This window comes from Squalius cephalus (genome assembly GCF_949319135.1).
Source record: "Squalius cephalus genome assembly, chromosome: 14".
Taxonomy (NCBI): Eukaryota; Metazoa; Chordata; class Actinopteri; order Cypriniformes; family Leuciscidae; genus Squalius; species Squalius cephalus.
In genome coordinates, this window is record NC_137135.1 from 9,269,226 (window position 1) to 9,341,314 (window position 72,089).

Sequence of the window (72,089 nt, forward strand, 5' to 3'; positions counted from 1 at the left end):
AAACCTCTGAATTTGCTGATCATCAAAAGGATTCTCTAACTTTATATAGTTTGAAAAATTTTGAGGACACTTTGACCACAGATAAGTTCAAAAGGTCAGATATGGACATCTATATGGCTTATGAAGCATCAGAAGGAGTCTATGAGTATGTGTAGAAAGCCCAAGATCGAGGACTCTTTGGCCAGAAATATGTTCAGGAGGTCAAAACCTCTGAATTTGCTGATCATCAAAAGGATTCTATAACTTTATATAGTTTGAAAAATTTTGAGGACACTTTGACCACAAATAAGTTCAAAAGGTCAGATATGGACATCTATATGGCTTATGAAGCATCAGAAGAAGTCTATGAGTATGTGTAGAAAGCCCAAGATCGAGGACTCTTTGGCCAGAAATATGTTCAGGAGGTCAAAACCTCTGAATTTGCTGATCATCAAAAGGATTCTATAACTTTATATAGTTTGAAAAATTTTGAGGACACTTTGACCACAGATAAGTTCAAAAGGTCAGATATGGACATCTATATGGCTTATGAAGCATCAGAAGGAGTCTATGAGTATGTATAGAAAGCCCAAGATCGAGGACTCTTTGGCCAGAAATATGTTCAGGAGGTCAAAACCTCTGAATTTGCTGATCATCAAAAGGATTCTCTAACTTTATATAGTTTGAAAAATTTTGAGGACACTTTGACCACAGATAAGTTCAAAAGGTCAGATATGGACATCTATATGGCTTATGAAGCATCAGAAGGAGTCTATGAGTATGTGTAGAAAGCCCAAGATCGAGGACTCTTTGGCCAGAAATATGTTCAGGAGGTCAAAACCTCTGAATTTGCTGATCATCAAAAGGATTCTATAACTTTATATAGTTTGAAAAATTTTGAGGACACTTTGACCACAAATAAGTTCAAAAGGTCAGATATGGACATCTATATGGCTTATGAAGCATCAGAAAGAGTCTATGAGTATGTATAGAAAGCCCAAGATCGAGGACTCTTTGGCCAGAAATATGTTCAGGACGTCAAAAGGGGACCTCTGAATAGCTGATTTATCATCGAAAGAATCTATAACTTTATATAGTTTGAAAAATTTTGAGGACACTTTAACCAGAAATAAGTTCAAAAGGTCAGATATGGACATCTATATGGCTTATGAAGCATCAGAAGAAGTCTATGAGTATGTGTAGAAAGCCCAAGATCGAGGACTCTTTGGCCAGAAATATGTTCAGGAGGTCAAAAAGGGACCTCTGAATAGCTGATTTATCATCAAAAGGAGTCTATAACTTTATATAGTTTGAAAATTTTTGAAGACCCTTTAACCAGAAATAAGTTTAAAAGGTCAGATATGGACATCTATATGGCTTATGAAGCATAAGAAGGAGTCTATGAGTATGTATAGAAAGCCCAAGATCGAGGACTCTTTGGCCAGAAATATGTTCAGGAGGTCAAAAGGGGACCTCTGAATAGCTGATTTATCATAAAAAGCATTCTATAACTTTATATAGTTTGAAAAAATTGGAGGAAACTTTGACCACAAATAAGTTCAAAAGGTCAGATATGGACATCTATATGGCTTATGAAGCATCAGAAGGAGTCTATGAGTATGTATAGAAAGCCCAAGATCGAGGACTCTTTGGCCAGAAATATGTTCAGGAGGTCAAAAAGGGACCTCTAAATAGCTGATTTATCATCAAAAGGAGTCTATAACTTTATATAGTTTGAAAAATTTTGAGGACACTTTAACCAGAAATAAGTTCAAAAGGTCAGATATGGACATCTATATGGCTTATGAAGCATCAGAAGGAGTCTATGAGTATGTATAGAAAGCCCAAGATCGAGGACTGTTTGGCCAGAAATATGTTCAGGAGGTCAAAACCTCTGAATTTGCTGATCATCAAAAGGATTCTATAACTTTATATAGTTTGAAAAATTTTGAGGACACTTTGACCACAAATAAGTTCAAAAGGTCAGATATGGACATCTATATGGCTTATGAAGCATCAGAAGGAGTCTATGAGTATGTATAGAAAGCCCAAGATCGAGGACTCTTTGGCCAGAAATATGTTCAGGAGGTCAAAAAGGGACCTCTAAATAGCTTATTTATCATCAAAAGGAGTCTATAACTTTATATAGTTTGAAAAATTTTGAGGACCTTTAACCAAAAATAAGTTCAAAAGGTCAGATATGGACATCTATATGGCTTATGAAGCATCAGAAGGAGTCTATGAGTATGTATAGAAAGCCCAAGATCGAGGACTCTTTGGCCAGAAATATGTTCAGGAGGTCAAAAAGGGACCTCTAAATAGCTGATTTATCATCAAAAGGAGTCTATAACTTTATATAGTTTGAAAAATTTTGAGGACACTTTAACCAGAAATAAGTTCAAAAGGTCAGATATGGACATCTATATGGCTTATGAAGCATCAGAAGGAGTCTATGAGTATGTATAGAAAGCCCAAGATCGAGGACTGTTTGGCCAGAAATATGTTCAGGAGGTCAAAACCTCTGAATTTGCTGATCATCAAAAGGATTCTATAACTTTATATAGTTTGAAAAATTTTGAGGACACTTTGACCACAAATAAGTTCAAAAGGTCAGATATGGACATCTATATGGCTTATGAAGCATCAGAAGGAGTCTATGAGTATGTATAGAAAGCCCAAGATCGAGGACTCTTTGGCCAGAAATATGTTCAGGAGGTCAAAAAGGGACCTCTAAATAGCTTATTTATCATCAAAAGGAGTCTATAACTTTATATAGTTTGAAAAATTTTGAGGACACTTTGACCACAAATAAGTTCAAAAGGTCAGATATGGACATCTATATGGCTTATGAAGCATCAGAAGGAGTCTATGAGTATGTATAGAAAGCCCAAGATCGAGGACTCTTTGGCCAGAAATATGTTCAGGAGGTCAAAAGGGGACCTCTGAATAGCTGATTTATCATCGAAAGAATCTATAACTTTAAATAGTTTGAACAATTTTGAGGACACTTTGACCACAAATAAGTTCAAAAGGTCAGATATGGACATATATATGGCTTATGAAGCATCAGAAGGAGTCTATGAGTATGTGTAGAAAGCCCAAGATCAAGGACTCTTTGGCCAGAAATATGTTCAGGAGGTCAAAACCTCTGAATTTGCTGATCATCAAAAGGATTCTATAACTTTATATAGTGTGAAAATTTTTGAGGACACTTTGACCACTAATAAGTTCAAAAGGTCTGATATGACATCTATATGGCTTATGAAGCATCAGAAGGAGTCTATGAGTATGTATAGAAAGCCCAAGATCGAGGACTCTTTGGCCAGAAATATGTTCGTGAGGTCAAAAAGGGACCTCTGAATAGCTGATTTATCATCAAAAGGAGTCTATAACTTTATATAGTTTGAAAATTTTTGAAGACCCTTTAACCTGAAATAAGTTCAAAAGGTCAGATATGGACATCTATATGGCTTATGAAGCATCAGAAGGAGTCTATGAGTATGTATAGAAAGCCCAAGATCGAGGACTCTTTGGCCAGAAATATGTTCAGGAGGTCAAAAGGTGACCTCTGAATAGCTGATTTATCATCGAAAGAATCTATAACTTTATATAGTTTGAAAAATTTTGAGGACACTTTGACCACAAATAAGTTCAAAAGGTCAGATATGGATATCTATATGGCTTATGAAGCATCAGAAGGAGTCTATGAGTATGTGTAGAAAGCCCAAGATCGAGGACTCTTTGGCCAGAAATATGTTCAGGAGGTCAAAACCTCTGAATTTGCTGATCATCAAAAGGATTCTATAACTTTATATAGTTTGAAAAATTTTGAGGACACTTTGACCACAAATAAGTTCAAAAGGTCAGATATGGACATCTATATGGCTTATGAAGCATCAGAAGGAGTCTATGAGTATGTATAGAAAGCCCAAGATCGAGGACTCTTTGGCCAGAAATATGTTCAGGAGGTCAAAACCTCTGAATTTGCTGATCATCAAAAGGATTCTATAACTTTATATAGTTTGAAAAATTTTGAGGACACTTTGACCACAGATAAGTTCAAAAGGTCAGATATGGACATCTATATGGCTTATGAAGCATCAGAAGGAGTCTATGAGTATGTGTAGAAAGCCCAAGATCGAGGACTCTTTGGCCAGAAATATGTTCAGGAGGTCAAAACCTCTGAATTTGCTGATCATCAAAAGTATTCTATAACTTTATATAGTTTGAAAAATTTTGAGGACACTTTGACCACAAATAAGTTCAAAAGGTCAGATATGGACATCTATATGGCTTATGAAGCATCAGAAGGAGTCTATGAGTATGTATAGAAAGCCCAAGATCGAGGACTCTTTGGCCAGAAATATGTTCAGGAGGTCAAAACCTCTGAATTTGCTGATCATAAAAAGGATTCTATAACTTTTTATAGTTTGAAAAATTTTGAGGACCCTTTAACCAGAAATAAGTTCAAAAGGTCAGATATGGACATCTATATGGCTTATGAAGCATCAGAAGGAGTCTATGAGTATGTATAGAAAGCCCAAGATCGAGGACTGTTTGGCCAGAAATATGTTGAGGAGGTCAAATCCTCTGAATTTGCTGATCATCAAAAGGATTCTATAACTTTATATAGTTTGAAAAATTTTGAGGACACTTTGACCACAAATAAGTTCAAAAGGTCAGATATGGACATCTATATGGCTTATGAAGCATCAGAAGGAGTCTATGAGTATGTATAGAAAGCCCAAGATCGAGGACTCTTTGGCCAGAAATATGTTCAGGAGGTCAAAAAGGGACCTCTAAATAGCTTATTTATCATCAAAAGGAGTCTATAACTTTATATAGTTTGAAAAATTTTGAGGACACTTTGACCACAAATAAGTTCAAAAGGTCAGATATGGACATCTATATGGCTTATGAAGCATCAGAAGGAGTCTATGAGTATGTATAGAAAGCCCAAGATCGAGGACTCTTTGGCCAGAAATATGTTCAGGAAGTCAAAAGGGGACCTCTGAATAGCTGATTTATCATCAAAAGGAGTCTATAACTTTATATAATTTGAAAAATTTTGAGGACACTTTAACCAGAAATAAGTTCAAAAGGTCAGATATGGACATCTATATGGCTTATGAAGCATCAGAAGGAGTCTATGAGTATGTGTAGAAAGCCCAAGATCGAGGACTCTTTGGCCAGAAATATGTTCAGGAGGTCAAAACCTCTGAATTTGCTGATCATCAAAAGGATTCTATAACTTTAAATAGTTTGAAAAATTTTGAGGACACTTTGACCACAAATAAGTTCAAAAGGTCAGATATGGACATCTATATGGCTTATGAAGCATCAGAAGGAGTCTATGAGTATGTATAGAAAGCCCAAGATCGAGGACTCTTTGGCCAAAAATATGTTCAGGAGGTCAAAAAGGGACCTCTAAATAGCTGATTTATCATCAAAAGGAGTCTATAACTTTATATAGTTTGAAAAATTTTGAGGACACTTTAACCAGAAATAAGTTCAAAAGGTCAGATATGGACATCTATATGGCTTATGAAGCATCAGAAGGAGTCTATGAGTATGTATAGAAAGCCCAAGATCGAGGACTGTTTGACCAGAAATATGTTCAGGAGGTCAAAACCTCTGAATTTGCTGATCATCAAAAGGATTCTATAACTTTATATAGTTTGAAAAATTTTGAGGACACTTTGACCACAAATAAGTTCAAAAGGTCAGATATGGACATCTATATGGCTTATGAAGCATCAGAAGGAGTCTATGAGTATGTATAGAAAGCCCAAGATCGAGGACTCTTTGGCCAGAAATATGTTCAGTAGGTCAAAAGGGGACCTCTGAATAGCTGATTTATCATCAAAAGGAGTCTATAACTTTATATAGTTTGAAAAATTTTGAGGACACTTTAACCAGAAATAAGTTCAAAAGGTCAGATATGGACATCTATATGGCTTATGAAGCATCAGAAGGAGTCTATGAGTATGTATAGAAAGCCCAAGATCGAGGACTCTTTGGCCAGAAATATGTTCAGGAGGTCAAAAGGGGACCTCTGAATAGCTGATTTATCATCGAAAGAATCTATAACTTTATATAGTTTGAAAAATTTTGACGACACTTTAACCAGAAATAAGTTCAAAAGGTCAGATATGGACATCTATATGGCTTATGAAGCATCAGAAGAAGTCTATGAGTATGTGTAGAAAGCCCAAGATCGAGGACTCTTTGGCCAGAAATATGTTCAGGAGGTCAAAAAGGGACCTCTGAATAGCTGATTTATCATAAAAAGCATTCTATAACTTTATATAGTTTGAAAAAATTGGAGGAAACTTTGACCACAAATAAGTTCAAAAGGTCAGATATGGACATCTATATGGCTTATGAAGCATCAGAATGAGTCTATGAGTATGTATAGAAAGCCCAAGATCGAGGACTCTTTGGACAGAAATATGTTCAGGAGGTCAAAAAGGGACCTCTAAATAGCTGATTTATCATCAAAAGGAGTCTATAACTTTATATAGTTTGAAAAATTTTGAGGACCCTTTAACCAGAAAGAAGTTCAAAAGGTCAGATATGGACATCTATATGGCTTATGAAGCATCAGAAGGAGTCTATGAGTATGTATAGAAAGCCCAAGATCGAGGACTGTTTGGCCAGAAATATGTTCAGGAGGTCAAAACCTCTGAATTTGCTGATCATCAAAAGAATTCTATAACTTTATATAGTTTGAAAAATTTTGAGGACACTTTGACCACAAATAAGTTCAAAAGGTCAGATATGGACATCTATATGGCTTATGAAGCATCAGAAGGAGTCTATGAGTATGTATAGAAAGCCCAAGATCGAGGACTCTTTGGCCAGAAATATGTTCAGGAGGTCAAAAAGGGACCTCTAAATAGCTTATTTATCATCAAAAGGAGTCTATAACTTTATATAGTTTGAAAAATTTTGAGGACACTTTGACCACAAATAAGTTCAAAAGGTCAGATATGGACATCTATATGGCTTATGAAGCATCAGAAGGAGTCTATGAGTATGTATAGAAAGCCCAAGATCGAGGACTCTTTGGCCAGAAATATGTTCAGGAGGTCAAAAAGGGACCTCTAAATAGCTTATTTATCATCAAAAGGAGTCTATAACTTTATATAGTTTGAAAAATTTTGAGGACACTTTAACCAGAAATAAGTTCAAAAGGTCAGATATGGACATCTATATGGCTTATGAAGCATCAGAAGGAGTCTATGAGTATGTGTAGAAAGCCCAAGATCGAGGACTCTTTGGCCAGAAATATGTTCAGGAGGTCAAAACCTCTGAATTTGCTGATCATCAAAAGGATTCTATAACTTTAAATAGTTTGAAAAATTTTGAGGACACTTTGACCACAAATAAGTTCAAAAGGTCAGATATGGACATCTATATGGCTTATGAAGCATCAGAAGAAGTCTATGAGTATGTGTAGAAAGCCCAAGATCGAGGACTCTTTGGCCAGAAATATGTTCAGGAGGTCAAAAAGGGACCTCTGAATAGCTGATTTATCATCAAAAGGAGTCTATAACTTTATATAGTTTGAAAATTTTTGAAGACCCTTTAACCAGAAATAAGTTCAAAAGGTCAGATATGGACATCTATATGGCTTATGAAGCATCAGAAGGAGTCTATGAGTATGTGTAGAAAGCCCAAGATCAAGGACTCTTTGGCCAGAAATATGTTCAGGAGGTCAAAACCTCTGAATTTGCTGATCATAAAAAGGATTCTATAACTTTTTATAGTTTGAAAAATTTTGAGGACCCTTTAACCAGAAATAAGTTCAAAAGGTCAGATATGGACATCTATATGGCTTATGAAGCATCAGAAGGAGTCTATGAGTATGTATAGAAAGCCCAAGATCGAGGACTGTTTGGCCAGAAATATGTTGAGGAGGTCAAAACCTCTGAATTTGCTGATCATCAAAAGGATTCTATAACTTTATATAGTTTGAAAAATTTTGAGGACACTTTGACCACAAATAAGTTCAAAAGGTCAGATATGGACATCTATATGGCTTATGAAGCATCAGAAGGAGTCTATGAGTATGTATAGAAAGCCCAAGATCGAGGACTCTTTGGCCAGAAATATGTTCAGGAGGTCAAAAAGGGACCTCTAAATAGCTTATTTATCATCAAAAGGAGTCTATAACTTTATATAGTTTGAAAAATTTTGAGGACACTTTGACCACAAATAAGTTCAAAAGGTCAGATATGGACATCTATATGGCTTATGAAGCATCAGAAGGAGTCTATGAGTATGTATAGAAAGCCCAAGATCGAGGACTCTTTGGCCAGAAATATGTTCAGGAAGTCAAAAGGGGACCTCTGAATAGCTGATTTATCATCAAAAGGAGTCTATAACTTTATATAATTTGAAAAATTTTGAGGACACTTTAACCAGAAATAAGTTCAAAAGGTCAGATATGGACATCTATATGGCTTATGAAGCATCAGAAGGAGTCTATGAGTATGTGTAGAAAGCCCAAGATCGAGGACTCTTTGGCCAGAAATATGTTCAGGAGGTCAAAAAGGGACCTCTAAATAGCTTATTTATCATCAAAAGGAGTCTATAACTTTATATAGTTTGAAAAATTTTGAGGACACTTTGACCACAAATAAGTTCAAAAGGTCAGATATGGACATCTATATGGCTTATGAAGCATCAGAAGGAGTCTATGAGTATGTAGAGAAAGCCCAAGATCGAGGACTCTTTGGCCAGAAATATGTTCAGGAAGTCAAAAGGGGACCTCTGAATAGCTGATTTATCATCAAAAGGAGTCTATAACTTTATATAATTTGAAAAATTTTGAGGACACTTTAACCAGAAATAAGTTCAAAAGGTCAGATATGGACATCTATATGGCTTATGAAGCATCAGAAGGAGTCTATGAGTATGTGTAGAAAGCCCAAGATCGAGGACTCTTTGGCCAGAAATATGTTCAGGAGGTCAAAACCTCTGAATTTGCTGATCATCAAAAGGATTCTATAACTTTAAATAGTTTGAAAAATGTTGAGGACACTTTGACCACAAATAAGTTCAAAAGGTCAGATATGGACATCTATATGGCTTATGAAGCATCAGAAGGAGTCTATGAGTATGTATAGAAAGCCCAAGATCGAGGACTCTTTGGCCAAAAATATGTTCAGGAGGTCAAAAAGGGACCTCTAAATAGCTTATTTATCATCAAAAGGAGTCTATAACTTTATATAGTTTGAAAAATTTTGAGGACACTTTAACCAGAAATAAGTTCAAAAGGTCAGATATGGACATCTATATGGCTTATGAAGCATCAGAAGGAGTCTATGAGTATGTATAGAAAGCCCAAGATCGAGGACTGTTTGACCAGAAATATGTTCAGGAGGTCAAAACCTCTGAATTTGCTGATCATCAAAAGGATTCTATAACTTTATATAGTTTGAAAAATTTTGAGGACACTTTGACCACAAATAAGTTCAAAAGGTCAGATATGGACATCTATATGGCTTATGAAGCATCAGAAGGAGTCTATGAGTATGTATAGAAAGCCCAAGATCGAGGACTCTTTGGCCAGAAATATGTTCAGTAGGTCAAAAGGGGACCTCTGAATAGCTGATTTATCATCAAAAGGAGTCTATAACTTTATATAGTTTGAAAAATTTTGAGGACACTTTAACCAGAAATAAGTTCAAAAGGTCAGATATGGACATCTATATGGCTTATGAAGCATCAGAAGGAGTCTATGAGTATGTATAGAAAGCCCAAGATCGAGGACTCTTTGGCCAGAAATATGTTCAGGAGGTCAAAAGGGGACCTCTGAATAGCTGATTTATCATCGAAAGAATCTATAACTTTATATAGTTTGAAAAATTTTGAGGACACTTTAACCAGAAATAAGTTCAAAAGGTCAGATATGGACATCTATATGGCTTATGAAGCATCAGAAGAAGTCTATGAGTATGTGTAGAAAGCCCAAGATCGAGGACTCTTTGGCCAGAAATATGTTCAGGAGGTCAAAAAGGGACCTCTGAATAGCTGATTTATCATAAAAAGCATTCTATAACTTTATATAGTTTGAAAAAATTGGAGGAAACTTTGACCACAAATAAGTTCAAAAGGTCAGATATGGACATCTATATGGCTTATGAAGCATCAGAAGGAGTCTATGAGTATGTATAGAAAGCCCAAGATCGAGGACTCTTTGGCCAGAAATATGTTCAGTAGGTCAAAAGGGGACCTCTGAATAGCTGATTTATCATCAAAAGGAGTCTATAACTTTATATAGTTTGAAAAATTTTGAGGACACTTTAACCAGAAATAAGTTCAAAAGGTCAGATATGGACATCTATATGGCTTATGAAGCATCAGAAGGAGTCTATGAGTATGTATAGAAAGCCCAAGATCGAGGACTCTTTGGCCAGAAATATGTTCAGGAGGTCAAAAGGGACCTCTGAATAGCTGATTTATCATCGAAAGAATCTATAACTTTATATAGTTTGAAAAATTTTGAGGACACTTTAACCAGAAATAAGTTCAAAAGGTCAGATATGGACATCTATATGGCTTATGAAGCATCAGAAGAAGTCTATGAGTATGTGTAGAAAGCCCAAGATCGAGGACTCTTTGGCCAGAAATATGTTCAGGAGGTCAAAAAGGGACCTCTGAATAGCTGATTTATCATAAAAAGCATTCTATAACTTTATATAGTTTGAAAAAATTGGAGGAAACTTTGACCACAAATAAGTTCAAAAGGTCAGATATGGACATCTATATGGCTTATGAAGCATCAGAATGAGTCTATGAGTATGTATAGAAAGCCCAAGATCGAGGACTCTTTGGCCAGAAATATGTTCAGGAGGTCAAAAAGGGACCTCTAAATAGCTGATTTATCATCAAAAGGAGTCTATAACTTTATATAGTTTGAAAAATTTTGAGGACCCTTTAACCAGAAAGAAGTTCAAAAGGTCAGATATGGACATCTATATGGCTTATGAAGCATCAGAAGGAGTCTATGAGTATGTATAGAAAGCCCAAGATCGAGGACTGTTTGGCCAGAAATATGTTCAGGAGGTCAAAACCTCTGAATTTGCTGATCATCAAAAGAATTCTATAACTTTATATAGTTTGAAAAATTTTGAGGACACTTTGACCACAAATAAGTTCAAAAGGTCAGATATGGACATCTATATGGCTTATGAAGCATCAGAAGGAGTCTATGAGTATGTATAGAAAGCCCAAGATCGAGGACTCTTTGGCCAGAAATATGTTCAGGAGGTCAAAAAGGGACCTCTAAATAGCTTATTTATCATCAAAAGGAGTCTATAACTTTATATAGTTTGAAAAATTTTGAGGACACTTTGACCACAAATAAGTTCAAAAGGTCAGATATGGACATCTATATGGCTTATGAAGCATCAGAAGGAGTCTATGAGTATGTAGAGAAAGCCCAAGATCGAGGACTCTTTGGCCAGAAATATGTTCAGGAAGTCAAAAGGGGACCTCTGAATAGCTGATTTATCATCAAAAGGAGTCTATAACTTTATATAATTTGAAAAATTTTGAGGACACTTTAACCAGAAATAAGTTCAAAAGGTCAGATATGGACATCTATATGGCTTATGAAGCATCAGAAGGAGTCTATGAGTATGTGTAGAAAGCCCAAGATCGAGGACTCTTTGACCAGAAATATGTTCAGGAGGTCAAAACCTCTGAATTTGCTGATCATCAAAAGGATTCTATAACTTTATATAGTTTGAAAAATTTTGAGGACACTTTGACCACAAATAAGTTCAAAAGGTCAGATATGGACATCTATATGGCTTATGAAGCATCAGAAGGAGTCTATGAGTATGTATAGAAAGCCCAAGATCGAGGACTCTTTGGCCAGAAATATGTTCAGTAGGTCAAAAGGGGACCTCTGAATAGCTGATTTATCATCAAAAGGAGTCTATAACTTTATATAGTTTGAAAAATTTTGAGGACACTTTAACCAGAAATAAGTTCAAAAGGTCAGATATGGACATCTATATGGCTTATGAAGCATCAGAAGGAGTCTATGAGTATGTATAGAAAGCCCAAGATCGAGGACTCTTTGGCCAGAAATATGTTCAGGAGGTCAAAAGGGGACCTCTGAATAGCTGATTTATCATCGAAAGAATCTATAACTTTATATAGTTTGAAAAATTTTGAGGACACTTTAACCAGAAATAAGTTCAAAAGGTCAGATATGGACATCTATATGGCTTATGAAGCATCAGAAGAAGTCTATGAGTATGTGTAGAAAGCCCAAGATCGAGGACTCTTTGGCCAGAAATATGTTCAGGAGGTCAAAAAGGGACCTCTGAATAGCTGATTTATCATAAAAAGCATTCTATAACTTTATATAGTTTGAAAAAATTGGAGGAAACTTTGACCACAAATAAGTTCAAAAGGTCAGATATGGACATCTATATGGCTTATGAAGCATCAGAAGGAGTCTATGAGTATGTATAGAAAGCCCAAGATCGAGGACTCTTTGGCCAGAAATATGTTCAGTAGGTCAAAAGGGGACCTCTGAATAGCTGATTTATCATCAAAAGGAGTCTATAACTTTATATAGTTTGAAAAATTTTGAGGACACTTTAACCAGAAATAAGTTCAAAAGGTCAGATATGGACATCTATATGGCTTATGAAGCATCAGAAGGAGTCTATGAGTATGTATAGAAAGCCCAAGATCGAGGACTCTTTGGCCAGAAATATGTTCAGGAGGTCAAAAGGGGACCTCTGAATAGCTGATTTATCATCGAAAGAATCTATAACTTTATATAGTTTGAAAAATTTTGAGGACACTTTAACCAGAAATAAGTTCAAAAGGTCAGATATGGACATCTATATGGCTTATGAAGCATCAGAAGAAGTCTATGAGTATGTGTAGAAAGCCCAAGATCGAGGACTCTTTGGCCAGAAATATGTTCAGGAGGTCAAAAAGGGACCTCTGAATAGCTGATTTATCATAAAAAGCATTCTATAACTTTATATAGTTTGAAAAAATTGGAGGAAACTTTGACCACAAATAAGTTCAAAAGGTCAGATATGGACATCTATATGGCTTATGAAGCATCAGAATGAGTCTATGAGTATGTATAGAAAGCCCAAGATCGAGGACTCTTTGGCCAGAAATATGTTCAGGAGGTCAAAAAGGGACCTCTAAATAGCTGATTTATCATCAAAAGGAGTCTATAACTTTATATAGTTTGAAAAATTTTGAGGACCCTTTAACCAGAAAGAAGTTCAAAAGGTCAGATATGGACATCTATATGGCTTATGAAGCATCAGAAGGAGTCTATGAGTATGTATAGAAAGCCCAAGATCGAGGACTGTTTGGCCAGAAATATGTTCAGGAGGTCAAAACCTCTGAATTTGCTGATCATCAAAAGAATTCTATAACTTTATATAGTTTGAAAAATTTTGAGGACACTTTGACCACAAATAAGTTCAAAAGGTCAGATATGGACATCTATATGGCTTATGAAGCATCAGAAGGAGTCTATGAGTATGTATAGAAAGCCCAAGATCGAGGACTCTTTGGCCAGAAATATGTTCAGGAGGTCAAAAAGGGACCTCTAAATAGCTTATTTATCATCAAAAGGAGTCTATAACTTTATATAGTTTGAAAAATTTTGAGGACACTTTGACCACAAATAAGTTCAAAAGGTCAGATATGGACATCTATATGGCTTATGAAGCATCAGAAGGAGTCTATGAGTATGTAGAGAAAGCCCAAGATCGAGGACTCTTTGGCCAGAAATATGTTCAGGAAGTCAAAAGGGGACCTCTGAATAGCTGATTTATCATCAAAAGGAGTCTATAACTTTATATAATTTGAAAAATTTTGAGGACACTTTAACCAGAAATAAGTTCAAAAGGTCAGATATGGACATCTATATGGCTTATGAAGCATCAGAAGGAGTCTATGAGTATGTGTAGAAAGCCCAAGATCGAGGACTCTTTGGCCAGAAATATGTTCAGGAGGTCAAAACCTCTGAATTTGCTGATCATCAAAAGGATTCTATAACTTTAAATAGTTTGAAAAATTTTGAGGACACTTTGACCACAAATAAGTTCAAAAGGTCAGATATGGACATCTATATGGCTTATGAAGCATCAGAAGGAGTCTATGAGTATGTATAGAAAGCCCAAGATCGAGGACTCTTTGGCCAGAAATATGTTCAGTAGGTCAAAAGGGGACCTCTGAATAGCTGATTTATCATCAAAAGGAGTCTATAACTTTATATAGTTTGAAAAATTTTGAGGACACTTTAACCAGAAATAAGTTCAAAAGGTCAGATATGGACATCTATATGGCTTATGAAGCATCAGAAGGAGTCTATGAGTATGTATAGAAAGCCCAAGATCGAGGACTCTTTGGCCAGAAATATGTTCAGGAGGTCAAAAGGGGACCTCTGAATAGCTGATTTATCATCGAAAGAATCTATAACTTTATATAGTTTGAAAAATTTTGAGGACACTTTAACCAGAAATAAGTTCAAAAGGTCAGATATGGACATCTATATGGCTTATGAAGCATCAGAAGAAGTCTATGAGTATGTGTAGAAAGCCCAAGATCGAGGACTCTTTGGCCAGAAATATGTTCAGGAGGTCAAAAAGGGACCTCTGAATAGCTGATTTATCATAAAAAGCATTCTATAACTTTATATAGTTTGAAAAAATTGGAGGAAACTTTGACCACAAATAAGTTCAAAAGGTCAGATATGGACATCTATATGGCTTATGAAGCATCAGAAGGAGTCTATGAGTATGTATAGAAAGCCCAAGATCGAGGACTCTTTGGCCAGAAATATGTTCAGTAGGTCAAAAGGGGACCTCTGAATAGCTGATTTATCATCAAAAGGAGTCTATAACTTTATATAGTTTGAAAAATTTTGAGGACACTTTAACCAGAAATAAGTTCAAAAGGTCAGATATGGACATCTATATGGCTTATGAAGCATCAGAAGGAGTCTATGAGTATGTATAGAAAGCCCAAGATCGAGGACTCTTTGGCCAGAAATATGTTCAGGAGGTCAAAAGGGGACCTCTGAATAGCTGATTTATCATCGAAAGAATCTATAACTTTATATAGTTTGAAAAATTTTGAGGACACTTTAACCAGAAATAAGTTCAAAAGGTCAGATATGGACATCTATATGGCTTATGAAGCATCAGAAGAAGTCTATGAGTATGTGTAGAAAGCCCAAGATCGAGGACTCTTTGGCCAGAAATATGTTCAGGAGGTCAAAAAGGGACCTCTGAATAGCTGATTTATCATAAAAAGCATTCTATAACTTTATATAGTTTGAAAAAATTGGAGGAAACTTTGACCACAAATAAGTTCAAAAGGTCAGATATGGACATCTATATGGCTTATGAAGCATCAGAATGAGTCTATGAGTATGTATAGAAAGCCCAAGATCGAGGACTCTTTGGCCAGAAATATGTTCAGGAGGTCAAAAAGGGACCTCTAAATAGCTGATTTATCATCAAAAGGAGTCTATAACTTTATATAGTTTGAAAAATTTTGAGGACCCTTTAACCAGAAAGAAGTTCAAAAGGTCAGATATGGACATCTATATGGCTTATGAAGCATCAGAAGGAGTCTATGAGTATGTATAGAAAGCCCAAGATCGAGGACTGTTTGGCCAGAAATATGTTCAGGAGGTCAAAACCTCTGAATTTGCTGATCATCAAAAGAATTCTATAACTTTATATAGTTTGAAAAATTTTGAGGACACTTTGACCACAAATAAGTTCAAAAGGTCAGATATGGACATCTATATGGCTTATGAAGCATCAGAAGGAGTCTATGAGTATGTATAGAAAGCCCAAGATCGAGGACTCTTTGGCCAGAAATATGTTCAGGAGGTCAAAAAGGGACCTCTAAATAGCTTATTTATCATCAAAAGGAGTCTATAACTTTATATAGTTTGAAAAATTTTGAGGACACTTTGACCACAAATAAGTTCAAAAGGTCAGATATGGACATCTATATGGCTTATGAAGCATCAGAAGGAGTCTATGAGTATGTAGAGAAAGCCCAAGATCGAGGACTCTTTGGCCAGAAATATGTTCAGGAAGTCAAAAGGGGACCTCTGAATAGCTGATTTATCATCAAAAGGAGTCTATAACTTTATATAATTTGAAAAATTTTGAGGACACTTTAACCAGAAATAAGTTCAAAAGGTCAGATATGGACATCTATATGGCTTATGAAGCATCAGAAGGAGTCTATGAGTATGTGTAGAAAGCCCAAGATCGAGGACTCTTTGGCCAGAAATATGTTCAGGAGGTCAAAACCTCTGAATTTGCTGATCATCAAAAGGATTCTATAACTTTAAATAGTTTGAAAAATTTTGAGGACACTTTGACCACAAATAAGTTCAAAAGGTCAGATATGGACATCTATATGGCTTATGAAGCATCAGAAGGAGTCTATGAGTATGTGTAGAAAGCCCAAGATCGAGGACTCTTTGGCCAAAAATATGTTCAGGAGGTCAAAAAGGGACCTCTAAATAGCTGATTTGTCATCAAAAGGAGTCTATAACTTTATATAGTTTGAAAAATTTTGAGGACCCTTTAACCAGAAATAAGTTCAAAAGGTCAGATATGGACATCTATATGGCTTATGAAGCATCAGAAGGAGTCTATGAGTATGTATAGAAAGCCCAAGATCGAGGACTGTTTGGCCAGAAATATGTTCAGAAGGTCAAAACCTCTGAATTTGCTGATCATCAAAAGGATTCTATAACTTTATATAGTTTGAAAAATTTTGAGGACACTTTGACCACAAATAAGTTCAAAAGGTCAGATATGGACATCTATATGGCTTATGAAGCATCAGAAGGAGTCTATGAGTATGTATAGAAAGCCCAAGATCGAGGACTCTTTGGCCAGAAATATGTTCAGGAGGTCAAAACCTCTGAATTTGCTGATCATCAAAAGGATTCTATAACTTCATATAGTTTGAAAAATTTTGAGGACACTTTGACCGCAAATAAGTTCAAAAGGTCAGATATGGACATCTATATGGCTTATGAAGCATCAGAAGGAGTCTATGAGTATGTGTAGAAAGCTCAAGATCGAGGGCTCTTTGGCCAGAAATATGTTCAGGAGGTCAAAACCTCTGAATTTGCTGATCATCAAAAGGATTCTATAACTTTATATAGTTTGAAAAATTTTGAGGACACTTTGACCACAAGTTCAAAAGGTCAGATATGGACATCTATATGGCTTATGAAGCATCAGAAGGAGTCTATGAGTATGTATAGAAAGCCCAAGATCGAGGACTCTTTGGCCAGAAATATGTTCATGAAGTCAAAAAAGGACCTCTGAATAGCTGATTAGTCATCAAAAGGAGTCTATAACTTTATATAGTTTGAAAATTTTTGAAGACCCTTTAACCAGAAATAAGTGCAAAAGGTCAGATATGGACATCTATATGGCTTATGAAGCATCAGAAGGAGTCTATGAGTATGTATAGAAAGCCCAAGATCGAGGACTCTTTGGCCAGAAATATGTTCAGGAGGTCAAAAGGGGACCTCTGAATAGCTGATATATCATAAAAAGCATTCTATAACTTTATATAGTTTGAAAAAATTGCAGGACACTGACCACAAATAAGTTCAAAAGGTCAGATATCTATATGGCTTATGAAGCATCAGAAGGAGTCTATGAGTATGTATAGAAAGCCCAAGATCGAGGACTATTTGGCCAGAAATATGTTCAGGAAGTCAAAAGGGGACCTCTGAATAGCTGATTTATCATAAAAAGCATTCTATAACTTTATATAGTTTGAAAAAATTGCAGGACACTTTGACCACAAATAAGTTCAAAAGGTCAGATATGGACATCTATATGGCTTATGAAGCATCAGAAGGAGTCTGTGTAGAAAGCCCAAGATCGAGGAATCTTTGGCCAGAAATATGTTACTTTGGTCAAATATGGACTTCTGTATGGCTGGATCAGGAGTCGAAGAGTATGTATAGAAAGTTAAAATCAGCTGACTGAATGTATAAGTAGATTAATTAATGTGCAGTAAAGGAAAATCATTGCACTGGCTTTTGCTTTACAATGGACACAATGAACTCATTCCGTTGGACAACGATAGAATGCACTAAAGAATAAACATATAGATAATGCATAATGCATAATGTTGTTGCATTGCACAAACGATCTAACGTTGTGCATTGAAGAGTAACATAGACCATGCACTTTTTGCACTGCATTGCATTGCACACTAGATCTAACTCCTTCCCATGTTCAGTAAAGAGATAACATGTTGCATTGCATTGCATTGCAAAAACGATCTAACGCTGTGCACTGCAGAATAATATATAAGCTATGCACTTTTTGCATTGCATTGCACACCAGAACTAACTCCTTCAAATGGTTATCAAAGAGATAAAATTTTGCATTGCATTGCACAATCTAACGTTGTGCATTGAAGAGTAATATATAGGTCATGCACTTTTTGCATTGCATTGCATTGCACACCAGAACTAACTCCTTCCCATGTTCATTAAAGAGATAACATTTATGTTGTTGCATTGCATTGCACAAACGACCTAACGTTGTCCACTGAACAGTAACATATAGGCTATGCACTTCTTGGATTGCATTGCATTGCACACCAGAACTAACTCCTTCCCATGTTCATTAAAGAGATAACATCTGTTGTTGCATTGCATTGCACAAACGATCTAATGTTGTGCAATGAAGAGTAACATAGGCCATGCACTTTTTGCATTGCATTGCATTGCACATCAGATCAAACTCCTTCCCATGTTCAGTAAAGAGATAATATGTTTAATAATATACATTAATATAATACATATACATAGCATTGCACAAACGATCTAACGTTGTGCATTGAAGAATAACATACAGGCTAAATGCATGCATTGTATTGCATTGCACACCCGAACTAACTCCTTCACATGTTCATTAAAGAGATAACATATGTTATGCAACATTGCATTGCTTTGCACAAACGATCTAACGATGTGCACTGAAGAATAACATTTATGCACTTTTTGCATTGCATTGCACACCAGAACTAACTCCTTCCCATGTTCATTAAAGAGATAATATTTTGAATAGCATTGCACAAAACGATCGTTTGTCTCAACGATCAATGTTGTGCATTGAAGAATAATGGTTAAATGCATGCATTGTATTGCATTGCACACCAGAACTAACTCCTTCCCATGTTCATTAAATCGCAATGTTGCAGAGCATATGTTATCTTTTTAATGAACATGGGAAGGAGTTAGTTCGGCTGTACATGCAACACATGTTCTGGTGTGCAATGCAATACAATGCATGCATTTAGCCTATGTTACTCTTCAATGCAAACGTTAGATCGTTTGTGCAATACAATGCAAAATATTATCTCTTTAATAAACATTTGAAGGAGTTAGTTCTGGTGTGCAATTCAATGCAATGCAATGCAAAAAGTGCATAAATGTTATTCTTCAGTGCACAACGTTTGTGCAATACAATGCAATGCAAAGCAAAAAGTGCATAGTAGCCTATGTTACTCTTCAATGCACAACGTTAGATCGTTTGTGCAAAACAATGAAATGTTGCATAACATATGTTATCTCTTTAATGAACATGGGACGGAGTTAGTTCGGGTGTGCAATGCAATACAATGCATGCATTTAGCCTATATGTTATTCTTCAGTGCACAGCGTTAGATCGTTTGTGCAATACAATGCAATGCAACTTGTTATCCCTTTAATGAACATGGGAAGGAGTTAGTTCTGGTGTGCAATTCAATGCAATGCAAAAAGTGCATAAATGTTACTCTTCAATGCACAACGTTAGATCGTTTGTGCAAAACAATGAAATGTTGCATAACATATGTTATCTCTTTAATAAACATTTGAAGGAGTTAGTTCTGGTGTGCAATACAATGCATAAAGGGCATAAATGTTATTATTCAATGCACAACGTAAGATCGATTGTGCAATGCAATGCAAAATGTTATCTCTTTAATAAACATTTGAAGTAGTTAGTTCTAATGTGCAATGCAATGCAAAAAGTGCATGTCCTATGTTACTCTTCAATGCACACAACGTTAGATCGTTTCTGCAATGCAATGCAACATGTTATCTCTTTACTGAACATGGGAAGGAGTTAGATGTAGTGTGCAATGCAATGCAATGCAAAAAGTGCATGGTCTATATTACTCTTCAAAGCACAACGTTAGATCGTTTGTGCAATGCAATGCAATGCAACATGTTATCTCTTTACTGAACATGGGAAGGAGTTAGATGTAGCGTGCAATGCAATGCAAAAAGTGCATGGTCTATGTTACTCTTCAATGCACAACGTTAGATCGTTTGTGCAATGCAATGCAACAACATTGCAACTTATCTCTTTAAAGAAAATGGGAATGAGTTAGTTCGGGTGTGCAATGTAATGCAAGAATTGCATAGCCTATATTATTCTTCAATGCACACAACGTTAGATCGTTTGTGCAATGCAATGCAAATTGTTATCTCTTTAATAAACATGTGAAGGAGTTAGTTCTGGTGTGCAATGCAATGCAAAAAGGGCATGACCTAAATATTATTCTTCAGTGCACAAAGTTAGATCGTTTCTGCAATGCAACATGTTATCTCTTTAATGAACATGGGAAGAAGTTAGTTCTGGTGTTCAATGCAATGCAATGCAAAAAGTGCATGACCTATATGTTACTCTTCAATGCACAACGTTAGATTGTGCAATGCAATGCAAAATTGTATCTCTTTGATAAACATTTGAAGGAGTTAGTTCTGGTGTGTAATGCAATGCAAAAAGTGCGTAGCTTGTATATTATTCTGCAGTGCCCAGCGTTAGATCGTTTTTGCAATGCAATGCAACATGTTATCTCTTTACTGAACATGGGAAGGAGTTAGATCTAGTGTGCAATGCAATGCAAAAAGTGCATGGTCTATGTTACTCTTCAATGCACAACGTTAGATCGTTTGTGCAATGCAATACAACAACATTGCAACTTATCTCTAAAGAAAATGAGAATGAGTTAGTTCGGGTGTGCAATGTAATGCAAGAATTGCATAGCCTATATTATTATTCAATGCACACAACGTTAGGTCGTTTGTGCAATGCAATGCAAAATGTTATCTCTTTAATAAACATTTGAAGGAGTTAGTTCTGGTGTGCAATGCAATGCAAAAAGGGCATGAATGTTATTCTTCAGTGCACAAAGTTAGATCGTTTGTGCAATGCAATGCAGAATGTTATCTTTTTAATGAACATGTGAAGGAGTTAGTTCTGGTGTGCAATGCAGGGATAGAAGTGCATAGTCTATATGTTTTTCTTCAATGATGCACAACGATAGATCGTTTGTGCAATACAATGCAATGCAACTTGTTATCCCTTTATTGAACATGGGAAGGAGTTAGTTCTGGTGTGCAATGCAATGCAAAGCAAAAAGTGCATAGTTATATACATAGTAGCCTATGTTACTCTTCAATGCACAACGTTAGATCGTTTGTGCAAAACAATGAAATGTTGCATAACATATGTTATCTCTTTAATAAACATTTTAAGGAGATAGTTCTGGTGTGCAATGCAATGCAAAAAGGGCATAAATGATAACTTCAATGCACAACGTAAGATCGATTGTGCAATGCAATGCAAAATGTTATCTCTTTAATAAACATTTGAAGTAGTTGGTTCTAATGTGCAATGCAATGCAAAAAGTGCATGTCCTATGTTACTCTTCAATGCACACAACGTTAGATCGTTTCTGCAATGCAATGCAACATGTTATCTCTTTACTGAACATGGGAAGGAGTTAGATGTAGTGTGCAATGCAATGCAATGCAAAAAGTGCATGGTCTATGTTACTCTTCAAAGCACAACGTTAGATAGTTTGTGCAATGCAATGCAACTTATCTCTTTAAAGAAAATGGGAATGGGTGTGCAATGCAATACAATGCATGCATTTAGCCTATATGTTATTCTTCAGTGCACAGCGTTAGATCGTTTGTTGCAATGCAATGCAAAATGTTATCTCTTTAATAAACATTTGAAGGAGTTAGTTCTGGTGTGCAATGCAATGCAAAAAGGGCATGAATGTTATTCTTCAATGCACAACGTAAGATCGATTGTGCAATGCAATGCAAAATGTTATCTCTTTAATAAACATTTGAAGTAGTTAGTTGTAATGTGCAATGCAATGCAAAAAGTGCATGTCCTATGTTACTCTTCAATGCACACAACGTTAGATCGTTTCTGCAATGCAATGCAACATGTTATCTCTTTACTGAACATGGGAAGGAGTTAGATGTAGCGTGCAATGCAATGCAATGCAAAAAGTGCATGGTCTATGTTACTCTTCAATGCACAACGTTAGATCGTTTGTGCAATGCAATGCAACAACATTGCAACTTATCTCTTTAAAGAAAATGGGAATGAGTTAGTTCGGGTGTGCAATGTAATGCAAGAATTGCATAGCCTATATTATTCTTCAATGCACACAACGTTAGATCGTTTGTGCAATGCAATGCAAATTGTTATCTCTTTAATAAACATGTGAAGGAGTTAGTTCTGGTGTGCAATGCAATGCAAAAAGGGCATGACCTATATGTTACTCTTCAATGCACAACGTTAGATTGTGTAATGCAATGCAAAATTTTATCTCTTTGATAAACATTTGAAGGAGTTAGTTCTGGTGTGCAATGCAATGCAAAAAGTGCATACCCTAAATATTATTCTTCAGTGCACAAAGTTAGATCGTTTCTGCAATGCAATGCAATGCAAAATGTTATCTCTTTATTGAACATGGGAAGGAGTTAGTTCTGGTGTTCAATGCAATGCAATGCAAAAAGTGCATAGCTTATATATTATTCTGCAGTGCACAGCGTTAGATCGTTTTTGCAATGCAATGCAACATGTTATCTCTTTACTGAACATGGGAAGGAGTTAGATCTAGTGTGCAATGCAATGCAATGCAAAAAGTGCATGGTCTATGTTACTCTTCAATGCACACAACGTTAGATCGTTTGTGCAGTGCAACAACATTTCAACTTATCTCGTTAAAGAAAATGCGAATGAGTTAGTTCGGGTGTTCAATGTAATGCAAGAAATGCATAGCCTATATTATTCTTCAATGCACACAACGTTAGATCGTTTGTGCAATGCAATGCAAAACGTTATCTCTTTAATAAATATTTGAAGGAGTTAGTTCTGGTGTGCAATGCAGGGATAGAAGTGCATAGTCTATATGTTTTTCTTCAATGATGCACAGCGATAGATCGTTTGTGCAATGCAATGCAACAACACATGTTATCTCTTTAATGAACATGGGAATGAATTAGATCTAGTGTGCAATGCAATGCGAAAAGTGCATTATCTATATGTTTAATCTTCATTGCATTCTATCGTTGCCCAAAGGAATAAGTTAATTGTGTCCATTGTAATGCAACAGCTAGTGTAATGATTTTCCTTCAATGCACATTAACCTACTTATACATTCAGTCACTGATGTTAACTTTCTATACATACTCTTCGACTCCTGATGTTACGTCAGCCATACAGAAGTCCATATTTGACCAAAGTAACATTGACTCCTGATGCTTCATAAGCATACAGATATGGATATCTATATGGCTTATGGCTTACCTTGAGAGACCTTGAACCATATATTTCTTCTACTATACAGACTTCTCATGATGTTATATCAGCCAGACTGTAGTCTATGTCTGACCTTTTGAACTTATTTGTGATCAAAGAGTCCTCAAAATTTTTCAAACTATATAAAGTTATAAACTCATTTTGATGATAAATCAGCTATACAGAGGTCCCCTTTTACCTCCTGAACATATTTCTGGCCAAAAAGTCCTAAACGATTTATACAATACATTCAGACTGATATCTTCCTTATGTTAAATCATCCTGACAAAAGTCCATATTTGACATACTGAATTTTTTTTTTGGCCAAGGAGTACTCGAAACTTGACCTTTCCATATATACACGTTGACTCTTTCTGATGTTACGGCAACCATACAGAAGTCCATTTTTGACCCAAGGAAAATTTTTCTGGCCAAAGAGTCCTCGATCTTGGGCTTTCTATGCATATTCATAGACTGTTTCTAATGCTTCATAAGCGATATAGATGTCCATATCTGACCTTTTGAATTTATTTGTGGTCAAAGTGTCCTCAAAATTTTTCAAACTATATAAAGTTATAGAATCCTTTTGATGATAAATCAGCTATTCAGAGGTCCCCTTTTGACCTCCTGAATATATTTCTGGCCAAAGAGTCCTCGATCTTGGGCTTTCTAATAGACTCCTTCTGATGCTTCATAAGGCATATAGATGTCCATATCTGACCTTTTGAACTTATTTGTGGTCAAAGTGTCCTCAAAATTTTTCAAACTATATAAAGTTATAGAATGCTTTATATGATAAATCAGCTATTCAGAGGTCCCTTTTTGACCTCCTGAACATATTTCTGGCCAAAGAGTCCTCGATCTTGGGCTTTCTATACATACTCATAGACTCCTTCTGATGCTTCATAAGCCATATAGATGTCCATATCTGACCTTTTGAACTTATTTGTGGTCATACTCATAGACTCCTTCTGATGCTTCATAAGCCATATAGATGTCCATTTCTAACCTTTTGAACTTATTTGTGGTCAAAGTGTCCTCAAAATTGTTCAAACTATATAAAGTTATAGAATCCTTTTGATGATCAGCAAATTCAGAGGTTTTGACCTCCTGAACATATTTCTGGCCAAAGAGTCCTCAATCTTGGGCTTTCTATACATACTCATAGACTCCTTCTGATGCTTCATAAGCCATATAGATGTCCATATCTGACCTTTTGAACTTATTTGTGGTCAAAGTGTCCTCAAAATTTTTCAAACTATATAAAGTTATAGAATCCTTTTGATGATCAGCAAATTCAGAGGTTTTGACCTCCTGAACATATTTCTGGCCAAAGAGTCCTCGATATTGGGCTTTCTATACATACTCATAGACTCTTTCTGATGCTTCATAAGCCATATAGATGTCCATATCTGACCTTTTGAACTTATTTTTGGTTAAAGGTCCTCAAAATTTTTCAAACTATATAAAGTTATAGACTCCTTTTGATGATAAATCAGCTATTCAGAGGTCCCTTTTTGACCTCCTGAACATATTTCTGGCCAAAGAGTCCTCGATCTTGGGCTTTCTATACATACTCATAGACTCCTTCTGATGCTTCATAAGCCATATAGATGTCCATATCTGACCTTTTGAACTTATTTGTGGTCAAAGTGTCCTCAAAATTTTTCAAACTATATAAAGTTATAGAATGCTTTTTTATGATAAATCAGCTATTCAGAGGTCCCTTTTTGACCTCCTGAACATATTTCTGGCCAAAGAGTCCTCGATCTTGGGCTTTCTATACATATAGACTCCTTCTGATGCTTCATAAGCCATATAGATGTCCATATCTGACCTTTTGAACTTATTTGTGGTCAAAGTGTCCTATAAAATGTTCAAACTATATAAAGTTATAGAATCATTTTGATGATCAGCAAATGCAGAGGTTTTGACCTCCTGAACATATTTCTGGCCAAAGAGTCCTCGATCTTGGGCTTTCTACACAAACTCATAGACTCCTTCTGATGCTTCATAAGCCATATAGATGTCCATATCTGACCTTTTGAACTTATTTGTGGTCAAAGTGTCCTCAAAATTTTTCAAACTATATAAAGTTCTATAATGCTTTTTATGATAAATCAGCTATACAGAGGTCCCCTTTTGACCTCCTCAACATATTTCTGGCCAAAGAGTCCTAAACGATTTATACAATACATTCAGACTGATATCTTCCTTATGTTAAATCATCCTGACAAAAGTCCATATTTGACATACTGAATTTTTTTTTGGCCAAGGAGTACTCGAAACTTGAGCTTTCCATATATACACGTTGACTCTTTCTGATGTTACGGCAACCATACAGAAGTCCATTTTTGACCCAAGGAAAAGTTTTCTGGCCAAAGAGTCCTCGATCTTGGGCTTTCTATGCATATTCATAGACTGTTTCTAATGCTTCATAAGCGATATAGATGTCCATATCTGACCTTTTGAATTTATTTGTGGTCAAAGTGTCCTCAAAATTTTTCAAACTATATAAAGTTATAGAATCCTTTTGATGATAAATCAGCTATTCAGAGGTCCCCTTTTGACCTCCTGAATATATTTCTGGCCAAAGAGTCCTCGATCTTGGGCTTTCTAATAGACTCCTTCTGATGCTTCATAAGGCATATAGATGTCCATATCTGACCTTTTGAACTTATTTGTGGTCAAAGTGTCCTCAAAATTTTTCAAACTATATAAAGTTATAGACTCCTTGTGATGATAAATCAGCTATTCAGAGGTCCCCTTTTGACCTCCTGAACATATTTCTGGCCAAAGAGTCCTCGATCTTGGGCTTTCTACACATACTCATAGACTCCTTCTGATGCTTCTTAAGCCATATAGATGTCCATATCTGACCTTTTGAACTTATTTGTGGTCAAAGTGTCCTCAAAATTTTTCAAACTATATAAAGTTATAGAATCCTTTTGATGATCAGCTATTCAGAGGTTTTGACCTCCTGAACATATTTCTGGCCAAAGAGTCCTCGATATTGGGCTGTCTATACATACTCATTGACTCCTTCTGATGCTTCATAAGCCATATAGATGTCCATATCTGACCTTTTGAACTTCTTTCTGGTTAAAGGGTCCTCAAAATTTTTCAAACTATATAAAGTTACAGACTCCTTTTGATGATAAATCAGCTATTCAGAGGTCCCTTTTTGACCTCCTGAACATATTTCTGGCCAAAGAGTCCTCGATCTTGGGCTTTCTATACATACTCATAGACGACTCCTGATGCTTCATAAGCCATATAGATGTCCATATCTGACCTTTTGAACTTATTTGTGGTCATACTCATAGACTCCTTCTGATGCTTCATAAGCCATATAGATGTCCATTTCTAACCTTTTGAACTTATTTGTGGTCAAAGTGTCCTCAAAATTGTTCAAACTATATAAAGTTATAGAATCCTTTTGATGATCAGCAAATTCAGAGGTTTTGACCTCCTGAACATATTTCTGGCCAAAGAGTCCTCAATCTTGGGCTTTCTATACATACTCATAGACTCCTTCTGATGCTTCATAAGCCATATAGATGTCCATATCTGACCTTTTGAACTTATTTGTGGTCAAAGTGTCCTCAAAATTTTTCAAACTATATAAAGTTATAGAATCCTTTTGATGATCAGCAAATTCAGAGGTTTTGACCTCCTGAACATATTTCTGGCCAAAGAGTCCTCGATATTGGGCTTTCTATACATACTCATAGACTCTTTCTGATGCTTCATAAGCCATATAGATGTCCATATCTGACCTTTTGAACTTATTTTTGGTTAAAGGTCCTCAAAATTTTTCAAACTATATAAAGTTATAGACTCCTTTTGATGATAAATCAGCTATTCAGAGGTCCCTTTTTGACCTCCTGAACATATTTCTGGCCAAAGAGTCCTCGATCTTGGGCTTTCTATACATACTCATAGACTCCTTCTGATGCTTCATAAGCCATATAGATGTCCATATCTGACCTTTTGAACTTATTTGTGGTCAAAGTGTCCTCAAAATTTTTCAAACTATATAAAGTTATAGAATGCTTTTTTATGATAAATCAGCTATTCAGAGGTCCCCTTTTGACCTCCTGAACATATTTCTGGCCAAAGAGTCCTCGATCTTGGGCTTTCTATACATACTCATAGACTCCTTCTGATGCTTCATAAGCCATATAGATGTCCATATATGACCTTTTGAACTTATTTGTGGTCAAAGTGTCCTCAAAATTTTTTCAAACTATATAAAGTTATAGAATCCTTTTGATGATCAGCAAATTCAGAGGTTTTGACCTCCTGAACATATTTCTGGCCAAAGAGTCCTCGATATTGGGCTTTCTATACATACTCATAGACTCCTTCTGATGCTTCATAAGCCATATAGATGTCCATATCTGACCTTTTGAACTTATTTCTGGTTAAAGGGTCCTCAAAATTTTTCAAACTATATAAAGTTATAGACTCCATTTTTTATGATAAATCAGCTATTCAGAGGTCCCTTTTTGACCTCCTGAACATATTTCTGGCCAAAGAGTCCTCGATCTTGGGCTTTCTATACATATAGACTCCTTCTGATGCTTCATAAGCCATATAGATGTCCATATCTGACCTTTTGAACTTATTTGTGGTCAAAGTGTCCTATAAAATGTTCAAACTATATAAAGTTATAGAATCATTTTGATGATCAGCAAATGCAGAGGTTTTGACCTCCTGAACATATTTCTGGCCAAAGAGTCCTCGATCTTGGGCTTTCTACACAAACTCATAGACTCCTTCTGATGCTTCATAAGCCATATAGATGTCCATATCTGACCTTTTGAACTTATTTGTGGTCAAAGTGTCCTCAAAATTTTTCAAACTATATAAAGTTCTATAATGCTTTTTATGATAAATCAGCTATACAGAGGTCCCCTTTTGACCTCCTGAACATATTTCTGGCCAAAGAGTCCTAAACGATTTATACAATACATTCAGACTGATATCTTCCTTATGTTAAATCATCCTGACAAAAGTCCATATTTGACATACTGAATTTTTTTTTGGCCAAGGAGTACTCGAAACTTGAGCTTTCCATATATACACGTTGACTCTTTCTGATGTTACGGCAACCATACAGAAGTCCATTTTTGACCCAAGGAAAAGTTTTCTGGCCAAAGAGTCCTCGATCTTGGGCTTTCTATGCATATTCATAGACTGTTTCTAATGCTTCATAAGCGATATAGATGTCCATGTGAGGGACCAAGAGGCAAGAACAAGGAACACAAGCTTTGCAAAAGAAAATGGGTCTTTATTTGAACCCAAGAAAAAAATAACTTTACAAACTCATAAACTTCTTACAACAAAAATAAACAAACAGAAAATGAGATCAAACAATTAGACAAAAAAACAAACAAACAAACTAAAACTACTGACCTGCTCAAATGAACAAAGCAACAGTTTATAAAGGAAAGGATGGGCCCATTACAAATTAAGAGGGGAAACGATTCAACTTTACATTCAACATATAACCATAAGTAAATCAAAATCAAATCAAACAAAGGTATACAATAAATAAAGATAAGGAAAGCAAAATGTAATCAAATATCATAAATGTACAACTAAATAAATCAATTGATAAAAGACATTAACATTTCTTCCTCCCCCGGGCAATTCCAGCAAATGGTATGTTCGGGCGGAACCAATAACGCTTAAATTCTCTGTTCCTGCCCGGACTCTAATCTTTGTTACGCCAGGATGCGGCTGCAGCGGACCATGTCTGAAGTTCATCACGGTAAACTTAAACTCAAAACAGAAACAAATATAAGTAACATATACAACGTAACTAATTTGTGTGCACTTCAAATCAGTAACAATGTATATAAAATGTGCTATAAATGTAAACATATGAAAACCTAACAATAAAGAAATAATTAATATTGTTTGTTTTGTGTGATTTATTATGATCCATTATTACACGGAAACAAATGAATATGAATGACAAAATAAGTTTAAATAAAGAGCATTCTTATATGTATATCCTTTGTGTAAATGTATGAATGTTGGCGTGTGCGTGTGTGTGCATGTGTGTGCATCCACATTACCGCTCTTGTGCGGCCACCACTCAGGCCGTCACATTTCCCCTCCCTTCAGGAATCTCGCCAGTAGAGCGGGATAGATAGTCAGCAGTAACGTTGACTTTACCAGGAACATGTTGTATCTTGAATCTGAAGGGCTGCATGGCGAGATACCACCTTGTAATCCTTCCATTAGAATCCTTCATTTTCTCCAACCACTGCAATGCTCTATGATCAGTCTCCATGGTAAACTCACGGCCTAATAGATAGTATCGCAAGGAATCCAACGCCCACTTTATGGCTAAACACTCCTTTTCCACCGTTGAATAACGTACTTCTCTTGGAAACAGTTTACGACTGATGTAAGCCACTGGCTGTCGGCTCTCTGGTGGTCCTTGCAATAGGACGGCTCCTACTCCCCTCTCGGAGGCATCAGTCTGTACAATGAAAGGACGACTAAAATCAGGATTGTGTAGCACAGCACTAGTTGTCAAAGCTCCCTGGATGTCCCGGAAGGCTTTCGATCTCTCCTCAGTCCACTGCAATTGGTTCGGGCAACGTGCCCCCACCATGTCCGTTAATGGAGCAGCCCTGCTAGAAAAGTTAGGGACAAAGCGATGGTAAAATCCAGCCATACCCAGAAATGATCGCAGGTCCTTACGTGTCTGGGGCACCACACACTTCTCCAAGGCTTGAACTTTCTTCACCTGCGGTCGCACAACACCCTGGCCAATAACATAGCCCAAGTATTCAGTCTCTTGTTTAGCTATAGCACACTTGGTGGGGTTGACAGTTAGGCCGGCATTCTGAAGACGCTGCAAGACTTCTCGGAGATGCTGCACATGTTCCTCCCAGGTGTTACTGTAAACGACAATATCGTCAAGATATGCAGCAGCAAAAGTTAAACCACGTAATACTTGATCTATTAACCTCTGAAACGTCGCCACGGCCCCATGAAGGCCGAAAGGTAACACCTTAAAATGGAAAAGGCCCCTTGGTGTTCTGAATGCAGTCAAGGGCCGCGAGGAGGGAGTCAGTGGAATTTGCCAATAGCCTTTAGAAAGATCCATTGTTGTAAGATATTTGGATTGGCCCAACCGATCAATTAGGTCACTTATGCGAGGAGTAGGGTAGGAATCAAACTGGGATACTGAATTCAGATATCGGAAATCAATACAGAACCTTATACTCCCGTCCTTCTTTGGCACAAGGACTATGGGGTGACACCACTCACTGTTCGAAGGTTCAATAATGCCCAAACGGAGCATAAGGTCTACCTCCTCCTGCAAGGTCACCTGGAATCTTTCAGGTATCCTATAGCTCTGGCGTTTCACGACAGCATCAGGTTTCAGTACTACACCATGTTCAATCAAGTTGGTAAACCCAGGATATTCAGAAAATACCTTCGAAGTGAAGAGAACTTGTACCTGTGACCGCTGGGAAGCTGTTAGATGATCTAACCCAATGTCCCCAGGAACTGGCTGTGGCAGATACTGCTCATCGGATTCTTCCTCTTTTATACAGCGAATCATCAGTGACTGTGACTTTTCAGGACGAGGAACACACTCTTTCAACAGGTTAACGTGCAAAACCCGACTAGATCGATCTTGACCCGGCATACTGATTTCATAAGTCGTAGGACCCAGGCGTTTCTTGATCTCATAAGGACCCTGCCATTTTGCTAGCAGTTTACTCTCTCGACTAGGCAACATGACAAGTACCTTTTTACCGACCTCCAGATCTCTTTCTCGAGCCAGGGGGTCATACCAGGTTTTCTGCTTTCCGCTGGCTTCCGCCAAGTGATTCTGAGCCAAAACGGTCATCTTCTGCAACCGTTCCCTCATCTGCAGAACATAGGAGACAACACTAGTGGGCTCTTTCTTTTCAGGACTCCCTTCCCACATCTCCTGGAGCAGAGCCAATGGGCCCCTGACATCACGGCCATACAACAGCTCGAAAGGAGAAAAGCCCGTGGAAGCTTGAGGGACTTCCCGATAAGCGAATAGAAGGTAGGGCAACCATTGATCCCAGTCTTGACCAGTCTCACTGACAAACTTCCTTAACATCTGCTTCAAAGTCTGGTTAAATCGCTCAGTCAACCCATCCGTTTGGGGATGATAGGGAGTAGTGCGCAGACTCTTAATTCCTAAGAGCTGGTAGACCTGCTTCAACAAGGTAGACATGAAATTAGTGCCCTGGTCGGTTAGAATTTCTGCTGGAAATCCGACCCTGGAAAATAACTGGACCAAGGAAGTAGCCACCGGTTTCGCCTTCACAGATCTTAACGGAAATACCTCTGGGTATCTGGTGGAGTAATCCGTTATTACCAGCATGAAACGGTTCCCTGAGCGACTCCTCTCCACTGGACCAACGACATCCATTCCAAGCCTCTCAAACGGAGTACCAATGATAGGAAGTGGTTGTAGTGGTGCTCTTGACGGACGTCTGAGGGAAACCTTCTGACAAACAGGACAGCTTTTACAAAATTGGGCCACATCTACTTTCAAACCGGGCCAGAAAAAACACTTTTTGATTCTTGCAGTAGTCTTGTTTTTCCCCAGGTGGCCAGCCCAAGGAATCGAGTGACTTAGATGTAACACCATCTCTCGAACACACTGTAGAACCACAAGTTGTTTCTGGACCCCGATCTCTCGATAGAGTATTCCCTTCGTTATCACATATCTGGCTGTACTGTCATCTAGAGGCTTCTCTCTTACCTCTGCAGCTCTAGCAAAGCACTCTGTGAGAGTAGCATCTTCCTGCTGCATCTGAACGATGTTGGTGGGCACCTGGAAGTTCACAGGTAAGTCACAGTCCATATTTTCAGACACTGCATGAGCAGCATATTTTACCTTTTCTTGTCTTTTTTCTCTTCTAGTCTTTCTCCTCTTCGACACCCCGGTCTCAATCTCTGTATTGAAGAAAGGTAAAGTACTTAGTTGGTGCTCAATCCCCTCTGACTGGTTGGCCCTTGCTCTGGTCACCACCATGTTACACTGTCGAGTCGGATGCAACAACTCCAGCAGCACTGGTATATCTCGACCCAGAATCACAGGGAAAGACAATTTATCAGCCACCCCCACCTTCACCAGGTAAGTCTGTTCTTCTATCTTGACATAAACATTGGCGGTAGGTAACAGTCTCTCGTCTCCATGTACACAGCAAATAGGTAATTTGTTGACTGTGCTGATCAAAGAGGGTGATATGAACTTTCTTCTTACCAGAGTCTGATCACTGCCGGTGTCAATCAAAGCAGTCAATTTCTCACCATTTATCTCCACATTTGTAGTTCTCAAAGAGCTTGGGGATTTGGTTACATCCCTCCTTGGTACAAAACATAGCTGTGTAAGCTGAGCTGAGATCTTTGGACAATTTGGTTTAGTGTGCCCTTCTTGACCACACAGGTAACATATGGGAGGTCGTTTAGGAGAAAAATTTAATTTGGCTGAAGTAGGTTTCCCCATGTAGGGCTTACCAGACCCCTCCACCTTCCTTTGCTGAAAGTGAGGCATGTCAAGAGAACGGCGGTCATTAACAGGTTTCCAAGCCCACGGCTTACTCTTTCCTCTGGCTGCAACAAACACATCCGCCAAAGACGCTGCTTCTGCTGCGGTTCTGGGATCTCTCTCTCGAATCCACACCTGGAGTTCAGGGGACAGCATTCTAAGATATTGCTCCAGAATGATGATCTCACTCACCTCCTCCACCTGTTTCCTCTTAGGCTGGACCCACTTTCCAAAGAGTTCTTTGAGCCGGTTATAAAGCTCTATGGGACTTTCCGATGGATCTACTGATAAGGAACGGAACTTTTGTCGATAAGTTTCAGCATTGACATCATATTTCTTTAGAATAGCATACTTCACTTTATCATAGTCAGTAGACTCATTCACATCCATATTGACATAAGCTGCTCTTGCTTTACCTGTCAGCAAAGGGATTAAATGCCAAACCCAATCAGTTTTAGTCCACCTACAAGCAACAGCAATCCTTTCAAAAGTCACAAGGAAGTGTTCTACATCATCAGTGTCACTCAGCTTCTCCAATCGAGGTATCTGAGATAACGGTGGGCCTACATTGTTCCCAACCTGATTAAAACTCTGCTGATGAGCTGAAGCCATGGAGTTTCCATCAGAATCTAAAGGATCTGCATTAGGCCTTTCCCGGGACTCCCGGTCAACATCAGATAAGTGAAGATTCGGAGAGGTACGTGCTTGGACTTCTATTTGCAAAAGCCCGAACTGGTGCTGGAGAGCCTTAAACCGTCGCTCCTGATCAGCCTGCTCCTGCTGTCTTACAGTCTCCCGGCCTTCCGTCCTGGCCATATGGGCTCGAAGCAGATTTGCCAACTCAGTCACCGAAACTTCTCTATCTCCCATTGCCTCGCCTCCTTCAGCTCCTTCAACCATGTCCTGGTCCTCCTCACCCCTTTCTTCCTCTTGCTGCAAGGAAGGAGCCTTAGGCCCACCTTTCTTTAAGGTACGACTCATATTAACAGGGAAAAAAACACAGCCTCGAGGGGCAGAAAAAACAAAACACAGCTTTGTGTCCTTGACTGACTGAAATATCCCACCGCTGCCACCATATGTGAGGGACCAAGAGGCAAGAACAAGGAACACAAGCTTTGCAAAAGAAAATGGGTCTTTATTTGAACCCAAGAAAAAAATAACTTTACAAACTCATAAACTTCTTACAACAAAAATAAACAAACAGAAAATGAGATCAAACAATTAGACAAAAAAACAAACAAACAAACTAAAACTACTGACCTGCTCAAATGAACAAAGCAACAGTTTATAAAGGAAAGGATGGGCCCATTACAAATTAAGAGGGGAAACGATTCAACTTTACATTCAACATATAACCATAAGTAAATCAAAATCAAATCAAACAAAGGTATACAATAAATAAAGATAAGGAAAGCAAAATGTAATCAAATATCATAAATGTACAACTAAATAAATCAATTGATAAAAGACATTAACATTTCTTCCTCCCCCGGGCAATTCCAGCAAATGGTATGTTCGGGCGGAACCAATAACGCTTAAATTCTCTGTTCCTGCCCGGACTCTAATCTTTGTTACGCCAGGATGCGGCTGCAGCGGACCATGTCTGAAGTTCATCACGGTAAACTTAAACTCAAAACAGAAACAAATATAAGTAACATATACAACGTAACTAATTTGTGTGCACTTCAAATCAGTAACAATGTATATAAAATGTGCTATAAATGTAAACATATGAAAACCTAACAATAAAGAAATAATTAATATTGTTTGTTTTGTGTGATTTATTATGATCCATTATTACACGGAAACAAATGAATATGAATGACAAAATAAGTTTAAATAAAGAGCATTCTTATATGTATATCCTTTGTGTAAATGTATGAATGTTGGCGTGTGCGTGTGTGTGCATGTGTGTGCATCCACATTACCGCTCTTGTGCGGCCACCACTCAGGCCGTCACAGTCCATATCTGACCTTTTGAATTTATTTGTGGTCAAAGTGTCCTCAAAATTTTTCAAACTATATAAAGTTATAGAATCCTTTTGATGATAAATCAGCTATTCAGAGGTCCCCTTTTGACCTCCTGAATATATTTCTGGCCAAAGAGTCCTCGATCTTGGGCTTTCTAATAGACTCCTTCTGATGCTTCATAAGGCATATAGATGTCCATATCTGACCTTTTGAACTTATTTGTGGTCAAAGTGTCCTCAAAATTTTTCAAACTATATAAAGTTATAGACTCCTTGTGATGATAAATCAGCTATTCAGAGGTCCCCTTTTGACCTCCTGAACATATTTCTGGCCAAAGAGTCCTCGATCTTGGGCTTTCTACACATACTCATAGACTCCTTCTGATGCTTCTTAAGCCATATAGATGTCCATATCTGACCTTTTGAACTTATTTGTGGTCAAAGTGTCCTCAAAATTTTTCAAACTATATAAAGTTATAGAATCCTTTTGATGATCAGCAAATTCAGAGGTTTTGACCTCCTGAACATATTTCTGGCCAAAGAGTCCTCGATCTTGGGCTTTCTATACATACTCATAGACTCCTTCTGATGCTTCATAAGCCATATAGATGTCCATATCTGACCTTTTGAACTTATTTGTGGTCAATGTGTCCTCAAAATTTTTCAAACTATATAAAGTTATAGAATCCTTTTTATGATCAGCAAATTCAGAGGTTTTGACCTCCTGAACATATTTCTGGCCAAAGAGTCCTCGATCTTGGGCTTTCTATACATACTCATAGACTCCTTCTGATGCTTCATAAGCCATATAGATGTCCATATCTGACCTTTTGAACTTATTTGTGGTCAAAGTGTCCTCAAAATTTTTCAAACTATATAAAGTTATAGAATCCTTTTGATGATAAATCAGCTATTTAGAGGTTTTGACCTCCTGAACATATTTCTGGCCAAAGAGTCCTCGATCTTGGGCTTTCTATACATACTCATAGACTCCTTCTGATGCTTCATAAGCCATATAGATGTCCATATCTGACCTTTTGAACTTATGTGTGGTCAAAGTGTCCTCCAATTTTTTCAAACTATATAAAGTTATAGAATGCTTTTTATGATAAATCAGCTATTCAGAGGTCCCCTTTTGACCTCCTGAACATATTTCTGGCCAGAGTCCTCGATCTTTGGCTTTCTATACATAATCATAGACTCCTTCTGATGCTTCATAAGCCATATAGATGTCCATATCTGACCTTTTGAACTTATTTCTGCTTAAAGGGTCCTCAAAATTTTTCAAACCATATAAAGTTATAGACTCCTTTTGATGATAAATCAGCTATTCAGAGGTCCCTTTTTGACCTCCTGAGCATATTTCTGGCCAAAGAGTCCTCGATCTTGAGCTTTCTACATACTCATAGACTCCTTCTGATGCTTCATAAGCCATATAGATGTCCATATCTGACCTTTTGAACTTATTTGTGGTCAAAGTGTCCTATAAAATTTTCAAACTATATAAAGTTATAGAATCCTTTTGATGATCAGCAAATTCAGAGGTTTTGACCTCCTGAACATATTTCTGGCCAAAGAGTCCTCGATCTTGGGCTTTCTACACAGACTCATAGACTCCTTCTGATGCTTCATAAGCCATATAGATGTCCATATCTGACCTTTTGAACTTATTTGTGGTCAAAGTGTCCTCAAAATTTTTCAAACTATATAAAGTTATAGATTCTTTCGATGATAAATCAGCTATTCAGAGGTCCCCTTTTGACCTCCTGAACATATTTCTGGCCAAAGAGTCCTCGATCTTGGGCTTTCTATACATACTCATAGACTCCTTCTGATGCTTCATAAGCCATATATATGTCCATATCTGACCTTTTGAACTTATTTCTGGTTAAAGGGTCTTCAAAAATTTTCAAACTATATAAAGTTATAGACTCCTTTTGATGATAAATCAGCTATTCAGAGGTCCCTTTTTGACCTCCTGAACATATTTCTGGCCAAAGAGTCCTCGATCTTGGGCTTTCTATACATACTCATAGACTCCTTCTGATGCTTCATAAGCCATATAGATGTCCATATCTGACCTTTTGAACTTATGTGTGGTCAAAGTGTCCTCAAAATTTTTCAAACTATATAAAGTTATAAAATCCTTTTGATGATCAGCAAATTCAGAGGTTTTGACCTCCTGAACATATTTCTGGCCAAAGAGTCCTTGATCTTGGGCTTTCTACACATACTCATAGACTCCTTCTGATGCTTCATAAGCCATATAGATGTCCATATCTGACCTTTTGACCTTCTTTCTGGTTAAAGGGTCCTCAAAATTTTTCAAACTATATAAAGTTATAGACTCCTTTTGATGATAAATCAGCTATTCAAAGGTCCCTTTTTGACCTCCTGAATATATTTCTGGCCAAAGAGTCCTCGATCTTGGGCTTTCTATACATACTCATAGACTCCTTCTGACGCTTCATAAGCCATATAGATGTCCATATCTGACCTTTTGAACTTATTTGTGGTCATACTCATAGACTCCTTCTGATGCTTCATAAGCCATATAGATGTCCATATCTGACCTTTTGAACTTATTTGTGGTCAAAGTGTCCTATAAAATTTTCAAACTATATAAAGTTATAGAATCCTTTTGATGATCATCAAATTCAGAGGTTTTGACCTCCTGAACATATTTCTGGCCAAAGAGTCCTCGATCTGGGGCTTTCTATACATACTCATAGACTCCTTCTGATGCTTCATAAGCCATATAGATGTCCATATCTGACCTTTTGAACTTATTTGTGGTCAAAGTGTCCTCAAAATTTTTCAAACTATATAAAGTTATAGAATCCTTTTGATGATCAGCAAATTCAAAGGTTTTGACCTCCTGAGCATATTTCTGGCCAAAGAGTCCTTGATCTTGGGCTTTCTATGCATACTCATAGACTCCTTCTGATGCTTCATAAGCCATATAGATGTCCATATCTGACCTTTTGAACTTATTTCTGGTTAAAGGGTCCTCAAAATTTTTCAAACTATTTAAAGACATAGACTCCTTTTGATGATAAATCATCTATTCAGAGGTCCCTTTTTGACCTCCTGAACATATTTCTGGCCAAAGAGTCCTCGATCTTGGGCTTTCTATACATACTCATAGACTCCTTCTGATGCTTCATAAGCCATATAGATGTCCATATCTGACCTTTTGAACTTATTTGTGGTCAAAGTGTCCTATAAAATTTTCAAACTATATAAAGTTATAGAATCCTTTTGATGATCAGCAAATTCAGAGGTTTTGACCTCCTGAACATATTTCTGGCCAAAGAGTCCTCGATCTTGGGCTTTCTACACAGACTCATAGACTCCTTCTGATGCTTCATAAGCCATATAGATGTCCTTATCTGACCTTTTGAACTTATTTGTGGTCAAAGTGTCCTCAAAATTTTTCAAACTATATAAAGTTATAGATTCTTTCGATGATAAATCAGCTATTCAGAGGTCCCCTTTTGACCTCCTGAACATATTTCTGGCCAAAGAGTCCTCGATCTTGGGCTTTCTATACATACTCATAGACTCCTTCTGATGCTTCATAAGCCATATATATGTCCATATATGACCTTTTGAACTTATTTGTGGTCAAAGTGTCCTCAAAATTTTTCAAACTATATAAAGTTATAGAATGCTTTTTATGATAAATCAGCAATTCAAAGGTCCCCTTTTGACCTCCTGAACATATTTCTGGCCAAAGAGTCCTCGATCTTGGGCTTTCTATACATACTCATTGACTCCTTCTGATGCTTCATAAGCCATATAGATGTCCATATCTGACCTTTTGAACTTCTTTCTGCTTAAAGGGTCCTCAAAATTTTTCAAACCATATAAAGTTATAGACTCCTTTTGATGATAAATCAGCTATTCAGAGGTCCCTTTTTGACCTCCTGAACATATTTCTGGCCAAAGAGTCCTCGATCTTGAGCTTTCTACATACACATAGACTCCTTCTGATGCTTCATAAGCCATATAGATGTCCATATCTGACCTTTTGAACTTATTTGTGGTCAAAGTGTCCTCAAAATTTTTCAAATTATATAAAGTTATAGAATCCTTTTGATGATCAGCAAATTCAGAGGTTTTGACCTCCTGAACATATTTCTGGCCAAAGAGTCCTCGATCTTGGGCTTTCAAGAGTTTATGATAAATCAGTTATTCAGAGGTCCTCTTTTGACTTCCTGAACATATTTCTGGCCAAAGAGTCCTCGATCTTGGGCTTTCTATACATACTCATAGACTCCTTCTGATGCTTCATAAGCCATATAGATGTCCATATCTGACCTTTTGAACTTATTTGTGGTCAAAGTGTCCTCAAAATTTTTCAAACTATATAAAGTTATAGATTCTTTCGATGATAAATCAGCTATTCAGAGGTCCCCTTTTGACCTCCTGAACATATTTCTGGCCAAAGAGTCCTCGATCTTGGGCTTTCTATACATACTCATAGACTCCTTCTGATGCTTCATAAGCCATATAGATGTCCATATCTGACCTTTTGAACTTATTTGTGGTCAAAGTGTCCTCAAAATTTTTCAAACTATATAAAGTTATAGAATGCTTTTTATGATAAATCAGCTATTCAGAGGTCCCCTTTTGACTTCCTGAACATATTTCTGGCCAAAGAGTCCTCGATCTTGGGCTTTCTATACATACTCATAGACTCCTTCTGATGCATCATAAGCCATATAGATGTCCATATCTGACCTTTTGAACTTATTTGTGGTCAAAGTGTCCTCAAAATTTTTCAAACTATATAGAGTTATAGAATCCTTTTGATGATAAATCAGCTATTCAGAGGTTTTGACCTCCTGAACATATTTCTGGCCAAACCGTCCTCGATCTTGGGCTTTCTATACATACTCATAGACTCCTTCTGATGCATCATAAGCCATATAGATAGTCATATCTGACCTTTTGAACTTATTTGTGGTCAAAGGGTCCTCACAAGTTTTCAAAGTATATAAAGTTATAGATTCTCTCTGATGATAAATCAGCTATTCAGAGGTCCCCTTTTGACCTACTGAACATATTTTTGGCCAAAGAGTCCTAAAAGATTTATACTGATATCTTCAGACTGATATCTTCGGATTCTATATCCTCCTGACAAAAGTCCATATTTGACATACTGAATTTTTTTCTGGCCAAGGAGTATTCGAAATTTGGGCTTTCTATACATGCTCCTTCTGATGCTTCATAAGCCATATATATGTCCATATCTGACCTTTTGAACTTATTTGTGGTCAAAGTGTCCTCAAAATTTTTCAAACTATATAAAGTTATAGAATTCTTTTGATGATAAATCAGCTATTCAGAGGTCCCCTTTTGACCTCCTGAACATATTTCTGGCCAAAGAGTCCTCAATTTTGGGCTTTCTATACATACTCATAGACTCCTTCTGATGCTTCATAAGCCATATCCATATCTGACCTTTTGAACTTATTTGTGGTCAAAGTGTCCTCAAAATTTTTCAAACTATATAAAGTTATAGAATTCTTTTGATGATAAATCAGCTATTCAGAGGTCCCTTTTGACCTCCTGAACATATTTCTGGCCAAAGAGTCTTCTACCTTGGGCTTTCTATACATACTCATAGACTCCTTCTGATGCTTCATAAGCCATTTAGATGTCCATATCTGACCTTTTGAACTTATTTGTCGTCAAAGTGTCCTCAAAATTTTTCAAACTATATAAAGTTATAGAATCCTTTTGATATATTTGACCCTTTGACCACAAATAAGTTCAAAAGGTCAGATATGGACATCTATATGGCTTATGAAGCATCAGAAGGAGTCTATGAGTATGTATAGAAAGCCTAAGATCGAGGACTCTTTGGCCAGAAATATGTTCAGTAGGTCAAAAGGGGACGTCTGAATAGCTGATTTATCATCAAAATAATTCTATAACTTTATATAGTTTGAAAATTTTTGAGAACCCTTTGACCAGAAATAAGTTCAAAAGGTCAGATATGGACATCTGTATGGCTTTTGAAGCTTCGGAGGGAGTCTATGAGTATATATAGAAAGCTCAAGATCGAGGACTCTTTGGCCAGAAATATGTTCAGGAGGTCAAAACCTCTGAATTTGCTGATCATCAAAAGGATTCTATAACTTTATGTAGTTTGAAAATTTTTGAGGACACTTTGACCACAAATAAGTTCAAAGGGTCAGATATGGGCATCTATATGGCTTATGAAGCATCAGAAGGAGTCTATGAGTATGTATAGAAAGCCCAAGATCGAGGACTCTTTGGCCAGAAATATGTTCAGGAGGTCAAAAAGGGACCTCTGAATAGCTGATTTATCATCAAAAGAATTCTATAACTTTATATAGTTTGAAAAATGTTGAGGACACTTTGACCACAAATAAGTTCAAAAGGTCAGATATGGACATAGATATGGCTTATGAAGCATCAGAAGGAGTCTATGAGTATGTATAGAAAGCCCAAGATCGAGGACTCTTTAGCCAGAAATATGTTCAGGAGGTCAGAACCTCTAAATAGCTGATTTATCATCAAAAGGATTCTATAACTTTATATAGTTTGAAAAATTTTGAGGACACTTTGACCACAAATAAGTTCAAAAGGTCAGATATGGTCATATATATGGCTTATGAAGCATCAGAAGGATTATGTATAGAAAGCCCAAGTTTCGAATACTCCTTAGCCAGAAAAAAATTCAGTATGTCAAATATGGACTTTTGTCAGGAGGATATAACATCCGAAGATATCAGTCTGAATGTACAGTATTAATCTTTTAGGACTGTTTGGCCAGACATATGTTCAGTAGGTCAAAAGGGGACCTCTGAATAGCTGATTTATCATCAGAAAGAGTCTTTAACTTTATATAGTTTGAAAAATTTTGAGGACCCTTGACCAGAAATAAGTTCAAATGATCAGATAAGGACATCTATATGGGTTTTAAAGCATCAGAGTGAGTCTATGAGTATGTATAGAAAACCAAAGATCGAGGACTCTTTGGCCAGAAATATGTTCAGAAGGTCAAAACCTCTGAATAGCTGATTTATCATCAAAAGGATTCTATAACTTTATATAGTTTGAAAAACTTTGAGGACACTTTGACCACAAATAAGTTCAAAAGGTCAGATATGGACATATATATGGCTTATATGAAGCATCAGAAGGAGTATTGATAGAAAGCCCAAGATTCGAATACTCCTTAGCCAGAAAAAAATTCAGTATGTCAAAATTGGACTTTTGTCAGGAGGATGTAACATCCGAAGATTTCAGTCTGAATGTATTGTATTAATCTTTTAGGACTGTTTGGCCAGAAATATGTTCAGTAGGTCAAAAGGGGACATCTGAATAGCTGATTTATCATCAGAAAGAGTCTATAAAGTTATATAGTTTGAAAAATTTTGAGGACCCTTTGACCAGAAATAAGTTCAAAAGGTCAGATATGGACATCTATATGGCTTATGAAGCATCAGAAGGAGTCTATGAGTATGTATAGAAAGCCCCAGATCGAGGACTCTTTGGCCAGAAATATGTTCAGGAGGTCAAAAGGTGACCTCTGAATAGCTGATTTATCATCGAAAGAATCTATAACTTTATATAGTTTGAAAAATTTGAGGACACTTTGACCACAAATGTTCAAAAGGTCAGATATGGACATCTATATGGCTTATGAAGCATCAGAAGGAGTCTATGGGTATGTGTAGAAAGCCCAAAATCGAGGACTCTTTGGCCAGAAATATGTCCAGGAGGTCAAAAACTCTGAATTTGCTGATCATCAAAAGGATTCTATAACTTTAAATAGTTTGAAAAATTTTGAGGACACTTTGACCACAAATAAGTTCAAAAGGTCAGATATGGACATCTATATGGCTTATGAAGCATCAGAAGGAGTCTATGAGTATGTATAGAAAGCCCAAGATCGAGGACTATTTGGCCAGAAATATGTTCAGGAGGTAAAAAGGGGACCTCTGAATAGCTGATTTATCATCGAAAGAATCTATAACTTAATATAGTTTGAAAAATTTTGAGGACACTTTGACCACAAATAAGTTCAAAAGGTCAGATATGGACATTTATATGGCTTATGAAGCATCAGAAGGAGTCTATGAGTATGTATAGAAAGCCCAAGATCGAGGACTCTTTGGCCAGAAATATGTTCAGGAGGTCAAAACCTCTGAATTTGCTGATCATCAAAAGGATTCTATAACTTTATATAGTTTGAAAAATTTTGAGGACACTTTGACCACAGATAAGTTCAAAAGGTCAGATATGGACATCTATATGGCTTATGAAGCATCAGAAGGAGTCTATGAGTATGTATAGAAAGCCCAAGATCGAGGACTCTTTGGCCAGAAATATGTTCAGGAGGTCAAAAGGGGACCTCTGAATAGCTGATTTATCATCGAAAGAATCTATAACTTTATATAGTTTGAAAAATTTTGAGGACACTTTGACCACAAATAAGTTCAAAAGGTCAGATATGGACATTTATATGGCTTATGAAGCATCAGAAGGAGTCTATGAGTATGTGTAGAAAGCCCAAGATCGAGGACTCTTTGGCCAGAAATATGTTCAGGAGGTCAAAACCTCTGAATTTGCTGATCATCAAAAGGATTCTATAACTTTATATAGTTTGAAAATTTTTGAGCACACTTTGACCACTAATAAGTTCAAAAGGTCTGATATGACATCTATATGGCTTATGAAGCATCAGAAGGAGTCTATGAGTATGTATAGAAAGCCCAAGATCGAGGACTCTTTGGCCAGAAATATGTTCGTGAGGTCAAAAAGGGACCTCTGAATAGCTGATTTATCATCAAAAGGAGTCTATAACTTTATATAGTTTGAAAATTTTTGAAGACCCTTTAACCTGAAATAAGTTCAAAAGGTCAGATATGGACATCTATATGGCTTATGAAGCATCAGAAGGAGTCTATGAGTATGTATAGAAAGCCCAAGATCGAGGACTCTTTGGCCAGAAATATGTTCAGGAGGTCAAAAGGTGACCTCTGAATAGCTGATTTATCATCGAAAGAATCTATAACTTTATATAGTTTGAAAAATTTTGAGGACACTTTGACCACAAATAAGTTCAAAAGGTCAGATATGGACATCTATATGGCTTATGAAGCATCAGAAGGAGTCTATGAGTATGTGTAGAAAGCCCAAGATCGAGGACTCTTTGGCCAGAAATATGTTCAGGAGGTCAAAACCTCTGAATTTGCTGATCATCAAAAGGATTCTATAACTTTATATAGTTTGAAAATTTTTGAGGACACTTTGACCACAGATAAGTTCAAAAGGTCAGATATGGACATCTATATGGCTTATGAAGCATCAGAAGGAGTCTATGAGTATGTATAGAAAGCCCAAGATCGAGGACTCTTTGGCCAGAAATATGTTCAGGAGGTCAAAACCTCTGAATTTGCTGATCATCAAAAGGATTCTATAACTTTATATAGTTTGAAAAATTTTGAGGACACTTTTACCACAGATAAGTTCAAAAGGTCAGATATGGACATCTATATGGCTTATGAAGCATCAGAAGGAGTCTATGAGTATGTGTAGAAAGCCCAAGATCGAGGACTCTTTGGCCAGAAATATGTTCAGGAGGTCAAAACCTCTGAATTTGCTGATCATCAAAAGGATTCTATAACTTTATATAGTTTGAAAAATTTTGAGGACACTTTGACCACAAATAAGTTCAAAAGGTCAGATATGGACATCTATATGGCTTATGAAGCATCAGAAGGAGTCTATGAGTATGTATAGAAAGCCCAAGATCGAGGACTCTTTGGCCAGAAATATGTTCAGGACGTCAAAAGGGGACCTCTGAATAGCTGATTTATCATCGAAAGAATCTATAACTTTATATAGTTTGAAAAATTTTGAGGACACTTTAACCAGAAATAAGTTCAAAAGGTCAGATATGGACATCTATATGGCTTATGAAGCATCAGAAGAAGTCTATGAGTATGTGTAGAAAGCCCAAGATCGAGGACTCTTTGGCCAGAAATATGTTCAGGAGGTCAAAAAGGGACCTCTGAATAGCTGATTTATCATCAAAAGGAGTCTATAACTTTATATAGTTTGAAAATTTTTGAAGACCCTTTAACCAGAAATAAGTTCAAAAGGTCAGATATGGACATCTATATGGCTTATGAAGCATAAGAAGGAGTCTATGAGTATGTATAGAAAGCCCAAGATCGAGGACTCTTTGGCCAGAAATATGTTCAGGAGGTCAAAAGGGGACCTCTGAATAGCTGATTTATTATAAAAAGCATTCTATAACTTTATATAGTTTGAAAAAATTGGAGGAAACTTTGACCACAAATAAGTTCAAAAGGTCAGATATGGACATCTATATGGCTTATGAAGCATCAGAAGGAGTCTATGAGTATGTATAGAAAGCCCAAGATCGAGGACTCTTTGGCCAGAAATATGTTCAGGAGGTCAAAAAGGGACCTCTAAATAGCTGATTTATCATCAAAAGGAGTCTATAACTTTATATAGTTTGAAAAATTTTGAGGACACTTTAACCAGAAATAAGTTCAAAAGGTCAGATATGGACATCTATATGGCTTATGAAGCATCAGAAGGAGTCTATGAGTATGTATAGAAAGCCCAAGATCGAGGACTGTTTGGCCAGAAATATGTTCAGGAGGTCAAAACCTCTGAATTTGCTGATCATCAAAAGGATTCTATAACTTTATATAGTTTGAAAATTTTATAGGACACTTTGACCACAAATAAGTTCAAAAGGTCAGATATGGACATCTATATGGCTTATGAAGCATCAGAAGGAGTCTATGAGTATGTATAGAAAGCCCAAGATCGAGGACTCTTTGGCCAGAAATATGTTCAGGAGGTCAAAAGGGGACCTCTGAATAGCTGATTTATCATCGAAAGAATCTATAACTTTATATAGTTTGAAAAATTTTGAGGACACTTTGACCACAAATAAGTTCAAAAGGTCAGATATGGACATCTATATGGCTTATGAAGCATCAGAAGGAGTCTATGAGTATGTATAGAAAGCCCAAGATCGAGGACTCTTTGGCCAGAAATATGTTCAGGAAGTCAAAAGGGGACCTCTGAATAGCTGATTTATCATCAAAAGGAGTCTATAACTTTATATAATTTGAAAAATTTTGAGGACACTTTAACCAGAAATAAGTTCAAAAGGTCAGATATGGACATCTATATGGCTTATGAAGCATCAGAAGGAGTCTATGAGTATGTATAGAAAGCCCAAGATCGAGGACTCTTTGGCCAGAAATATGTTCAGGAGGTCAAAAGGGGACCTCTGAATAGCTGATTTATCATCGAAAGAATCTATAACTTTAAATAGTTTGAAAAATTTTGAGGACACTTTGACCACGAATAAGTTCAAAAGGTCAGATATGGACATCTATATGGCTTATGAAGCATCAGAAGGAGTCTATGAGTATGTGTAGAAAGCCCAAGATCGAGGACTCTTTGGCCAGAAATATGTTCAGGAGGTCAAAACCTCTGAATTTGCTGATCATCAAAAGGGTTCTATAACTTTATATAGTTTGAAAAATTTTGAGGACACTTTGACCACAAATAAGTTCAAAAGGTCAGATATGGACATCTATATGGCTTATGAAGCATCAGAAGGAGTCTATGAGTATGTGTAGAAAGCCCAAAATCGAGGACTCTTTGGCCAGAAATATGTCCAGGAGGTCAAAACCTCTTAATTCGCTGATCATCAAAAGGATTCTATAACTTTAAATAGTTTGAAAAATTTTGAGGACACTTTGACCACAAATAAGTTCAAAAGGTCAGATATGGACATCTATATGGCTTATGAAGCATCAGAAGGAGTCTATGAGTATGTATAGAAAGCCCAAGATCGAGGACTCTTTGGCCAGAAATATGTTCAGGAGGTCAAAAGGGGACCTCTGAATAGCTGATTTATCATCGAAAGAATCTATAACTTTATATAGTTTGAAAAATTTTGAGGACACTTTGACCACAAATAAGTTCAAAAGGTCAGATATGGACATCTATATGGCTTATGAAGCATCAGAAGGAGTCTATGAGTATGTATAGAAAGCCCAAGATCGAGGACTCTTTGGCCAGAAATATGTTCAGGAAGTCAAAAGGGGACCTCTGAATAGCTGATTTATCATCAAAAGGAGTCTATAACTTTATATAATTTGAAAAATTTTGAGGACACTTTAACCAGAAATAAGTTCAAAAGGTCAGATATGGACATCTATATGGCTTATGAAGCATCAGAAGGAGTCTATGAGTATGTATAGAAAGCCCAAGATCGAGGACTCTTTGGCCAGAAATATGTTCAGGAGGTCAAAAGGGGACCTCTGAATAGCTGATTTATCATCGAAAGAATCTATAACTTTAAATAGTTTGAAAAATTTTGAGGACACTTTGACCACGAATAAGTTCAAAAGGTCAGATATGGACATCTATATGGCTTATGAAGCATCAGAAGGAGTCTATGAGTATGTGTAGAAAGCCCAAGATCGAGGACTCTTTGGCCAGAAATATGTTCAGGAGGTCAAAACCTCTGAATTTGCTGATCATCAAAAGGGTTCTATAACTTTATATAGTTTGAAAAATTTTGAGGACACTTTGACCACAAATAAGTTCAAAAGGTCAGATATGGACATCTATATGGCTTATGAAGCATCAGAAGGAGTCTATGAGTATGTGTAGAAAGCCCAAAATCGAGGACTCTTTGGCCAGAAATATGTCCAGGAGGTCAAAACCTCTTAATTCGCTGATCATCAAAAGGATTCAATAACTTTAAATAGTTTGAAAAATTTTGAGGACACTTTGACCACAAATAAGTTCAAAAGGTCAGATATGGACATCTATATGGCTTATGAAGCATCAGAAGGAGTCTATGAGTATGTATAGAAAGCCCAAGATCGAGGACTCTTTGGCCAAAAATATGTTCAGGAGGTCAAAAAGGGACCTCTAAATAGCTGATTTATCATCAAAAGGAGTCTATAACTTTATATAGTTTGAAAAATTTTGAGGACACTTTAACCAGAAATAAGTTCAAAAGGTCAGATATGGACATCTATATGGCTTATGAAGCATCAGAAGGAGTCTATAAGTATGTATAGAAAGCCCAAGATCGAGGACTGTTAGACCAGAAATATGTTCAGGAGGTCAAAACATCTGAATTTGCTGATCATCAAAAGGATTCTATAACTTTATATAGTTTGAAAAATTTTGAGGACACTTTGACCACAAATAAGTTCAAAAGGTCAGATATGGACATCTATATGGCTTATGAAGCATCAGAAGGAGTCTATGAGTATGTATAGATAGCCCAAGATCGAGGACTCTTTGGCCAGAAATATGTTCAGGAGGTCAAAAGGGGACCTCTGAATAGCTGATTTATCATCAAAAGGAGTCTATAACTTTATATAGTTTGAAAAATTTTGAGGACACTTTAACCAGAAATAAGTTCAAAAGGTCAGATATGGACATCTATATGGCTTATGAAGCATCAGAAGGAGTCTATGAGTATGTATAGAAAGCCCAAGATCGAGGACTCTTTGGCCAGAAATATGTTCAGGAGGTCAAAAAGGGACCTCTGAATAGCTGATTTATCATCAAAAGGAGTCTATAACTTTATATAGTTTGAAAATTTTTGAAGACCCTTTAACCAGAAATAAGTTCAAAAGGTCAGATATGGACATCTATATGGCTTATGAAGCATCAGAAGGAGTCTATGAGTATTTATAGAAAGCCCAAGATCGAGGACTCTTTGGCCAGAAATATGTTCAGGAGGTCAAAAAGGGACCTCTAAATAGCTGATTTATCATCAAAAGGAGTCTATAACTTTATATTGTTTGAAAAATTTTGAGGACACTTTGACCACAAATAAGTTCAAAAGGTCAGATATGGACATCTATATGGCTTATGAAGCATCAGAAGGAGTCTCTGAGTATGTGTAGAAAGCCCAAGATCGAGGACTCTTTGGCCAGAAATATGTTCAGGAGGTCAAAACCTCTGAATTTGCTGATCATCAAAAGGATTCTATAACTTCATATAGTTGAAAATTTTTGAGGATACTTTGACCACAAATAAGTTCAAAAGGTCAGATATGGACATCTATATGGCTTATGAAGCATCAGAAGGAGTCTATGAGTATGTATAGAAAGCCCAAGATCGAGGACTCTTTGGCCAGAAATATGTTCAGGAGGTCAAAAAGGGACCTCGGAATAGCTGATTTATCATCAAAAGGAGTCTATAACTTTATATAGTTTGAAAATTTGTGAAGACCCTTTAACCAGAAATAAGTTCAAAAGGTCAGATATGGACATCTATATGGCTTATGAAGCATCAGAAGGAGTCTATGAGTATTTATAGAAAGCCCAAGATCGAGGACTCTTTGGCCAGAAATATGTTCAGGAGGTCAAAAAGGGACCTCTAAATAGCTGATTTATCATCAAAAGGAGTCTATAACTTTATATTGTTTGAAAAATTTTGAGGACACTTTGACCACAAATAAGTTCAAAAGGTCAGATATGGACATCTATATGGCTTATGAAGCATCAGAAGGAGTCTCTGAGTATGTGTAGAAAGCCCAAGATCGAGGACTCTTTGGCCAGAAATATGTTCAGGAGGTCAAAACCTCTGAATTTGCTGATCATCAAAAGGATTCTATAACTTCATATAGTTGAAAATTTTTGAGGATACTTTGACCACAAATAAGTTCAAAAGGTCAGATATGGACATCTATATGGCTTATGAAGCATCAGAAGGAGTCTATGAGTATGTGTAGAAAGCTCAAGATCGAGGGCTCTTTGGCCAGAAATATGTTCAGGAGGTCAAAACCTCTGAATATGCTGATCATCAAAAGGATTCTATAACTTTATATAGTTTGAAAAATTTTGAGGACACTTTGACCACAAGTTCAAAAGGTCAGATATGGACATCTATATGGCTTATGAAGCATCAGAAGGAGTCTATGAGTATGTATAGAAAGCCCAAGATCGAGGACTCTTTGGCCAGAAATATGTTCATGAAGTCAAAAGGGGACCTCTGAATAGCTGATATATCATAAAAAGCATTCTATAACTTTATATAGTTTGAAAAAATTGCAGGACACTGACCACAAATAAGTTCAAAATGTCAGATATGGACATCTATATGGCTTATGAAGCATCAGAAGGAGTCTATGAGTATTTATAGAAAGCCCAAGATCGAGGACTATTTGGCCAGAAATATGTTCAGGAAGTCAAAAGGGGACCTCTGAATAGCTGATTTATCATAAAAAGCATTCTATAACTTTATATAGTTTGAAAAAATTGCAGGACACTTTGACCACAAATAAGTTCAAAAGGTCAGATATGGACATCTATATGGCTTATGAAGCATCAGAAGGAGTCTGTGTAGAAAGCCTAAGATCGAGGAATCTTTGGCCAGAGATATGTTACTTTGGTCAAATATGGACTTCTGTATGGCTGGATCAGGAGTCGAAGAGTATGTATAGAAAGTTAAAATCAGCTGACTGAATGTATAAGTAGATTAATTAATGTGCAGTAAAGGAAAATCATTGCTCTGGCTTTTGCTTTACAATGGACACAATGAACTCATTCCGTTGGACAACGATAGAATGCACTAAAGAATAAACATATAGATAATGCATAATGCATAATGTTGTTGCATTGCACAAACGATCTAACGTTGTGCATTGAAGAGTAACATAGACCATGCACTTTTTGCATTGCATTGCATTGCACACTAGATCTAACTCCTTCCCATGTTCAGTAAAGAGATAACATGTTGCATTGCATTGCATTGCAAAAACGATCTAACGCTGTGCACTGCAGAATAATATATAAGCTATGCACTTTTTGCATTGCATTGCACACCAGAACTAACTCCTTCAAATGGTTATCAAAGAGATAAAATTTTGCATTGCATTGCACAATCTAACGTTGTGCATTGAAGAGTAATATATAGGTCATGCACTTTTTGCATTGCATTGCACACCAGAACTAACTCCTTCCCATGTTCATTAAAGAGATAACATTTATGTTGTTGCATTGCATTGCACAAACGACCTAACGTTGTCCACTGGACAGTAACATATTGGCTATGCACTTCTTGGATTGCATTGCATTGCACACCAGAACTAACTCCTTCCCATGTTCATTAAAGAGATAACATCTGTTGTTGCATTGCATTGCACAAACGATCTAATGTTGTGCAATGAAGAGTAACATAGGCCATGCACTTTTTGCATTGCATTGCATTGCACACCAGATCAAACTCCTTCCCATGTTCAGTAAATAGATAATTTGTTTAATAATATACATTAATATAATACATATACATAGCATTGCACAAACGATCTAACGTTGTGCATTGAAGAATAACATACAGGCTAAATGCATGCATTGTATTGCATTGCACACCCGAACTAACTCCTTCACATGTTCATTAAAGAGATAACATATGTTATGCAACATTGCATTGCTTTGCACAAACGATCTAACGATGTGCACTGAAGAATAACATTTATGCACTTTTTGCATTGCATTGCACACCAGAACTAACTCCTTCCCATGTTCATTAAAGAGATAATATTTTGAATTGCATTGCACAAAACGATCGTTTGTCTCAACGATCAATGTTGTGCATTGAAGAATAATGGTTAAATGTATGCATTGTATTGCATTGCACACCAGAACTAACTCCTTCCCATGTTCATTAAATCGCAATGTTGCATAGCATATGTTATCTTTTTAATGAACATGGGAAGGAGTTAGTTCGGCTGTACATGCAACACATGTTCTGGTGTGCAATGCAATACAATGCATGCATTTAGCCTATGTTACTCTTCAATGCAAACGTTAGATCGTTTGTGCAATACAATGCAAAATATTATCTCTTTAATAAACATTTGAAGGAGTTAGTTCTGGTGTGCAATTCAATGCAATGCAATGCAAAAAGTGCATAAATGTTATTCTTCAGTGCACAACGTTAGATCGTTTGTGCAATACAATGCAATGCAACTTGTCATCCCTTTAATGAACATGGGAAGGAGTTCGTTCTGGTGTGCAATGCAATGCAATGCAAAGCAAAAAGTGCATAGTTATATACATAGTAGCCTATGTTACTCTTCAATGCACAACGTTAGATCGTTTGTGCAAAACAATGAAATGTTGCATAACATATGTTATCTCTTTAATGAACATTGGACGGAGTTAGTTCGGGTGTGCAATGCAATACAATGCATGCATTTAGCCTATATGTTATTCTTCAGTGCACAGCGTTAGATCGTTTGTGCAATACAATGCAATGCAACTTGTTATCCCTTTAATGAACATGGGAAGGAGTTAGTTCTGGTGTGCAATTCAATGCAATGCAATGCAAAAAGTGCATAAATGTTACTCTTCAATGCACAACGTTAGATCGTTTGTGCAAAACAATGAAATGTTGCATAACATATGTTATCTCTTTAATAAACATTTGAAGGAGTTAGTTCTGGTGTGCAATGCAATGCAAAAAGTGCATGTCCTATGTTACTCTTCAATGCACACAACGTTAGATCGTTTCTGCAATGCAATGCAACATGTTATCTCTTTACTGAACATGGGAAGGAGTTAGATGTAGTGTGCAATGCAATGCAATGCAAAAAGTGCATGGTCTATGTTACTCTTCAAAGCACAACGTTAGATCGTTTGTGCAATGCAATGCAACAACATTGCAACTTATCTCTTTAAAGAAAATGGGAATGAGTTAGTTCGGGTGTGCAATGTAATGCAAGAATTGCATAGCCTATATTATTCTTCAATGCACACAACGTTAGATCGTTTGTGCAATGCAATGCAAATTGTTATCTCTTTAATAAACATGTGAAGGAGTTAGTTCTGGTGTGCAATGCAATGCAAAAAGGGCATGACCTAAATATTATTCTTCAGTGCACAAAGTTAGATCGTTTCTGCAATGCAATGCAATGCAACATGTTATCTCTTTAATGAACATGGGAAGGAGTTAGTTCTGGTGTTCAATGCAATGCAATGCAAAAAGTGCATGACCTATATGTTACTCTTCAATGCACAACGTTAGATTGTGCAATGCAATGCAAAATTGTATCTCTTTGATAAACATTTGAAGGAGTTAGTTCTGGTGTGTAATGCAATGCAAAAAGTGCATAGCTTGTATATTATTCTGCAGTGCCCAGCGTTAGATCGTTTTTGCAATGCAATGCAACATGTTATCTCTTTACTGAACATGGGAAGGAGTTAGAACTAGTGTGCAATGCAATGCAAAAAGTGCATGGTCTATGTTACTCTTCAATGCACAACGTTAGATCGTTTGTGCAATGCAATACAACAACATTGCAACTTATCTCTTTAAAGAAAATGAGAATGAGTTAGTTCGGGTGTGCAATGTAATGCAAAAAGTGCATGGTCTATGTTACTCTTCAATGCACACAACGTTAGATCGTTTGTGCAATGCAATGCAAAATGTTATCTCTTTAATAAACATTTGAAGGAGTTAGTTCTGGTGTGCAATGCAATGCAAAAAGGGCATGAATGTTATTCTTCAGTGCACAAAGTTAGATCGATCGAATGCAGAATGTTATCTTTTTAATGAACATGTGAAGGAGTTAGTTCTGGTGTGCAATGCAGGGATAGAAGTGCATAGTCTATATGTTTTTCTTCAATGATGCACAACGATAGATCGTTTGTGCAATACAATGCAATGCAACTTGTTATCCCTTTAATGAACATGGGAAGGAGTTAGTTCTGGTGTGCAATGCAATGCAAAGCAAAAAGTGCATAGTTATATACATAGTAGCCTATGTTACTCTTCAATGCACAACGTTAGATCGTTTGTGCAAAACAATGAAATGTTGCATAACATATGTTATCTCTTTAATAAACATTTGAAGTAGTTGGTTCTAATGTGCAATGCAATGCAAAAAGTGCATGTCCTATGTTACTCTTCAATGCACACAACGTTAGATCGTTTCTGCAATGCAATGCAACATGTTATCTCTTTACTGAACATGGGAAGGAGTTAGATGTAGTGTGCAATGCAATGCAATGCAAAAAGTGCATGGTCTATGTTACTCTTCAAAGCACAACGTTAGATCGTTTGTGCAATGCAATGCAACAACATTGCAACTTATCTCTTTAAAGAAAATGGGAATGGGTGTGCAATGCAATACAATGCATGCATGTAGCCTATATGTTATTCTTCAGTGCACAGCGTTAGATCGTTTGTTGCAATGCAATGCAAAATGTTATCTCTTTAATAAACATTTGAAGGAGTTAGTTCTGGTGTGCAATGCAATGCAAAAAGGGCATAAATGTTATTCTTCAATGCACAACGTAAGATCGATTGTGCAATGCAATGCAAAATGTTATCTCTTTAATAAACATTTGAAGTAGTTAGTTGTAATGTGCAATGCAATGCAAAAAGTGCATGTCCTATGTTACTCTTCAATGCACACAACGTTAGATCGTTTCTGCAATGCAATGCAACATGTTATCTCTTTACTGAACATGGGAAGGAGTTAGATGTAGCGTGCAATGCAATGCAATGCAAAAAGTGCATGGTCTATGTTACTCTTCAATGCACAACGTTAGATCGTTTGTGCAATGCAATGCAACAACATTGCAACTTATCTCTTTAAAGAAAATGGGAATGAGTTAGTTCGGGTGTGCAATGTAATGCAAGAATTGCATAGCCTATATTATTCTTCAATGCACACAACGTTAGATCGTTTGTGCAATGCAATGCAAATTGTTATCTCTTTAATAAACATGTGAAGGAGTTAGTTCTGGTGTGCAATGCAATGCAAAAAGGGCATGACCTATATGTTACTCTTCAATACACAACGTTAGATTGTGTAATGCAATGCAAAATTTTATCTCTTTGATAAACATTTGAAGGAGTTAGTTCTGGTGTGCAATGCAATGCAAAAAGTGCATACCCTAAATATTATTCTTCAGTGCACAAAGTTAGATCGTTTCTGCAATGCAATGCAATGCAAAATGTTATCTCTTTATTGAACATGGGAAGGAGTTAGTTCTGGTGTTCAATGCAATGCAATGCAAAAAGTGCATAGCTTATATATTATTCTGCAGTGCACAGCGTTAGATCGTTTTTGCAATGCAATGCAACATGTTATCTCTTTACTGAACATGGGAAGGAGTTAGATCTAGTGTGCAATGCAATGCAATGCAAAAAGTGCATGGTCTATGTTACTCTTCAATGCACACAACGTTAGATCGTTTGTGCAGTGCAACAACATTTCAACTTATCTCGTTAAAGAAAATGCGAATGAGTTAGTTCGGGTGTTCAATGTAATGCAAGAAATGCATAGCCTATATTATTCTTCAATGCACACAACGTTAGATCGTTTGTGCAATGCAATGCAAAACGTTATCTCTTTAATAAATATTTGAAGGAGTTAGTTCTGGTGTGCAATGCAGGGATAGAAGTGCATAGTCTATATGTTTTTCTTCAATGATGCACAGCGATAGATCGTTTGTGCAATGCAATGCAACAACACATGTTATCTCTTTAATGAACATGGGAATGAATTAGATCTAGTCTGCAATGCAATGCGAAAAGTGCATTATCTATATGTTTAATCTTCATTGCATTCTATCGTTGCCCAAAGGAATAAGTTAATTGTGTCCATTGTAATGCAACAGCTAGTGTAATGATTTTCCTTCAATGCACATTAACCTACTTATACATTCAGTCACTGATGTTAACTTTCTATACATACTCTTCGACTCCTGATGTTACGTCAGCCATACAGAAGTCCTTATTTGACCAAAGTAACATTGACTCCTGATGCTTCATAAGCATACAGATATGGATATCTATATGGCTTATGGCTTACCTTTTGAACCTATTTCTGGCCAGAGACCTTGAACCATATATTTCTTCTACTATAAAGACTTCTCATGATGTTATATCAGCCAGACTGTAGTCTATGTCTGACCTTTTGAACTTATTTGTGATCAAAGAGTCCTCAAAATTTTTCAAACTATATAAAGTTATAAACTCCTTTTGATGATAAATCAGCTATACAGAGGTCCCCTTTTGACCTCCTGAACATATTTCTGGCCAAAGAGTCCTAAACGATTTATACAATACATTCAGACTGATATATAACATCCTTATGTTAAATCATCCTGACAAAAGTCCATATTTGACATACTGAATTTTTTTTTGGCCAAGGAGTACTCGAAACTTGACCTTTCCATATATACACGTTGACTCTTTCTGATGTTACGGAAACCATACAGAAGTCCATTTTTGACCCAAGGAAAATTTTTCTGGCCAAAGAGTCCTCGATCTTGGGCTATCTATGCATATTCATAGACTGTTTCGAATGCTTCATAAGCGATATAGATGTCCATATCTGACCTTTTGAATTTATTTGTGGTCAAAGTGTCCTCAAAATTTTTCAAACTATATAAAGTTATAGAATCCTTTTGATGATAAATCAGCTATTCAGAGGTCCCCTTTTGACCTCCTGAATATATTTCTGGCCAAAGAGTCCTCGATCTTGGGCTTTCTAATAGACTCCTTCTGATGCTTCATAAGGCATATAGATGTCCATATCTGACCTTTTGAACTTATTTGTGGTCAAAGTGTCCTCAAAATTTTTCAAACTATATAAAGTTATAGACTCCTTGTGATGATAAATCAGCTATTCAGAGGTCCCCTTTTGACCTCATGAACATATTTCTGGCCAAAGAGTCCTCGATCTTGGGCTGTCTATACATACTCATTGACTCCTCCTGATGCTTCATAAGCCATATAGATGTCCATATCTGACCTTTTGAACTTCTTTCTGGTTAAAGGGTCCTCAAAATTTTTCAAACTATATAAAGTTACAGACTCCTTTTGATGATAAATCAGCTATTCAGAGGTCCCTTTTTGACCTCCTGAACATATTTCTGGCCAAAGAGTCCTCGATCTTGGGCTTTCTATACATACTCATAGACTCCTTCTGATGCTTCATAAGCCATATAGATGTCCATATCTGACCTTTTGAACTTATTTGTGGTCAAAGTGTCCTCAAAATTTTTCAAACTATATAAAGTTATAGAATCCTTTTGATGATCAGCAAATTCAGAGGTTTTGACCTCCTGAACATATTTCTGGCCAAAGAGTCCTCGATATTGGGCTTTCTATACATACTCATAGACTCTTTCTGATGCTTCATAAGCCATATAGATGTCCATATCTGACCTTTTGAACTTATTTCTGGTTAAAGGTCCTCAAAATTTTTCAAACTATATAAAGTTATAGAATCCTTTTGATGATCAGCAAATTCAGAGGTTTTGACCTCCTGAACATATTTCTGGCCAAAGAGTCCTCGATATTGGGCTTTCTATACATACTCATAGACTCTTTCTGATGCTTCATAAGCCATATAGATGTCCATATCTGACCTTTTGAACTTATTTCTGGTTAAAGGTCCTCAAAATTTTTCAAACTATATAAAGTTATAGACTCCTTTTGATGATAAATCAGCTATTCAGAGGTCCCTTTTTGACCTCCTGAACATATTTCTGGCCAAAGAGTCCTCGATCTTGGGCTTTCTATACATACTCATAGACTCCTTCTGATGCTTCATAAGCAATATAGATGTCCATATCTGACCTTTTGAACTTATTTGTGGTCAAAGTGTCCTCAAAATTTTTCAAACTATATCAAGTTATAGAATCCTTTTTATGATCAGCAAATTCAGAGGTTTTGACCTCCTGAACATATTTCTGGCCAAAGAGTCCTCGATCTTGGGCTGTCTATACATACTCATAGACTCCTTCTGATGCTTCATAAGCCATATAGATGTCCATATCTGACCTTTTGAACTTCTTTCTGGTTAAAGTGTCCTCAAAATTTTTCAAACTATATAAAGTTACAGACTCCTTTTGATGATAAATCAGCTATTCAGAGGTCCCTTTTTGACCTCCTGAACATATTTCTGGCCAAAGAGTCCTCGATCTTGGGCTTTCAATACATACTCATAGACGACTCCTGTTGCTTCATAAGCCATATAGATGTTAATATCTGACCTTTTGAACTTATTTGTGGTCATACTCATAGACTCCTTCTGATGCTTCATAAGCCATATAGATGTCCATTTCTGACCTTTTGAACTTATTTGTGGTCAAAGTGTCCTCAAAATTGTTCAAACTATATAAAGTTATAGAATCCTTTTGATGATCAGCAAATTCAGAGGTTTTGACCTCCTGAACATATTTCTGGCCAAAGAGTCCTCGATCTTGGGCTTTCTATACATACTCATAGACTCCTTCTGATGCTTCATAAGCCATATAGATGTCCATATCTGACCTTTTGAACTTATTTGTGGTCAAAGTGTCCTCAAAATTTTTCAAACTATATAAAGGTATAGAATCCTTTTGATGATCAGCAAATTCAGAGGTTTTGACCTCCTGAACATATTTCTGGCCAAAGAGTCCTCGATATTGGGCTTTCTATACATACTCATAGACTCTTTCTGATGCTTCATAAGCCATATAGATGTCCATATCTGACCTTTTGAACTTATTTCTGGTTAAAGGTCCTCAAAATTTTTCAAACTATATAAAGTTATAGACTCCTTTTGATGATAAATCAGCTATTCAGAGGTCCCTTTTTGACCTCCTGAACATATTTCTGGCCAAAGAGTCCTCGATCTTGGGCTTTCTATACATACTCATAGACTCCTTCTGATGCTTCATAAGCCATATAGATGTCCATATCTGACCTTTTGAACTTATTTGTGGTCAAAGTGTCCTCAACATTTTTCAAACTATATAAAGTTATAGACTCCTTGTGATGATAAATCAGCTATTCAGAGGTCCCCTTTTGACCTCCTGAACATATTTCTGGCCAAAGAGTCCTCGATCTTGGGCTGTCTATACATACTCATTGACTCCTCCTGATGCTTCATAAGCCATATAGATGTCCATATCTGACATTTTGAACTTCTTTCTGGTTAAATGGTCCTCAAAATTTTTCAAACTATATAAAGTTACAGACTCCTTTTGATGATAAATCAGCTATTCAGAGGTCCCTTTTTGACCTCCTGAACATATTTCTGGCCAAAGAGTCCTCGATCTTGGGCTTTCTATACATACTCATAGACTCCTTCTGATGCTTCATAAGCCATATAGATGTCCATATCTGACCTTTTGAACTTATTTGTGGTCAAAGTGTCCTCAAAATTTTTCAAACTATATAAAGTTATAGAATCCTTTTTATGATCAGCAAATTCAGAGGTTTTGACCTCCTGAACATATTTCTGGCCAAAGAGTCCTCGATCTTGGGCTGTCTATACATACTCATTGACTCCTTCTGATGCTTCATAAGCCATATAGATGTCCATATCTGACCTTTTGAACTTCTTTCTGGTTAAAGGGTCCTCAAAATTTTTCAAACTATATAAAGTTACAGACTCCTTTTGATGATAAATCAGCTATTCAGAGGTCCCTTTTTGACCTCCTGAACATATTTCTGGCCAAAGAGTCCTCGATCTTGGGCTTTCTATACATACTCATAGACGACTCCTGATGCTTCATAAGCCATATAGATGTCCATATCTGACCTTTTGAACTTATTTGTGGTCATACTCATAGACTCCTTCTGATGCTTCATAAGCCATATAGATGTCCATTTCTGACCTTTTGAACTTATTTGTGGTCAAAGTGTCCTCAAAATTGTTCAAACTATATAAAGTTATAGAATCCTTTTGATGATCAGCAAATTCAGAGGTTTTGACCTCCTGAACATATTTCTGGCCAAAGAGTCCTCGATCTTGGGCTTTCTATACATACTCATAGACTCCTTCTGATGCTTCATAAGCCATATAGATGTCCATATCTGACCTTTTGAACTTATTTGTGGTCAAAGTATCCTCAAAATTTTTCAAACTATATAAAGTTATAGAATCCTTTTGATGATCAGCAAATTCAGAGGTTTTGACCTCCTGAACATATTTCTGGCCAAAGAGTCCTCGATATTGGGCTTTCTATACATACTCATAGACTCCTTCTGATGCTTCATAAGCCATATAGATGTCCATATCTGACCTTTTGAACTTATTTCTGGTTAAAGGTCCTCAAAATTTTTCAAACTATATAAAGTTATAGACTCCTTTTGATGATAAATCAGCTATTCAGAGGTCCCTTTTTGACCTCCTGAACATATTTCTGGCCAAAGAGTCCTCAATCTTGGGCTTTCTATACATACTCATAGACTCCTTCTGATGCTTCATAAGCCATATAGATGTCCATATCTGACCTTTTGAACTTATTTGTAGTCAAAGTGTCCTCAAAATTTTTCAAACTATATAAAGTTATAGCATGCTTTTTATGATAAATCAGCTATTCAGAGGTCCCTTTTTGACCTCCTGAACATATTTCTGGCCAAAGAGTCCTCGATCTTGGGCTTTCTATACATACTCATAGACTCCTTCTGATGCTTCATAAGCCATATAGATGTCCATATCTGACCTTTTGAACTTATTTGTGGTCAAAGTGTCCTCAACATTTTTCAAACTATATAAAGTTATAGACTCCTTGTGATGATAAATCAGCTATTCAGAGGTCCCCTTTTGACCTCCTGAACATATTTCTGGCCAAAGAGTCCTCGATCTTGGGCTGTCTATACATACTCATTGACTCCTCCTGATGCTTCATAAGCCATATAGATGTCCATATCTGACCTTTTGAACTTCTTTCTGGTTAAATGGTCCTCAAAATTTTTCAAACTATATAAAGTTACAGACTCCTTTTGATGATAAATCAGCTATTCAGAGGTCCCTTTTTGACCTCCTGAACATATTTCTGGCCAAAGAGTCCTCGATCTTGGGCTTTCTATACATACTCATAGACTCCTTCTGATGCTTCATAAGCCATATAGATGTCCATATCTGACCTTTTGAACTTATTTGTGGTCAAAGTGTCCTCAAAATTTTTCAAACTATATAAAGTTATAGAATCCTTTTGATGATCAGCAAATTCAGAGGTTTTGACCTCCTGAACATATTTCTGGCCAAAGAGTCCTCGATCTTGGGCTTTCTATACATACTCATAGACTCCTTCTGATGCTTCATAAGCAATATAGATGTCCATATCTGACCTTTTGAACTTATTTGTGGTCAAAGTGTCCTCAAAATTTTTCAAACTATATAAAGTTATAGAATCCTTTTTATGATCAGCAAATTCAGAGGTTTTGACCTCCTGAACATATTTCTGGCCAAAGAGTCCTCGATCTTGGGCTGTCTATACATACTCATTGACTCCTTCTGATGCTTCATAAGCCATATAGATGTCCATATCTGACCTTTTGAACTTCTTTCTGGTTAAAGGGTCCTCAAAATTTTTCAAACTATATAAAGTTACAGACTCCTTTTGATGATAAATCAGCTATTCAGAGGTCCCTTTTTGACCTCCTGAACATATTTCTGGCCAAAGAGTCCTCGATCTTGGGCTTTCTATACATACTCATAGACGACTCCTGATGCTTCATAAGCCATATAGATGTCCATATCTGACCTTTTGAACTTATTTGTGGTCATACTCATAGACTCCTTCTGATGCTTCATAAGCCATATAGATGTCCATTTCTGACCTTTTGAACTTATTTGTGGTCAAAGTGTCCTCAAAATTGTTCAAACTATATAAAGTTATAGAATCCTTTTGATGATCAGCAAATTCAGAGGTTTTGACCTCCTGAACATATTTCTGGCCAAAGAGTCCTCGATCTTGGGCTTTCTATACATACTCATAGACTCCTTCTGATGCTTCATAAGCCATATAGATGTCCATATCTGACCTTTTGAACTTATTTGTGGTCAAAGTATCCTCAAAATTTTTCAAACTATATAAAGTTATAGAATCCTTTTGATGATCAGCAAATTCAGAGGTTTTGACCTCCTGAACATATTTCTGGCCAAAGAGTCCTCGATATTGGGCTTTCTATACATACTCATAGACTCCTTCTGATGCTTCATAAGCCATATAGATGTCCATATCTGACCTTTTGAACTTATTTCTGGTTAAAGGTCCTCAAAATTTTTCAAACTATATAAAGTTATAGACTCCTTTTGATGATAAATCAGCTATTCAGAGGTCCCTTTTTGACCTCCTGAACATATTTCTGGCCAAAGAGTCCTCGATCTTGGGCTTTCTATACATACTCATAGACTCCTTCTGATGCTTCATAAGCCATATAGATGTCCATATCTGACCTTTTGAACTTATTTGTAGTCAAAGTGTCCTCAAAATTTTTCAAACTATATAAAGTTATAGCATGCTTTTTATGATAAATCAGCTATTCAGAGGTCCCTTTTTGACCTCCTGAACATATTTCTGGCCAAAGAGTCCTCGATCTTGGGCTTTCTATACATACTCATAGACTCCTTCTGATGCTTCATAAGCCATATAGATGTCCATATATGACCTTTTGAACTTATTTGTGGTCAAAGTGTCCTCAAAAATTTTTCAAACTATATAAAGTTATAGAATCCTTTTGATGATCAGCAAATTCAGAGGTTTTGACCTCCTGAACATATTTCTGGCCAAAGAGTCCTCGATATTGGGCTTTCTATACATACTCATAGACTCCTTCTGATGCTTCATAAGCCATATAGATGTCCATATCTGACCTTTTGAACTTATTTCTGGTTAAAGGGTCCTCAAAATTTTTCAAACTATATAAAGTTATAGAATGCTTTTTATGATAAATCAGCTATTCAGAGGTCCCCTTTTGACCTCCTGAACATATTTCTACCCAAAGAGTCCTCGATCTTGTGCATTCTTTACATACTCATAGACTCCTTCTGATGCTTCATAAGCCATATAGATGTCCATATCTGACCTTTTGAACTTATTTCTGGTTAAAGGGTCCTCAAAATTTTTCAAACTATATAAAGTTATAGACTCCTTTTTATGATAAATCAGCTATTCAGAGGTCCCTTTTTGACCTCTTGAACATATTTCTGGCCAAAGAGTTCTCGATCTTGGGCTTTCTATACATACTCATAGACTCCTTCTGATGCTTCATAAGCCATATAGATGTCCATAGCTGACCTTTTGAACTTATTTGTGGTCAAAGTGTCCTATAAAATTTTCAAACTATTTAAAGTTATAGAATCCTTTTGATGATCAGCAAATGCAGAGGTTTTGACCTCCTGAACATTTTTCTGGCCAAAGAGTCCTCGATCTTGGGCTTTCTACACATACACATAGACTCCTTCTGATGCTTCATAAGCCATATAGATGTCCATATATGACCTTTTGAACTTATTTGTGGTCAAAGTGTCCTCAAAATTTTTCAAACTATATAAAATTATAGATTCTTTCGATGATAAATCAGCTATTCAGAGGTCCCCTTTTGACCTCCTGAACATATTTCTGGCCAAAGAGTCCTCGATCTTGGGCTTTCTATACATACTCATAGACTCCTTCTGATGCTTCATAAGCCATATATATGTCCATATATGACCTTTTGAACTTATTTGTGGTCAAAGTGTCCTCAAAATTTTTCAAACTATATAAAGTTATAGAATGCTTTTTATGTTAAATCAGCTATTCAGAGGTCCCCTTTTGACCTCCTGAACATATTTCTGGCCAAAGAGTCCTCGATCTTGGGCTTTCTATACATACTCATTGACTTCTTCTGATGTTTCATAAGCCATATAGATGTCCATATCTGACCTTTTGAACTTCTTTCTGGTTAAAGGGTCCTCAAAATTTTTTAAACCATGTAAAGTTATAGACTCCTTTTGATGATAAATCAGCTATTCAGAGGTTCCTTTTTGACCTCCTGAACATATTTCTGGCCAAAGAGTCCTCGATCTTGGGCTTTCTATACATACTCATAGACTCCTTCTGATGCTTCATAAGCCATATAGATGTCCATATCTGACCTTTTGAACTTATTTGTGGTCAAAGTGTCCTCAAAATTTTTCAAACTATATAAAGTTATAGACTCCTTTTTATGATAAATCAGCTATTCAGAGGTCCCTTTTTGACCTCTTGAACATATTTCTGGCCAAAGAGTTCTCGATCTTGGGCTTTCTATACATACTCATAGACTCCTTCTGATGCTTCATAAGCCATATAGATGTCCATAGCTGACCTTTTGAACTTATTTGTGGTCAAAGTGTCCTATAAAATTTTCAAACTATTTAAAGTTATAGAATCCTTTTGATGATCAGCAAATGCAGAGGTTTTGACCTCCTGAACATTTTTCTGGCCAAAGAGTCCTCGATCTTGGGCTTTCTACACATACACATAGACTCCTTCTGATGCTTCATAAGCCATATAGATGTCCATATATGACCTTTTGAACTTATTTGTGGTCAAAGTGTCCTCAAAATTTTTCAAACTATATAAAATTATAGATTCTTTCGATGATAAATCAGCTATTCAGAGGTCCCCTTTTGACCTCCTGAACATATTTCTGGCCAAAGAGTCCTCGATCTTGGGCTTTCTATACATACTCATAGACTCCTTCTGATGCTTCATAAGCCATATATATGTCCATATATGACCTTTTGAACTTATTTGTGGTCAAAGTGTCCTCAAAATTTTTCAAACTATATAAAGTTATAGACTCCTTTTTATGATAAATCAGCTATTCAGAGGTCCCTTTTTGACCTCTTGAACATATTTCTGGCCAAAGAGTTCTCGATCTTGGGCTTTCTATACATACTCATAGACTCCTTCTGATGCTTCATAAGCCATATAGATGTCCATAGCTGACCTTTTGAACTTATTTGTGGTCAAAGTGTCCTATAAAATTTTCAAACTATTTAAAGTTATAGAATCCTTTTGATGATCAGCAAATGCAGAGGTTTTGACCTCCTGAACATTTTTCTGGCCAAAGAGTCCTCGATCTTGGGCTTTCTACACATACACATAGACTCCTTCTGATGCTTCATAAGCCATATAGATGTCCATATATGACCTTTTGAACTTATTTGTGGTCAAAGTGTCCTCAAAATTTTTCAAACTATATAAAATTATAGATTCTTTCGATGATAAATCAGCTATTCAGAGGTCCCCTTTTGACCTCCTGAACATATTTCTGGCCAAAGAGTCCTCGATCTTGGGCTTTCTATACATACTCATAGACTCCTTCTGATGCTTCATAAGCCATATATATGTCCATATATGACCTTTTGAACTTATTTGTGGTCAAAGTGTCCTCAAAATTTTTCAAACTATATAAAGTTATAGAATGCTTTTTATGTTAAATCAGCTATTCAGAGGTCCCCTTTTGACCTCCTGAACATATTTCTGGCCAAAGAGTCCTCGATCTTGGGCTTTCTATACATACTCATTGACTTCTTCTGATGTTTCATAAGCCATATAGATGTCCATATCTGACCTTTTGAACTTCTTTCTGGTTAAAGGGTCCTCAAAATTTTTTAAACCATGTAAAGTTATAGACTCCTTTTGATGATAAATCAGCTATTCAGAGGTTCCTTTTTGACCTCCTGAACATATTTCTGGCCAAAGAGTCCTCGATCTTGGGCTTTCTATACATACTCATAGACTCCTTCTGATGCTTCATAAGCCATATAGATGTCCATATCTGACCTTTTGAACTTATTTGTGGTCAAAGTGTCCTCAAAATTTTTCAAACTATATAAAGTTATAGAATCCTTTTAATGATCAGCAAATTCAGAGGTTTTGACCTCCTGAACATATTTCTGGCCAAAGAGTCCTCGATCTTGGTCTTTCTATACATACTCATAGACTCCATCGATGGTTCAAGAGCCATATAGATGTCCATATCTGACATTTTGAACTTATTTGTGGTCAAAGTGTCCTCAAAATTTTTCAAACTATATAAAGTTATAGAATCCTTTTGATGATCAGCATATTCAGAGGTTTTGACCTCCTGATCATATTTCTGGCCAAAGAGTCCTCGATATTGGGCTTTCTATACATACTCATAGACTCCTTCTGATGCTTCATAAGCCATATAGATGTCCATATCTGACCTTTTGAACTTATTTCTGGTTAAAGGGTCCTCAAAATTTTTCAAACTATATAAAGTTATAGACTCCTTTTTATGATAAATCAGCTATTCAAAGGTCCCTTTTTGACCTCCTGAATATATTTCTGGCCAAAGAGTCCTCGATCTTGGGCTTTCTATACATACTCATAGACTCCTTCTGATGCTTCATAAGCCATATAGATGTCCATATCTGACCTTTTGAACTTATTTGTGGTCAAAGTGTCCTCAAAATTTTTCAAACTATATAAAGTTATAGAATCCTTTTAATGATCAGCAAATTCAGAGGTTTTGACCTCCTGAACATATTTCTGGCCAAAGAGTCCTCGATCTTGGTCTTTCTATACATACTCATAGACTCCATCGATGGTTCAAGAGCCATATAGATGTCCATATCTGACATTTTGAACTTATTTGTGGTCAAAGTGTCCTCAAAATTTTTCAAACTATATAAAGTTATAAAATCCTTTTGATGATCAGCATATTCAGAGGTTTTGACCTCCTGATCATATTTCTGGCCAAAGAGTCCTCGATATTGGGCTTTCTATACATACTCATAGACTCCTTCTGATGCTTCATAAGCCATATAGATGTCCATATCTGACCTTTTGAACTTATTTCTGGTTAAAGGGTCCTCAAAATTTTTCAAACTATATAAAGTTATAGACTCCTTTTTATGATAAATCAGCTATTCAGAGGTCCCTTTTTGACCTCTTGAACATATTTCTGGCCAAAGAGTCCTCGATCTTGGGCTTTCTATACATACTCATAGACTCCTTCTGATGCTTCATAAGCCATATAGATGTCCATAGCTGACCTTTTGAACTTATTTGTGGTCAAAGTGTCCTATAAAATTTTCAAACTATTTAAAGTTATAGAATCCTTTTGATGATCAGCAAATGCAGAGGTTTTGACCTCCTGAACATTTTTCTGGCCAAAGAGTCCTCGATCTTGGGCTTTCTACACATACACATAGACTCCTTCTGATGCTTCATAAGCCATATAGATGTCCATATATGACCTTTTGAACTTATTTGTGGTCAAAGTGTCCTCAAAATTTTTCAAACTATATAAAGTTATAGATTCTTTCGATGATAAATCAGCTATTCAGAGGTCCCCTTTTGACCTCCTGAACATATTTCTGGCCAAAGAGTCCTCGATCTTGGGCTTTCTATACATACTCATAGACTCCTTCTGATGCTTCATAAGCCATATATATGTCCATATCTGACCTTTTGAACTTATTTGTGGTCAAAGTGTCCTCAAAATTTTTCAAACTATATAAAGTTATAGAATCCCTTTAATGATCAGCAAATTCAGAGGTTTTGACCTCCTGAACATATTTCTGGCCAAAGAGTCCTCGATCTTGGGCTTTCTATACATACTCATCGATGGTTCATGAGCCATATAGATGTCCATATCTGACCTTTTGAACTTATTTCTGGTTAAAGGGTCCTCAAAATTTTTCAAACTATATAAAGTTATAGACTCCTTTTTATGATAAATCAGCTATTCAGAGGTCCCCTTTTGACTTCCTGAACATATTTCTGGCCAAAGAGTCGTCGATCTTGGGCTTTCTATACATACTCATAGACTCCTTCTGATGCTTCATAAGCCATATAGATGTCCATATCTGACCTTTTGAACTTATTTGTGGTCAAAGTGACCTCAAAATTTTTCAAACTATATAAAGTTATAGATTCTTTCGATGATAAATCAGCTATTCAGAGGTCCCCTTTTGACCTCCTGAACATATTTCTGGCCAAAGAGTCCTCGATCTTGGGCTTTCTATACATACTCATAGACTCCTTCTGATGCTTCATAAGCCATATAGATGTCCATATCTGACCTTTTGAACTTATTTGTGGTCAAAGTGTCCTCAAAATTTTTCAAACTATATAAAGTTATAGAATCCTTTTAATGATCAGCAAATTCAGAGGTTTTGACCTCCTGAACATATTTCTGGCCAAAGAGTCCTCGATCTTGGTCTTTCTATACATACTCATAGACTCCTTCTGATGCTTCATAAGCCATATAGATGTCCATATCTGACCTTTTGAACTTATTTCTGGTTAAAGGGTCCTCAAAATTTTTCAAACTATATAAAGTTATAGACTCCTTTTGATGATAAATCAGCTATTCAGAGGTCCCTTTTTGACCTCTTGAACATATTTCTGGCCAAAGAGTCCTCAATCTTGGGCTTTCAATACATACTCATAGACTCCTTCTGATGCTTCATAAGCCATATAGATGTCCATAGCTGACCTTTTGAACTTATTTGTGGTCAAAGTGTCCTATAAAATTTTCAAACTATTTAAAGTTATAGAATCCTTTTGATGATCAGCAAATGCAGAGGTTTTGACCTCCTGAACATTTTTCTGGCCAAAGAGTCCTCGATCTTGGGCTTTCTATACATACTCATAGACTCCTTCTGATGCTTCATAAGCCATATAGATGTCCATATCTGACCTTTTGAACTTATTTGTGGTCAAAGTGTCCTCAAAATTTTTCAAACTATATAAAGTTATAGAATGCTTTTTATGATAAATCAGCAATTCAGAGGTCCCCTTTTGACCTCCTGAACATATTTCTGGCCAAAGAGTCCTCGATCTTGGGCTTTCTATACATACTCATTGACTCCTTCTGATGCTTCATAAGCCATATAGATGTCCATATCTGACCTTTTGAACTTCTTTCTGCTTAAAGGGTCCTCAAAATTTTTCAAACCATATAAAGTTATAGACTCCTTTTGATGATAAATCAGCTATTCAGAGGTCCCTTTTTGACCTCCTGAACATATTTCTGGCCAAAGAGTCCTCGATCTTGAGCTTTCTACATACTCATAGACTCCTTCTGATGCTTCATAAGCCATATAGATGTCCATATCTGACCTTTTGAACTTATTTGTGGTCAAAGTGTCCTATAAAATTTTCAAACTATATAAAGTTATAGAATCCTTTTGATGATCAGCAAATTCAGAGGTTTTGACCTCCTGAACATATTTCTGGCCAAAGAGTCCTCGATCTTGGGCTTTCTACACAGACTCATAGACTCCTTCTGATGCTTCATAAGCCATATAGATGTCCATATCTGACCTTTTGAACTTATTTGTGGTCAAAGTGTCCTCAAAATTTTTAAAACTATATAAAGTTTTAGATTCTTTCGATGATAAATCAGCTATTCAGAGGTCCCCTTTTGACCTCCTGAACATATTTCTGGCCAAAGAGTCCTCGATCTTGGGCTTTCTATACATACTCATAGACTCCTTCTGATGCTTCATAAGCCATATATATGTCCATATATGACCTTTTGAACTTATTTGTGGTCAAAGTGTCCTCAAAATGTTTCAAACTATATAAAGTTATAGAATGCTTTTTATGATAAATCAGCAATTCAGAGGTCCCCTTTTGACCTCCTGAACATATTTCTTGCCAAAGAGTCCTCGATCTTGGGCTTTCTATACATACTCATTGACTCCTTCTGATGCTTCATAAGCCATATAGATGTCCATATCTGACCTATTGAACTTCTTTCTGGTTAAAGGGTCCTCAAAATTTTTCAAACCATTTAAAGTTATAGACTCCTTTTGATGATAAATCAGCTATTCAGAGGTCCCTTTTTGACCTCCTGAACATATTTCTGGCCAAAGAGTCCTCGATCTTGAGCTTTCTACATACACATAGACTCCTTCTGATGCTTCATAAGCCATATAGATGTCCATATCTGACCTTTTGAACTTTTTTGTGGTCAAAGTGTCCTCAAAATTTTTCAAACTATATAAAGTTATAGAGTCCTTTTGATGATCAGCAAATTCAGAGGTTTTGACCTCCTGAACATATTTCTGGCCAAAGAGTCCTCGATCTTGGGCTTTCTATACATACTCATAGACTCCATCGATGCTTCATGAGCCATATAGATGTCCATATCTGACCTTTTGAACTTATTTCTGGTTAAAGGGTCCTCAAAATTTTTCAAACTATATAAAGTTATAGACTCCTTTTTATGATAAATCAGTTATTCAGAGGTCCTCTTTTGACTTCCTGAACATATTTCTGGCCAAAGAGTCCTCGATCTTGGGCTTTCTATACATACTCATAGACTCCTTCTGATGCTTCATAAGCCATATAGATGTCCATATCTGACCTTTTGAACTTATTTGTGGTCAAAGTGTCCTCAAAATTTTTCAAACTATATAAAGTTATAGAATGCTTTTTATGATAAATCAGCTATTCAGAGGTCCCCTTTTGACTTCCTGAACATATTTCTGGCCAAAGAGTCCTCGATCTTGGGCTTTCTATACATACTCATAGACTCCTTCTGATGCATCATAAGCCATATAGATGTCCATATCTGACCTTTTGAACTTATTTGTGGTCAAAGTGTCCTCAAAATTTTTCAAACTATATAAAGTTATAGAATCCTTTTGATGATCAGCAAATTCAGAGGTTTTGACCTCCTGAATATATTTCTGGCCAAAGAGTCCTCGATCTTGGGCTTTCTACACACTCATAGACTCCTTCTGATGCTTCATAAGCCATATAGATGTCCATATCTGACCTTTTGAACTTATTTGTGGTCAAAGTGTCCTCAAAATTTTTCAAACTATATAAAGTTATAGAATGCTTTTTATGATAAATCAGCTATTCAGAGGTCCCCTTTTGACCTCCTGAACATATTTCTGCCCAAAGAGTCCTCGATCTTGTGCATTCTTTACATACTCATAGACTCCTTCTGATGCTTCATAAGCCATATAGATGTCCATATCTGACCTTTTGAACTTATTTGTGGTCAAAGTGTCCTCAAAATATTTCAAACTATATAAAGTTATAGACTCCTTTTGATGATAAATCAGCTATTCAGAGGTTTTGACCTACTAAAGATATTTCTGGCCAAAGAGTCCTCGATCTTGGGCTTTCTATACATACTCATAGACTCCTTCTGATGCATCATAAGCCATAAGCCATATCCATATCTGACCTTTTGAACTTATTTGTGGTCAAAGTGTCCTCAAAATTTTTCAAACTATATAAAGTTATAGAATTCTTTTGATAATAAATCAGCTATTCAGAGGTCCCTTTTGATCTCCTGAACATATTTCTGGCCAAAGAGTCTTCTACCTTGGGCTTTCTATACATACTCATAGACTCCTTCTGATGCTTCATAAGCCATTTAGATGTCCATATCTGACCTTTTGAACTTATTTGTCGTCAAAGTGTCCTCAAAATTTTTCAAACTATATAAAGTTATAGAATCCTTTTGATATATTTGACCCTTTGACCACAAATAAGTTCAAAAGGTCAGATATGGACATCTATATGGCTTATGAAGCATCAGAAGGAGTCTATGAGTATGTATAGAAAGCCTAAGATCGAGGACTCTTTGGCCAGAAATATGTTCAGTAGGTCAAAAGGGGACGTCTGAATAGCTGATTTATCATCAAAATAATTCTATAACTTTATATAGTTTGAAAATTTTTGAGGACACTTTGACCACAAATAAGTTCAAAAGGTCAGATATGGACATCTATATGGCTTGTGATGCATCAGAAGGAGTCTACGAGTTTGTTTAGAAAGCCCAAGATCGAGGACTCTTTGGCCAGAAATATGTTCAGGAGGTGAAAACCACTGAATAGCTGATTTATCATCAAAAGGATTCTATAACTTTATATAGTTTGAACATTTTTGAGGACACTTTGAATACAAATAATTTCAAAAGGTCAGATATGGACATCTATATGGCTTATGATGCATCAAAAGGAGTCTATGAGTATGTATAGAAAACCAAAGATCGAGGACTCTTTGGCCAGAAATATGTTCATTAGGTCAAAAGGGGACCTCTGAATAGCTGATTTATCAT